Source organism: Mesocricetus auratus, unplaced genomic scaffold (genome assembly GCF_017639785.1).
Source record: "Mesocricetus auratus isolate SY011 unplaced genomic scaffold, BCM_Maur_2.0 Super-Scaffold_100018, whole genome shotgun sequence".
In the NCBI taxonomy this organism is placed as follows: Eukaryota; Metazoa; Chordata; class Mammalia; order Rodentia; family Cricetidae; genus Mesocricetus; species Mesocricetus auratus.
In genome coordinates this window covers 6427549-6499637 of record NW_024429199.1, presented here as the reverse complement: position 1 = coordinate 6499637, position 72089 = coordinate 6427549, and the positions used below count along the sequence as shown (strand labels likewise).

General features: G+C 41.2%; 1 protein-coding gene and 1 long non-coding RNA gene across 2 annotated transcripts; one reads left to right on the top strand and one right to left on the bottom strand.

The window, feature by feature from the left end:
- Positions 1-22883: 22883 nt before the first annotated feature.
- Positions 22884-26759, bottom strand: LOC121132808. The gene is made up of 3 exons (XR_005869453.1): positions 26362-26759; positions 25961-26130; positions 22884-25728 (listed from the first exon to the last, which is right to left on the bottom strand). It is a non-coding gene; the product is annotated as an uncharacterized LOC121132808 (long non-coding RNA).
- A 66-nt stretch (positions 26760-26825) lies between these two features.
- On the top strand, positions 26826-52602 carry Hdac2 (histone deacetylase 2). Its single transcript, XM_005073264.4, has 14 exons — positions 26826-27049; positions 36420-36532; positions 37765-37882; positions 40030-40104; positions 41993-42131; positions 44761-44902; positions 46086-46178; positions 46254-46362; positions 48449-48589; positions 48853-48961; positions 49538-49668; positions 50004-50159; positions 51588-51645; positions 52235-52602. The coding sequence occupies exons 1-14, from the start codon at positions 26998-27000 to the stop codon at positions 52263-52265; spliced, it is 1467 nt and encodes a 488-aa protein (XP_005073321.1). The 5' UTR covers positions 26826-26997; the 3' UTR covers positions 52266-52602.
- Positions 52603-72089: the final 19487 nt, after the last annotated feature.

Here is a 72089-nt window from a genome sequence, read left to right as displayed (position 1 = left end):
AGCCACACTGAAACTTTTAGAAGAGAAAGTGGAAGATACTCTTCAACGAGTTGGTACAGGAGACCACTTCCTAAACATAACACCAGTGGCACAGGCACTGAGATCGACAATTAACAAATGGGACCTTCTGAAACTAAAAAGCTTCTGTAAGGCAAAGGACACAGTCAAAAAGACAAAAAGGTAGGCCTCAGATTGGGAAAAGATATTCACTAACCCTACATCTGACAGAGGGCTAATCTCCAAAATTTACAAAGAACTCAAGAAACAAGTCTCCAAAACACCAAAGGATCCAATTAAAAGGTGGGGCACAGAACTAAATAGAGAATTCTCAATAGAGGAGGCTAAAATGGCCAAGAGACACTTAAGAAAGTGCTCAACATCCTTAGCCATCAGGGAAATGCAAATCAAAACAACTCTGAGATACCATCTTACTCCTGTCAGAATGGCTAAAATCAAAAACACCGAAGACAATTTATGCTGGAGAGGATGTGGAGAGAGAGGAACACTCCTCCACTGCTGATGGGAGTGCTGACTCATACAGCCTCTTTGGAATTCAGTATGGAGATTCCTCAGGAAAATGGGAATTAATCTACCACTAGACCCAGCAATTCCACTCTTAGGCATATATCCAAATGAGGCAAATTCTTACAACAAGGGCATCTGCTCCACTCTGTTCATAGCAGCATTATTTGTAATAGCCAGAACCTGGAAGCAACCTAGATGTCCCTCAACTGAAGAGTGGATAGAGAAAATGTGGTACATTTACACAATGGAGTATTACTCAGCAGAAAAAAACAGTGGAATCTTGAAATTCGCAGGTAAATGGATAGCACTGGAAGAAACCATCCTGAGTGAGGTAACCCAGTCTCAAAAAGACAAACATGGTATGTACTCACTCATATATGGATGTTAGACATGGATCAGGATAGTGCTAGTCTGCACTTCCACTGATAGTCTGGGAAATAGGAAAGAACCTAAAAGATATGCATATATGCATAGTACCCAAGAGAAGAGCATTGAGACAAGATCCTCTGAATGGATGGGGAACACAGCGAGGGGTGGGGGGGGGAGTGGGAGCTGGGAAGAAGAGAGGGGGTGAAGAGGAAGAGAGAGTAGGTCATGGGGGAACAGGAAGTTGAGTGGGTGGGGGTAGAATAGGGTGAAGAGGGAATCATAGGATAGAAGACAGATCAGGCACCAGAGCGACCTCGAGTGATCTAAAGGGATAACACCAATTGGCAAGCTAAGCAATGGTGGAGAGACCACCTCGAATGCCCATTCCTGATAATGAACTTGTTGTCTATAACCATCTGGGAGCCTTCATCCTGTGACTGATGGAAGCAGAGGCAAACACACAATTAATCACTGAACTGAACCCAAGGAACCCAGTGACAGAGAGGAGTGATGAGCAAATTGGCAAAGAATGGGCTGGCAAAACCAGCAGAGACAGCTGATCTGAACAGGGGAGAGCTCTTGGACCCCAGACCGACAGTGGGGAGGCCAGCATGGGACTGATCTGGACCCCCAAATGTGAGTGTCAGCGAGAAGGCCTCGGCAACCTATGGGGCCCTGAGCTGTGAATAAGTGTCTATCCCTGGAATACAAACAGTCATCGTGTGCCTATAGCACAAAGAGGGATACTCTCTCAGCCTGGACTCTTAGGGGAGTGCCTGGACCCTACCCAGAGTAAAATGACAGACTCTAGATATCCCCTATGTGGAAGGATTTGGCAATAGGTTGGGAGGGTGGGGGGAAAGGGGAGTGCGGGAGGAGGGGAGGGAGAGGGAACTGGGATTGACATGTAAAACAAGCTATTTAAAATTAAAGTAAAAAATGATAAAAAAAAAAGTTCTTGGCTGGGGAGATCATTGATCCCAGAATATAATTTTGCTAAATGGTCTTGCTGTCAAATTGTCTTTTAAATATTTATGTTTATAACCATAAAGCTATGTTACTCTCAACCTTTATCGAGAAGCTTTACTTTTTTTTTTTTTTTTTTTTTTTTTTTTTGCAGTGGGTAGAGGAGCGCATAGCTGGTCAAACACTGAGGATAAGATACTGAGTGCTTAGCCCTAGAAGAAACATCACTATTGACCTCACTACCACCCATACCCAGGGAAGATCACAGAAAAAGAGTTAGAAAGTAAGAGCTGAAGGCTGAGGGGGGCAGAGCTGGGAAGTGTTGCCTTCTGAACATAGCAGGACAATCACACTCATGAACTCACAGCAGCTGCCTGCGGTGCTATTTTGTTTATGATCTAGCAAGTAAAGTTTGCCTGAAGATCAGAGTGCAAAGTTAGTCACACGAGTCAGCCATTGAGGCCAGGCAGTGTGGCACACACCTTTAATCCCAGAAGCCACACTAGTTAGCCATAGAAGCTGGGCAGTGATGGTGCACTCGTTAATCCCAGCACTAGACAGGAATTTAAAGCAGATGGAGATAAGAGTGTAGTATATTTAGTCTGCAGTCACACTGAGGATAGGATCGCTCCTTTTGGTCTGAGCTTTGGTAGACGTGAGAACTCTCTGGTGGTTGGCTGCTTTGCTTCTCTGATCTTTCAGCTCCCCCCACCCCCAATATTTGACTCCAGGCTCTTCTTAGTAATACCAATTAGAATTCATGCTACAGCTGCGGTTACTTGCACAAGACTGCACAAGGTCAAGCAAGGCAAAATCCCAGCATAGATGGGCTTAATGACCTTCAAGCCTTCATTGAGAAGCTATTGACAGCTGATAGCAGTGTGGAGAGTGAAAACCATTCTCTTTTGAGTTCCTATGCTCCACACCCATGCACATACCAGTTACATTAACTGGTCTTAATATAAAATGAAGAAGACATGGAATTGGGAAGGGGTGTGTGATAGGGGAAGTCCTGTGTATATGTCAATAAAGCACTGTTGGCCAATAGGGAACCAAGATAGGTGTGACTAGGAGTCCAGGACGACACTGGGAAGGAGAAACACAGGAAGTCAAGATGTAATGCCATGGGGTAGGAAGCCGGGAAACCTCTCCGGTAAGAGAAATACTTAGATTAGCAATTATGGGATAAATACTTAAGTCAGAGCTAGCCAGTAAGAAAAAGCAAGGCCAACAGCTTCATAATTAATATAGCCTCCTGTGTGTTTATTTGGGAATGATGCGGCTCTAGAACCAGGCTGGGGGGGGAAGGCTTCTCTTTACAGGTGTGCCAGTGGAATCTGGAAAGAGTTGAATGGGTTAGGGTTATTTCATCGTTTATGGAATTCTCAAAGAAAAAGAAAAATTTTAATTAACAAGGTAATAATGTTATTTGTTGCAGGATTCTCACCTGGGCACCGTTGCCACTTTAGCCCCCAAATAACACACAAGACACTATATTAATTATGAAACTGTTGGCCCTTTGCTATGGTTTCTAATTGGCTAGCTCTGACTTAATCATTAACCCATAATCACCAATATATATTTTTATAAGGACTTATCTTTTTGAGAACAACAGACTTTCATTCTCTTCTCCAGGGATCACATCTCAACTACTCACCCTTGACTACATTTCCCAGAATCCTCTTTGACTCCTAGTCCCACCTATCTTGCTTCCCTATTGGCCAACAGTGCTTTATAATAACCAAAGAGAGACAAATTTACAGAATGGCATCTCCCATCATTTGTTACATGTAGGTTCAACATTCTCTCCATGGAAGAACACATTTTAGAGGACAAGTTTCAGAAAATTGGCCTTATGGGAAAGCATTCTAGGATTACTTTTCTGCCATTAACAAAAGCCATGAAAGTGCAGAGGGTTTTGAAAGAGACAGAAAAAAAGAAGGAAGAAGAATGAATGAAAGGAAAATTTGAAGGTGTTTTGCTAGGTGTCGAATAAGGAGTTAGAGTACTAAGAACAAGCACTTTGGTATCAGAAAATAACATCAAAATCTCTCTTCCAGTGTTTTAAAAGGTAATTTTAATATCTTAAAGTCAATTTTCCCCCTTTTTTATTTAAATTAGAAACAAGCTTCATTTACATGTCAATCCCAGTTCCCTCTCCCTCTGTTCCACCTCTGGCTTCTATTGCATCCCCTTTCTGCTCCCCAGGGAGGGTGAGGCCTTCCATGGGGGGAACTTCAAAGTCTGTCATATCATTTGGAGCTGAGCCTAGACCCTCCCCCATGTATCTAGGCTGAGAGAGTATCTCTCTATATGAAGTGGGCTTCCAAAGTCCATTCATGTACTAGAGATAAATACTGATCCACTCCCAGAAGCCCCATAGATTAACCAGACCTCCAAACTGACATCCTCATTCAGGGGGTCTGGAATAGTCCTATGCTGGTTTCCCAGCTATCAGTCTGGGGTCCATGAGCAACCCCTTGTTCAGGTCAGTTGTTTTTGTGGGTCACTCCAGCCTAATCTTGACCCCTTTGCTCACCAATCCTCCCTATCTGCAACTGGATTCCAGTGTTCAACTCAGTGTTTAGCTGTGGGTGTTTGCTTCTGCTTCCATCAACTACTGGATGAAGGCTCTAGGATAACATAGAAGGTAGTCATCAATCTCGTTACAGGAGAAGGACATTTAAGGTAGCCCCTTGACTATTGCTTAGATTATTAGTTGGGGTCAAACTTGTAGATCTCTGGATATTTCCCTAGTGCCAGATTTCTCTTTAAACCTATAATGGCTCCCTCTATTATGGTATCTCTTTTCTTGCTGTCCTCTATTCTTCCCCTAACTCCATCTTCTTGCTCTCTCCTGTCCTTCTCTCCCCTCCTCTTCTCCCCTTCTCTTTCTTCTAACTCCCTCTCTCCTACCCCCCAAGCTCCCAGTTAGCTCAGGGAATCTTGTCCCTTTCCCCTTCTCCAGGAACCATGTATATCTCTCTCTTAGGGTCTTCCTTGTTTCCTGGCTTCTCTGTTAGTGTGGATTGTAGGCTGCTACTCTTTGCCCTATGTCTAAAATCCATATATGAGTGAGCATATACCATGTTTGTCTTTTTGTGACTGGATTACCTCACTCAGGATGGTTTCTTCTAGTTCCATCCATTTGCCTGCAAATTTCAAGATTCCATTTTTTTCTGCTGAGTAGTACTCCATTGTGCAAATGTACCACATTTTCTCCATCCATTCTTCAGTTGAGGGGCATCTAGGATGATTCCAGGTTCTGGCTATTACAAATAATGCTGCTATGAACATGGTTAAAAAGATGTCCTTATTGTATGAATGTGCATCTTTTGGGGGTATATGCCTAAGAGTGAAATTGCTGGATCTTGTGGTAGACTGATATCCATTTTCCTGAGGAATTTCCATACTGATTTCCAAAGTGAATGTACAAGTTGGCACTCCCACCAGCAGTGGAGGAGTGTTTTCCTTTCTCCACACCCTCTACAACATAAACTGTTATTGGTGTTTCTGATTTTAGCCATTATGACAAGAGGAAGATGGTATCACAGAGTTGTTTTGATTTGCATTTCCCTGGTGGCTAACGATATTGAGCACTTATGTGTCTTTCAGCCATTTTAGACTCCTCTATTGAGAATTCTCTATTTAGTTCTGTACCCCACTTTTTAATTTGATTATTTGGTGTTTTGGTGACTAGCTTCTTGAGTTCTTTGTAAATTTTGGAGATCAGCCCTCTGTCAGATATGGGATTGGTGAGGATCTTTTCCTATTCTGTGGGCTGCCTCTTTGTCTTGCTGACTGTGTCCTTTGCCTTACAAAAGCTTCTCAGTTTCAGGAAGTTCCATTTATTAATTGTCGATTCCAGTGTCTGTGCTACTGGTTTTATGTTCAGAAAGTGTTCTCCTATACCAATTCTTTTGAGGGTATCACCTACCTTCTCTCCTAAGTTCAGTGTGATTGAATTTATGTTGAGGTCTTTGATCCATTTGGACTTAAGTTTTATGTATGGCAGTAGATATGGATCTATCTGCAGTCTTCTGCATACCAGCATCCAGTTAAGCCAGCACCGTTTGTTAAAGATGCTTTCTTTTTTCCATATATAATTTTAGCTTCTTTGTCAAAAATCACGTGTTCATAGGTATGTGGGTTAATATCAGTGTAGTTTTGTCTATCCTGTGTGTTTCATTTTTACATATGAAGTTGAGAATTGTTCTTTCAAGGTCTGTGAAGACTTGTGCTGGGATTTTGATTGGAGATTGCATTGAATCTGTAGATTGTTTTTGACAAGATTGCCATTTTTACTATGTTGATCCAACCTATCCAAGAACATGGGAGATCCATTTTCTGGTGTCTTCTTTAATTTCTTTCTTTAAAGACTCAAAGTTCCTGCGATACAGGTCTTTCACTTGTTTGGTTAGCATTGCCCCCAAGGTATTTCATGTTGTTTGTGGCAATTGTAAAGGGTGATGTTTCTCTAATTTCTTTAATAGCCCATTTATCTTCTGTATATAGTGGGGCTACTGATTTATTTTGAGTTAATCTTGTATCCTGCCACTTTGCTGAAGGTGTTTATCAGTTGTAGGAGTTCCCTGGTAGAGTTTTTTGGGTCACTTACATAAACTATCATATCATCTGCAAATAGTGAAAGTTTGACTTCTTCCTTTCCAATTTGTATTCCCTTGATCTCTTTTTGTTGTCTTATTGCTCTATCTAGAACTTCGAGTACACTATTGAAGAGATATGGAGAGAGTGGCTTGTCTTGTTCCTGATTTTAGAGGAATCATGTTGAGTTTCTCTCCATTTAGTTTGATGTTGGCTATTCATTGTGTTGCATTCTTTTATGCTGCATTTGTTTAACTCTGTAAAGCTGTGTTACTTTGTCTGTCAAAAACACCTGATTGGTCTAATAAAGAGCTGAACAGCCATATCTAAGCAGAAGAGAGGGATATGTGGGGCAGAGAGAATAAATAGAAAGAGAAAAAGAGAAGAGGAGAAACAAGAAAAAGAGAAGAGGAAGATGCCAGGACCCACACACATAATAGCAAGGAAAGAAAAGATAAATGGGAATAGAGAAAGGTTAAAAACCCAGAGGCAAAAGATAGATTGGATAATTTCAGATAAGAAAAGATGGATATAAACAATTCAACCTAAGGCCAGGCATTCATAAGAAAGAATAAGTCTCCGTGTTTTTATCTGGGACCGGGATAGAGAGCACCCAAAGAGCAAATAGAAAAAAAACCTATACTGTACTTACACTAATAGAAGGAGTTTAATGGGGGAAGGTTTAAGAGATTAACAGATTATTGAAGGTACCAGACAGGCTACAAGGTCTGCCTAATTTAAGAAACTGATTCTAGGCCAGGCGTTGGTGGTGCATACCTTTAATCCCAGCACTTGGGAGGCAGAGGCAGGCGGCTCTCTGTGAGTTCGAGGCCAGCCTGGTCTACAGAGTGAGTTCCAGGACAGCCTCCAAAACAATACAAAGAAATCCTGTCCTGAAAAACAAAAACAAAAAAACAAAAAAAAAAAAGAAGAAGCTGATTCTATTTTCTTACCCTCCCTTGTGACTCGTAAGTTTTAAGAGCTTGATAACTTAAGGAAGATAGGACATATGCTATGGCTGCTCTACTTCAAAGGGATCCTTATGTTTATATATGAGAGAAGTTTTTAAACCAGGTATGGTGGTGCCTGCCTTTAATCCCAGGCAGAGGCAGGCACATCTCTATGAATTTGAGGTCAGTCTGATGTACACAGAGAGTTTCAGAGAAAAGTTACATAGTTACACACACACACACACACACACACACACACACACACACACACACACACTACACACACACATACACACCAAAGAAACAACTATATGGTGTTGGGGGGAAGTCCTGTGCATTTCTCAGTAAAGCACTGCTGGCCAATAGGAATCTAGATAGGTGGGACTAGGAGTCCAGGAGGACTCTGGGAAGGAGAAACACAAGAGAGTCAAGATGTAACACCATGGGGTAGGAAGCCCGGAAACTTCTCCGGTAAGAGACATACTTAGATTAACAATTATGGGGTAATTACTTAAGTCTGTAAAGAGAAGCTTTTTTCTTTGCTAGCCGCTTTGGTATATCCCCTGCCAGCCGCCTGGGTTCTGCCACTTTGTAGTCCCCAAATAATCACACAAGACGCTGTATTAATTATGAAGCTGTTGGCCTTGTTTGTCTCTTACTGGCTAGCTCTGCTTTAAGTAATTACCCCATAATTGTTAATCTAAGTATGTCTCTTACTGGAGAATAGTTCCAGGCTTCCTACCCCCATGGCGTTACATGTTGACTCTCTTGTGTTTCTCCTTCCCAGAATCCTCCTGGACTCCTAGCCCCACCTATCTAGATTCCTATAGGCTCAACAGTACTTTATTGACAAATAACAGGCAAATAACAGGACTTTCCCAACAAAGTCAGATCTAGCCAGTAAGAAACAAGCAAGGCCAACAGCTTCATAATTAATACAGTGTCCTGTGTGTTTATTTGGGACTGATGGGGCTCTAGAACCAGGCTGGCGGGAAGGCTTCTCTCAAGGAAAAAGCTTCTCTTTACAATATGGAATTAGAGGTTGGAATTAGGGGTTGGAATTAGGGGTTGGAGGGGAGTTCTCAAGGGGGTTTATGGGCATCAGCTTTAGCTGTTACAACTGAAACTGGTCCATCACAGAAGCTAAAGTCAGGCTCTTCATCTTTATTCTGTGGCCCTTAGTCACTTGGTGATCCTAGAGTATTTACCCATCAAGAGGATGATATCCACAAGAGGTTTTGTGGTGTGCTGGCCTAAATGACTTGAGTTAACAGATGTATTAGAAAAGGACCTTTGCGGTTACAAAGATAAGTTGGTCTTGGCAAAGTCTGATGAACCAGCTGATTCAGCACTGTAAATTGAGAATGTGAACATTGGGGAGCATGGAGATCTATTACGATTTTGGTACTTTGGCACCAATATGTTAGGTGTGTAATAAGAAGCCAGAGGAATGGTGGTTCACTATAGATAGTTACTAAAACATTCCATGCAGTCAGGCCCTTCGATAAAGCCAGTCACTTGCAGTGGAGGATCTAGAATGTGCCAGAGATTCAGCAGCAACCTTAAAGGGTCTTACTAGAATAAAATGAGTCTAGCTAAATTCTCATAAATCCTTATAATGAAAATATTGAGTAGTTCCCCACTGGGAATAGCAAAACCCTTTATTGCTGGATGTTGGATGTTTTCAAACTACTTGGAATGTACAAAGGGAAACTCGGCTAAATTACTTCCACAGTCATTGCCTTCATCATTTTCTATGCTTTAATGCAGAGAGCTGTGGGACACTGGATTCCAATTCTGTAGCATACAGGTGAGTCAGCTTCTTAGCATGGGACTTATTGAGGTGTAATTTACATATGGAAGACATTATTCCTTTTAGTTGTATTGCTTCACGAATTTTGAAAAACATGTATACATATACATCACCATAATCAAAACAATAGAATGTTTCTTAGCTCAAAAAGTCCTTTGTACCATTTGAAAATAATACCCTATTCTTAGCTCTAGATGTTGACAGTCAATGGTCTGACTTAATATTTATTATTATATATTATACATTATATATTACATACAGCATAATATATTATGTCATATGCTATAATAAATTATTATAAATATTTATTTATATTTTCCTAAGTGTCACAAGAATTATATCTTATGGTAACCTGTTTTTTTTTTAAGAAAAGGTCTCACTATTTTTTTAAAGACTAGGTTGCCCCAGATCTGCCATCTTCTCTCTCTAGCCTCAGTGCTGGGATTAAAAGCCTATGCCACCATGCCTGGCTTTGTTTTGCTTTCAGCTTTGAAATATAGGATAAATTGGAAAGATGAAGCCAGTAATTACAAAAATATACAACAAAACAGGTTGGGGCAAGTATATCTAAAATCATTGTCTTATATTTAGCCTTTTATGTTACTATAAACAATTTTGAGATTGTTTTTTTCTAATGTCGTATTTGTCAATAGTTCACTTTAATTGCTGAATAGCACTGCCACATTATATAAATTTTATTTGTTGTGACTGATCTCTAAATACATCATAGCCCAAACAAGTTGATATCTGAAAAAGACTATCTCATGGTAACACCCAGAATAATGTTTGACTACATACATATCTGGATATAATGAGCCAGCCAAGGTAAATAATAATCTACATTAATCTATATTAGATCTGATGTTTAGTGATTTTTAAAATGTTACCCAGAAATGGTTTTAGGATTGAAATTTTTATGACAGAATATTTTTATAACATAAAATTGTTTTTATTACAAGAAAGATAAACTTTGCAGTACATTAAGAAAGAGAAAACACTTTTAGCTAGTCATGTCAGACATCTGAATTAAGAGGTGAGACTTTTTTTAGTTACACAGCATCTTGACCTTCTTATGCCTGGGCAGTTTGCCAGTGGTGTGTCTTGTTGTGACCCAGAAATCTCATCTTCTATTAAAAAGGTCACATGCTTTCTCCAGGTGTTTCATAACAGCTGGATAATAATATAGGCACCCCTGCCATGACTGATCCTGAAGTGAAAAGCAGCAAAGGGAGGAGCTAAGAAATTATTTTGACAATGACCCATTGGCTGATGTCACAGTCTGGCACTGGAAGTGATGGTACTTACATTAGCACTTTACAGTACCCAAGGTAGCAACATCATGACCAGACTCTTCGAATGAAGATATTCCACTATGATCCTCTTACATAAGTTGTGTTCTGTCAACTTGGCTGAATTTGGAATCCTTCGAAGATGTACCTGACTATAAGGGCATTTCTGGAGAGGATTAACTGAGGAGGAGAAACCCATCCTCAACATGGGTAATATCATCTCATGTGCCAAGCATACAGACTAAAAATAAAAAAGAGGGTAAGGAAAAAGCCAGATAAGCCCAATCAATCATCTTGCTGTATTTTCTGACTACAGGTGCACCATGGTCAGCTGCCTCAGCCTCTGGCTGCCATCCTTTTCTCTCCACAGTGAACTATATTCCCTTAAACTATGAGCCAAAACAAATCCTTTCTCCTTTAAATTACTTCTTTCTTTTTTTTTTTTTCTTCTTTTTGTTTTGTTTTCGAGGACAGGTTTTCTCTGTGGCTTTGGAGTCTGTCCTGGAACTAGCTCTGGATAACAGGACTTTGATTTTATGTTGTCTTGAGCTGTAAAACATTTGAAATTTTTTTTGTTTTTTGTTTTTTTGTTTTTTGCCTTCTAGAAAGCTAATGAGCTAAGCTGCTAGAGATTCATGGTTGCTGGCATAAGTCTAGAGTTTTGGGGCAGGAGAGTCGGGATTTACTGCTCACAGCACAACAAGCAGCCTGTGCATCAACATATCTGTATTAGTTTCTTTGCCCCTAGTCCCATGCAGAATATGTAATAAGCTCAGAATTGCAAAAGAGGAACCCGGTGCCAAGGGCCAACACTCTGGAAGAAGCAACAAACATAGTGATAGGTTTCATGATAAGCATGGTGTGGTCACCTTGACCTACTTAGTTGTACATGTCTATCTACAAACACTGATCACTCTCAGGGAATAGATAAGATTTGCAGTCTGGTGTATAAAGCAAAACTATGCAAGACTCAAGGCTGACATTGGCCTGTTTCTTATAGTAATCCACTCCTAACCATTTGTAGAACTCAAATTTTCATATGAATATGTGGCTATTAATCATTTTGATAAATCTGACTGGCACAACCTTCATTCTACCTATTTTATATAGGATTTATTTAGGGCATTATCTTAGGTAGGGTTTCTCTTGCTGTGAAGGGACACCATGACAACTCTTAACAGGAAACATTGAATTATGGTAGTGGCTTACAGTTCAGAGATTCAGTCAAGTATCATGGTGGGTCATGGCAGACTGAGGGAAGACATGGTGCTGGATTAGGAGCTGAGAGTCCTACATTTTCCAGGGAATGGGAAACAGTCTGACCATCACACTGATGGAAACTTGAGCAAGAGACCTCAAACCCCTCCCACACAGTGATACATTTCCTTTAACAAGGCCACGCCTCCTAAAAACACCACTCCCCTATGAAATAATGGGGACCAATTACATTCAAACTACCACATTCTACTCCCTAGCCCCCATAAACATGTAACAATGTCATAATGCAAAAGCTCCCATAGTTTATCACAGTCTCAACAATGTGTAAAAGTCCGAAGTCTCTTCTGAAAGAAAAAAATCTGGGTGATGGAGGCTCACAACTTTAATACCATCACTCCAAAGACAGAGACTGCTAGATCTCTGTGAGATCAAGGCTAGCCTGATCTACTGATCAGATTGAGTTCCAGGACAGGGTCCAAAGGTACACAGAGAAACCCTGTCTTGAAAAACAAAACAAGTCTCTTCTGAGATTCATACATTCTCTTAACTGTAACACCCTATAAAATCAAAGTAAAAAAAAACATTACACTCTTCCAACATAGAATGACACAGGATACACATTACCATTCCAAAACATAGGAAAGGGAACATAGTGAGGAAATACTGGATCAAAGCAGGACAGAAACTCAGCTGGGCAAACTCCAAACTCTGCCTCTCTATGTCTGATGTCAAAACACTCTTCAGATCTCTATTTCCTTTTAGCTCTGTTGACTGCAACACACTCCTTTCTCCACTCCCTGTTAGCAGCTCTCCTTGGCAAGTATCACACAACTTTGGCATCTCTAACATCTCGGGGTTTCCAAGGCAATCCAGGATTCAGTTTCACAGCTTCACACAATGACCTCTCTGTTCACTCAGGGACACTCCTGACACATGCCTCAACTCAGTAGCTTTCCTTAGGTGTGAAGGCAAATTTCATAACCCATTTCTTCTATCTTTAACTCTAAAGCCAGAACCACATGGCCAAAACTGACAAATTCTGCTGCTTGCTGGGGTTGGAACATGGCCCCCTTGTTCAATTACATCTTCTCCAGGTTTCTGTCTTTCACTGTTCAAGCCTGGCTGTCATGAAACTTGCTCTGTATACCAAGCTGGTCTCAAACTCTGAGATCCATCAGCCTCTGCCTTCTGAGTGCTGGGATTAAAGGCATGTACTACCACAACTGGCTCTAAGCCTTTCTTTAGTTCCTTTTCACAAATTAGAAATTTAGCTGGGTAGGATCTTGCCTTGAGGTTACCACTCCCTTTATTCCATTTCTTAATCTGTTTATCTCCTTGAAAATATTTTTGCTTGCTCAGCTTGTTCCTTTTTATTACATATCTTCATCAGAGTTAACAACAGAGAATATAGTAAGATCTTCTGAGATTTCCTCTGCCAAAAGAATTAACCCAAAACTCTTCACTTTAGGCTCAGGCAAATTTGTCAGGCAAAGGCAAACAGCAGTCACATTATTCCCCAAAATACCACAGGAATTATTTCTAGGTAATACACTAAAATACTTCTTCTCTGAAACCTCCTGATCAAACCCTGAATAGTTCAAATCATTGTCAACACCATTGTCTTCCATGCTTCCACTAGTATGACCCATTAAGTAATGCTTAAATCATTCCACTACTGTCCTCCAAACAAAGACATGGTCAGGCCTATCACAGCAATACCCTAGTTCCTGGAACCAATTTATGTCTTAGGGTTTCTATTGCTGTGAAGAGACACCATGACCATGGTATCTCTTATAAAGGAAAACATTTGAGGTAGCAGCTTACAGTTCAGATAATTAGTCCATTATCATCACGGTGGGACATGACAGATTGTAGGAAGACAAGGTGTTGGAGAAGCAGCTGAGAGTCCTACATTTTGCAGACAACAGGAAATGGTTTGACCATCACACATCACACTAAGTGAAGCTTGAGCAAAAGAAACCTCAAACTCACCCCCAGTGACATACTTCCTTCAATAAGACCATAACTACTTCAACAAGGCCAGACCTCCAAATGGCTCCCTATGAGATTGTGGGAGCCAATGACATTCAAACTACTACAGGTACTATCAACAATACCTAAGCCATAGACCAAACTTTTATATAGAGTATTGACCTCAGTTCTAACCTCCAGACTCTGAAAATTCCATAAGCCACCAGGTGCTGCTTTAGAAAGCCAATGGGTTTTTCCTTATGCATCATTCCCCTGCCCCCATCATTTTTAAAAATTGTGAGTTCTTTGAGAATTTTGGACAATGTACTTTGATCATATTTACTCCCTCCATGAGCTCCTCCAAGATCTAACCCCCTGCCCTACCTACTCATCTTTGTGTTTCTTCTCTAATGAATCAAGTTCAATTTGTGCTGCCTATACACCCTTAGATGTGTGGCTGTCAACTGGCACATAATCAATCCCTCAGAGCCACGCCCTTAAAGAAAACTGACTCTCCCTCTTCCAGCAGGTATTGATTGCCAATAGCTGCACAGTGAGGGGTGGGACTTTCTGAACACCTTCCCCTCCAGGCTAGGGTTTCGTCTGGCTTGAGCTTGCATAGGTTTATTGCTTGCTGTCACAATTCTGTGGGTACATAAGTGCATCTGACTTGTTCTGCTCAAAAAGTATGCCAGGTGTTGGTGGAGCACACCTTTAATCCCAGCACTCGGGAGGCAGAGACAGGCAGATCTCTGTGAGTTCGAGACCAGCCTGGTCTACAATAGCTAGTTCCAGGACAGCCTCCAAAGCCACAGAGAAACCCTGACTCAAAAAACAAACAAAACAAAACAAAACAAAAAAAAAGCAGTCTTAATTATGACTCTTGTAGTTATAATCCTCTGGCTTTTACTAACTTGTCCCTGCATGATCCTGGAAGGCCCATTCTTGTCTCTCTTCAAGCCTCACCTGCTGAGGGTATCTCTGAAGAAAGGAAAGACACCAAAAGCCCAGTTCCTCATTCTTGGCAACAATTGCAACTTCCTTCCCTGTTGCCATCAACAATGCAAGTTCCTACCTAAGTGCTCAGTTCTGACCATTCATGTGTATCAACATAGTTTGTGGTGGACACATCATCACCCCTTGCCTACAATCTATAAAACTTTCCTGCCCTGGCTCAGGTGTGCAGCTTCTCTGTGTTGGAACAAGAGACCTTGGCCAGAGGCCCACTTCCCCATCAGCCTGGGAGCAGGCAGCTGTAACCGGTGTCTGCCACCAAAATGTTTACTAAAAACAATCCAGTGTCCGTAAAGAAAAACATGTTTGCCAGAGCAATAAGTTCCTGATGTTTTCGGAAGGGCTTGCCCATGGGAACACCCTGGCCCTAAACTTTCTGATGACTAACCGCCTCTTCCCAACCCCCTACCCCTGTCTCTGGTGTCAGGGTATATAACTAGCAGGGGTAAGAATAAAACGAAGCCTTCTTTCACCACTAACTGGTCTCTATGTTATCAATCCCAACACCCTCTGCAGATTCTCTGTCCCAGGCTGGGCGGGCACGGCATCTCTGGTTTCAGTTTCCAAGACCATTGAACCAGGGAGTTGCACTGTCTTCAGAATACCTGCTATACTTTTCAATTCAGCTTGATCTGGCTTTTTGAATCAGTGAAGAAACTTATATGGGTACAGAAAACCTATTACTATCTTTCCTCTTCCTCTTCCCCAACTATCTCTGAGCTATGGCAGGGCGGGGGGTAGGTGTGATACTGATGTCCCACTTTGAGCTGAATATTCTGCAATCTCTCATTCTTTGCACCTTGACTAGTGCTGGGTTTCTGTGTTAATTCGCATCAACTTCAAAAAGGAGCTTCTTGAATGAGGCTTGAGAGAGAAGCACTGATCTAAAGGTATAACGGTAAGTCATTAGAAGTCTGTCCAATATTATGTCTGTTTATCAGAATAATAGTACTAGGTTCTCTCATAAGGTTTATCTAGCCATAGGTTCTTGATATCACTAACAGTTTCACGTATGGACTCCATCTTGTGGAGTAAAATCAGGCAGTGTTTTGTCACTCCCATGACATTCATGCCCCTATTGCACCCTTGGACATATCTTGCCAGACTGATCATTATTGTGAAAGACCCCTACCCAGGACTCCGTAGGAAAAGAAAAGCAAGGCCAGGCCGTTGCCTAATGAAAGAAACCCAGACCAGGTGCCTCGCCCAGCTGGCAGGATGTCAAACAGGATCTGTGGTCACCAGAGCAGTCATGGGACCCGGATAATAATTGCTGAAGCGTGCCGGGGTCTTTCATAAAGTAATACCAGGAAACTTAGTCTGTGGGAACTACCCCTGCCCCCAAGACGAGCCAATGAAATGCCTGTTACTTATGTAACCATTAAAACTCTATAAATATTGTGTTCCCTGCAAGCCCGGTATGCTCTGCACCCGAGTTGCAGTAGCATCCGCAGGCGCCTGTGTACCCAATAAATCACCTCTTGCATTTGCAGCCTGTGGTCTGGCCCCGGTTCTTGGGCAGAGGGTTCGGTTCAGTGCCCGGCGCTTTGATGCCGAGGTCTTTCAATTGGAGCTTATTAATGGGTACACAGTTTAAGACTGACACTTGCCTCAAGAGGTATGCATAGCACCTTCTAGCACTAAGGAAGCTAGACAATAGGGATGAGGCTTTCAGGTGAGTATCAGCCTGATTTCTCCACGTTTGCTGATTAAGACCCGTCTGAAATTTCTCCTTGACTAGTCATTAATTAAACCATCTATACCGATTCTCATTGACGACAATCTGGCCAGTGATCTGAGGCGAATTTGACAGGTTTCTAAGATTCAAGTGATAACTAGTTACCAGTTTAAGTTAGGGATAATTCCCTTATCATATTTTCTTACTGACTCCTCCATGTAACTAAGAGTGGCTGTTTCAGAAAGAACTCTATGGTCATATGTGTGTGGGGGAGGGTATAATCAATTTCAAGTTGTTTACATAGTTGAAAGTCACTATGGTACAAATAACTATGATAATGGGAGCAGAGTAATAGCCTTGTTTCTATACAAATAAAGAAGCAAATGAGATAAATTTAAGGAAGAAAATGTTAAGATTGTAGAGAATCCCTAGTTGTACAAGCATAATTCTGAAAGTATAGGTTGGTATTGCTACCAATATAATGACACAGTTCCCCCAATCTGGAGGAAAGTTACAATAATGGAGACAATTTTAAACTTATGTTAGGCCAAACCTCTCTCTACTTCCTCATGAACAAGTTGCTAAGTGGAGAAGATGGAAGAAGACTCCTACACAGAGTATGATAAGGACAGGAGATAAAAAAAAATTTGCAGGCTGGGGCTCCCAAAGTGAACCATATTGTTGTCCTTGCTGGAAGCATGGAATGCCCTTGGTTCTCAGGTTAGCTCTGTGGGAGGGAACCCTGACTCCTTACTTCCTCCTAAGGGAGCCCCTGCCTGGAAGCTGTATGTGATAGTGTGACTGAATCTCCAGTTCAGATACTTAGCCTTGATGAGAAGCTTTGGAAATGGATATCTGGATCTTCACAGAAGAAATGGGTTACATCCCCCTGATTTCAGCCCATTTCCTGAAACATTTTACGATGCCCACTCTTGAGAGGAGAAACCTTATAAAAGCCTTAGAAGCCATCAAAGCTTTGTACCTAACCTTGCATTTCCCAGAAAACACTTGTCTTAGTCAGGCTTTCTATTGTTGTGATGAAACACCATCACAAAAGCAGCTTGGGGAGGAAATGGTTTGTTTGGCTTATGTTTCCACATCACTGTTCATCATCAAAGGAGTCAGGATAGGAACTCAAGCAGAGCAGTGACCTAGAGGCAGGAGCTGATGCAGAGGCCCCGGCGGAGTGCTGCTCACTGTCTTGTTCCATACGGCTTACTCAGTCTGCCTTCTTATAGAACACTGAACCACCAACCCAGGAGTGGCTCCACCTACATCCATCGATCGCCTCCTCCTCTTCCTTCTCCTCTTTGTGTATGAATGTTTTGCCTGCATACATGTATGTGCATCACATGTGTACTTGTTGGACCTCCTGGAACTGGGGTTATGGATGGTTATGAGCCATCAGGAGGGTGCTGGAAATCAACTCTGGTGATCTTTTTGTTTGTTTGTTTGTTTGTTTTCCAGACAGGGTTTCTCTGTGGCTTTGGAGGCTGTCCTGGAACTAGCTCTTGTAGACCAGGCTGGTGTCAAACTCACAGAAATCTGCCTGCCTCTGTCTCCCAAGTGCTGGGATTAAAGGCGTGCACCACCAATGCCCCACAACTCTGGCGATTTTAAGAACAACAGGTGTTCTTAAAGACTGAGCCATCTGTAGCTCTAATTCTAATTGGTTTTAATAAAAAAAACTCAGAGTCAGATATCAGGGTAAATGCTGAAAGATCAAAGAAGTAGAGCAGCCAGCCACTAGTTCTTACCTCTGCTGAATCCTCAGACCAGAGGGCTGATCCTGTCCCTACAAATCCCAGACTGAATGCAATGAGCTCCAGTCTCCCAGTCTCCTCTGCCTTATATTCCTCTCTCCACCTCTCTAGTGCTGGTATTAAAAGCATGTGACTCCCAAATACTAGGATTAACGGTGTGTGCCACCACTGCCTGGATCTGTTTCTCTTTCAGACTGGATTAATCTCATGTAGCCCAGGCTGGCCTTGAACTCACAGAGATCCACCTGCCTTTGCATCCTGAGTATTAAGTTGAAAAGTATGTGCCACCACTACCTGGCCTTTATGACTAACTAGTGTCTAGCTCCGTACTCTGATCTTCAGGCAAGCTTTATTTATTAAGGCACAAACAAAATATCATCACAGCTATCTCTCCAGCTACTCTCCAAAAGTTTCTTAATTTCTGTTCCAGCAAGCTGAAACATGGCCTGACCCAGGGTGTGGGGTCTGGGATCTATTTACAGAACTATATTCTGACATTTTATTCTATTGCCACCTCCCTCAAAAGCTAATCTAGTAGTCTGTCAGTTTCAGTCATCTGGGCCAAGAGACCACTCTTCAGGTAGGCTCAATTACCCTAAGTCATGTTAAAGCAACATGAACAATTATCTCCTCAATGAGATAAAGTACTTTTCCTTCCCAGAAACCCTTACTCATTGGGCATGCTCTTATTGAGTCACTGCCATGCAGCTCATTTAAGGCAGATTGCCTTCTCTATATCTGAAAGGGTTAAACTAAACTCAAAAAGTTTAAGCCTTCAGAACAAACCCAGTCCACCCTTCCCCCTAGCCTCAAGGAAATGTTACTTCTTAGAGATTGTGTTGTGAGCAGAGCAAGAAACAGATATGAAGGACCAAAACTAAACACAAAAAATTCCAAGATAACCTTCCTCTTAGATTTAGTACCTGGAAACTGTGTTTGATAACAGACCACCTTCAAGAGACAGACAAAGCCATAGAAACCACAGAATGCTCCCTCCCAGCACCAACCAATGAGAACAGGCTACCTGCAAGTGACAAAGCCACAGAATCCACCAAAGATTCCCATCTGTAGTCAACCAATCAAAAATGTTAACAAACCTGTTGCCCTGACTCTAAGAAATTCCCCTAATTGTTCCCCAAATGTCAACCAATCAAGATGTAATCCTGTGATTTTTGTCTTTAAAACTCCTGCAGTAGACCGGGTAGCCACTTCCTCTAGTGGCTGATGCTTCACCTAGCTAGATGAAGATCCTGTCATGGTTGGATGGTACAATAAACCTTGCTTTTGCAGTTACGTGTTGTCAGGGACCTCCAGCCATCGTAGACTTAATGTGGAATGTGAAAGATAAAGTTAGACTGCAGTTAGGTTACCAGAGCACACAGGATGACCTACCCATCCCACTCACCTTCGGCTCCGCCAGGTTCATCGCAGCTACAGCACATCCCCCATTCCTTCCCCTCCTCCCTTCCCCTATATAAATCCCCTTGAGATGAATAAAGTTGTCGCCTTGATCAGACTCTTGTCTTGGTGTCCGTCCTTGTGTCCCCTGCCACCCATCTTTTTCCTAGGTGTCCACCAGACCCATGTTGAGTGTCCTGCGGGTCAGGACACCGTGGGTCTATCTCCCTGCTGGTCCTTGGGGAATCTTTGCGACTTGGGCATAACATACTCTTCCTGTCAATGACTGCTGAAGTTTACAGTTTGTCAGCCTTATCTTTCAAGATGTCAGTTTTTTAATTCTTTTAAAAAAGACTAAGAACCCCAAGAGGGAGCCCCAGTTTCCCTGGTAACACAACAGTGCCCAATATAGAGTTGCCCAAAGTCCTTGGTGACAGTTGGGGAATAGCAAATTCTGTGATATGGATGATAGTTCAGAAATAGCTTTAGGGAGGGAGGGAAGGAAGGAGGGAGGAAGGGAGGGAAGGAGGGAGGGGACACTGCAAAGTAGAAGACAGTATAGAGTCTGTGCTAGGAAGCTCAGCCCCCAACTGGCATGCATTGTGCTCCCCAAAAAGGGTGAGTGTAACTGTAAATGGTGAGAACCATGCTCTAAGATGGAGAGCTGCAGAAAACGGGCACTGTATTTTTAGTAAGAAATAAAGAGAAGGGTGAGAGAGACAGAGACAGAGAGAGACACAGCTAAGATCCCCTCTCCTCAGAACTTGAATGCAGTGGTGAGAAGCAATTGTTTAAAGATCCCTGCTGAAGTAGAAGCTACATGGCTCCAGATGCAAAGAATCCTCTATTCATCTCTGGAAACTCAGAGCAAGTGTTATGATCCACGCTCCAATGTGGCCTGTAGAATGTCTCTAGGTAGAGGAGAAGGGCTTTGATGCACGCAGTGACCCATGAGGTAGAGATCTGGTCTGAGACACAGACAGAATTGTTTTACATAGAGACAGACCCAGCTTCTGCATCCCACCTCCGTGAGAAACCACATGGAGCATGGAGGAAAGATCAACAACTGGACCTTCAAGGGACCATGAGGCAGGACTGGCACACACACTTCATACAAAGGGAATTCACAGGAGTTTGGATCCCCAGAACTCAGACATGAGGGTCATCTGGCTATGACATCTACCACTCATAAATCGGTGGATAGTTGGGAGTCCTTTTCCTCTCTCACTATTTCAGATATACTGCTGCCAAAGCTGTGTGCCAGGCAGCAGTAGACCTTCTTCTGTAGAGGAGGAATGGTCTTGGTTAAAGGTATATGAGTAGCAGTGTTTCCCTGCTAGAACCTCCAAACAAAGTCTCAGAACATATTGTAAATGCCCCCTCTGTAATTCAAGAAGTTTGAAGGTCAGATTTAGAAGACAAGGGATCCTCAGAGCAGGTTGGGTAGTCAGACTAGCCATATCAGCAAACCTTGGGTTTAACTGACAGCCTCTGCCTTGATGAATAAAGTGAAGGATTATTGAGAAGAACTCCTAACATCAACATAGAGGCTCTCCATGTGTGGTGGTTTGAGAGGAAATGGCCCCCAGAGGGAGCACTATTAGGAGGTGTGGCCTTAATGGAGTAGGTGTGGCCTTGTTGTAGGAAATGTGTCACTGAGGAGACAGGCTTTGAGGTCTCATATATGCTCAAGATAACACCTGCAAGATGTAGAACTCTCAGCTACCTCTACAGCTCTGTGTCTGACTGCACGTGGTTATGCCCTGCCATGATGACAATGGACTAAACCTCTGAAATTTTAAGCCACCCCAATTAAAGGTTTCTTTTTTCTCTCATAAGAGTTGCTGTGGTCATGGTGTCACTTCACAGCAATAGAAACCCTAAGACACCATGTGTCTGGACCCATACCCATGAGTACCCACACACGTGTCCTGTATATAACACACACATGCATTCATATAAAAGAAAGAAAATAAACTTAACCAGGAGTGTAAAGGGGCTCTACAATGAAACATTTAAAAGACTGAAGAAAAAACTGAAGACAATTGAAGTTAGAACAGCCTTTCCTGCTCTTGGTTTGGCAGAGTTAATACAGTGAAAATAATATCAGGAGGGTCTACAGACTCAAAGCAATACACATCTAAGTTTCAAAGACATTTCTCATGGAAATAGAAAAGAAGTCTAAAATTCATAAGGAAACACAAAAGATACCAGATAGACAAAGCAAATATGAGCAAAAAGAGCAACGCTGGAGGTATCACAATGCCTGTTTTTAAAATTATACTACAGCGATATAGCAACAAAAATAGCACTGCAATAGCACAAAGACATATAGATCAATAGGGTAGAGTAGAAGACTCAGAAGTAAGCCCACACAGCACCTAATTCCTGACAAACATAGCAAGAGTATCCAGTGAAGAAAGAGACTTTTTAGCAATCAGTGTTGGGAAGCTGGATATCCACAAACAGAAGATCTGTATTTGAAACTATATCCTTATTTCTCACTCTGCGCAAAATCAATTTCAAATAGATCGAAGACCTGAATGTTAGACTTTAACATAACTTGTAGAAGAAAACACTTGAAGATACAGGCATATAGGTAAGGGCTTTCTGAAAAGGACACCTGACACCTCAGGAAATAACAAGAACAGGCAAGTAGATTCAACGTTTGTGTATAACAAAAACAGATGATCATGTGAGGAGATGGCCTACAGAATGGAAGACATTTTTTGTTACCATATAACTGATAGAGCAGTGGTTCTCAGCCTTTACATCCCAACCCGTTTGGGGTTCTAACAACCCTTTCACATGGGTTGCATATCAGATATTTGCAACATGGTTCATAACAGCAGCAAAATTACATTATGAAGTAGCAATGACAATAATTTTATGGTTGCGGTCACCACAACATGAGGAACTGTACTAAGGGTTGCAGCCTTCGGAAGGTTGAGAATCACTGGGATAGAGAATTAATGGTCAGTGTAATGGTTTGGATGAAAATGGTCCCTCTAGACTCATATGTTTGAATACCAGGTATCTAGTTGGTGGGACTGTTTGGGAAAGGTTAGGAAATGTGGCCTTGTTGGAGGAGGTGTGTCACTGGGAGAGAGCCTGAGGTTTCAAAAAGCTGTCATCCCCAGTGTGTGCTCTGTCACTTTCTTGTGGCTTGAGATGTGAACGCTCACCTCTTCTTACTGCCTTGCCTCTGCTCCACTGTCATGGACGCCAACCTTCTGTAAGCCCACTTTCAAACACTACCTTTTATGAATTGCCTTTGTCATGGCTTTTTGTCACAACAGTAAAAAAAAAAAACTAATACAATCAGAATATGTAATCTGATATTTAATGAAATGTCAAAAATCCAAACAAGCCAGCTAATAAATAGGTTATTGAAAACCAACAATTTTTAAAAGATGAAGTTCAAAATCCGGCATGAGGCACACAAGTATAGGTAGAAAATCCAGAGTCCAAGGTCATCCTAGTCTACGTAGAAAGTTTGGATATGTAAAGTTGATATTTTTCTCAACCCCAACTCTCTACCCTTAAAAACTGTGAAGTATCAATGGCCAGTGAACCACAAACAAAAGAAACAAATATTCAATATCCTAAGCCAGCAAGGACATAGAAATTAAAACTACAATGAGATTTCCTCTCACCTAAGTCTGAATGGCTATCAAAAGTTAAACAAAAGAGGACAAAAGGTAACAAAGATGGAAGTAGTTCTTGTACACTGTTGGTGGGAATATAATCTGTCCAGACACCATGGAAATCAGTATGGAGATTCCTCACGCCAATAATAAGAACTACCATACAACTCATAAACCACTTCTGGGCATATTTCTGGAGGACTTCCTTCAACATACCACAGAGACATGCACATCCATATTAATGGCAGCAACACCCACAATAGTCAAGCTATACTTGTCTTTCAGCAGATGATTGGATAAAGAAATGTATTCATGCACAATGGAACTTTATTTGGTCATAAAGAGGAATGAAATTGTGTCATTTTAGTCATAAAGAAGAACGAAATTGTGTCATTTTGTAGAAACTTGATACAACTAGAGATAATTATATAAGTAAAAGAAGCCAGACTTAAATACAATGTTTTATTAGTGAATCCTAGGTTCTTAATAGATTTACTAAGCTGTATATAGGTGTGTGTGTGTGTGTGTGTGTGTGTGAGAGAGAGAGAGAGAGAGAGAGAGAGAGAGAGAGAGAGAGATGAAAAAGAAGGAAGACTGAGGCACAGAAGGAGATTATCATGAGTGGACAAGGGGATGGGAAATGAGGGAACACAAGATGGGAATATGGTTAAGACACATGATATACATGAAAAAATATCTTCATTAAGCCCAATAAAGTAACACAGAACATATAACAACTTAAAAACAGGCAAACATGCAATTAAGTAGGGAACCATTTCTTTTCTGATTGCTTACTACTAAATTCCACAGTTTTTGGTCAAATTCTGTTAGTCAGGGAAAGGATACTGACATGGCCATCGCAAAATGGAAGTTGAGAATGATGTTGACAATTAGGAGTTTAGTAGATACACTATGGTTCATACAATTTGAAAATGGTAAATAATTCAGGGTTTAAATTATTCTCTTCCAGTGTATGGTATTACTGTTCCAATTTATGAATTAAAGTTTATAGTACTGTGGGAAAATAGAAGCATGATTCGGAAGAGATCGAAACTCAGCAGGAGGCTTGCAATCTGTGACAACACTCTATGTGTTACTTCTAACCTCTGCTTTCTCATGAAACTGCTACACAGAATTTAACAAGTCTAAACTTCCTAAGATTAGAAACAATTTTATATTATAATTCTTACCAAGTGATTATTTTAACTGTTGCACTGATCTCTGTGTGTGTGTGTGTGTGTGTGTGTGTGTGTGTAGTTTTTTGAGAAAGGGTCTCTCTGTGTAACAGCAGTAGCATCCTGGAACTCCCATTATAGACCAGGCTGGCCTCAAACTCACAGAAATCCACCTGCCTCTGTCTCTGCCTCCCAACTGTTAGGATTAAAAGCATGCACCACCACACCCAGAAACAGGATCTAATTTTTAAAATAGACTGGAGCATTTAATATATCACCTTACTGAATAATCTTAGAGTACTAAGCATCTTCAAGTACAATGAAGTTTAATATGCAGAATAGGAGTTGGAGAAAAACAGTTGAAGGCAGAGGTATATGGTTGGCTGTATATTCTATTATCCATGCTCTTAATTTGATTCCATCTTTTATATGTTATCTAAAACTTGGCATTTTGAAAGGTCTGATAAAACTAATTCTTTTCTAAGTCAAGTTAAAGATGCTTAGAGACATACATGTGACCGCAAATGCTTATTACTTGGTCAGTCTTTAATGCCAGTTTCTGAAAATAAAATCCTTTGTTCTATCCATTTATAATTATTAAATAACATCACAAGTTCTACAACAAATTGTAAGATTTGTCCAGCTCTTCCCTGAGGTTTAAAGTTGGGTTCTATTGAGGTAAAGAATAGTAGTAGCTATGATTACTTTTATCAAAATAGTTATTACAACTTCTAATAGCTTCTATTCCTGTGCTTCAAAAACAATTCCATGTGGATTTTCTTAAGAGGCTTCCTCATAATCACATAAGCAAGTTTCTCATTTTATGGGTAAAACCATTTATACAGAAAATTCAGGTGGCTTGCTTGAAGTAGAGAAATAATTATGTACAAGACAAGGTTGGCCTGTCATCTTGTGAAACTGTATCCTACTGAGACAAGCTATTGTAACATGTTAAGTGTAGAGCTTACAAGACACATGGTATTAAATGGACCGAAATCAGAAGGGAGAGAGGCTGGAAGTCTCCCTGAAGAAATCAGTCTTGTTTCACACTTCACTGTGTTGGGTCTAGGGAAGAACATTACTGTCCACAAAAGTATCTCATTCTGTTTTTCAGAATCCTCCATGGTTGACTTTGGAACTGAAAGCAAAACTCAGCAAGTGACACTATATAGTGAACAGTAACATGGAAGCTAGTGTTTCTCCACTGTGGTTAGTCTCCCAGGGTCTTGTTAACAAATAAAAGCTTGGGAGTAAAGGGGTTGTCACAAGGGGTACCTTGGGCTAATTCTACATCCCTTGAGGTGAAGTCTAGGAGATGGGTGTTTTAAGCAAGAGAGTCCTGGGGATCTGAAAAGAGAAAAATAATTATTTTTGTTAGTGGCTCAGTATGACTTTAATATCACCTCTTTAGGGAGGAGGCAGTGTGTAGTGTGTGCATGTAGAAGGAACTGGAAGCGGTAATAGTTAAGAGATGCGAGTGACACATTAGACTGTCAGCTCCCATCCTTTCCCTGTGCCTTGCAGGTTGGCTTAGACAGGTGCTCAATAAATGTCAATCTACTAAACGCAGGGACTCAACTTTTCAAATCCTTCTTTGGATTTCTGCTCTTCTCACAGTGCCCGACGAGTACCACATCCAGTCTGATGCAGTAGGCAAAGCATGTGGAGTTCGATAAAGTTCGACACCCCTCAAATCCTCAGACCATAACTTAGCCGTTGACAGCACTACACGCCTCCGTCTACTCAAGCCTATAAAGAAAAGGACACGCACGTGAATGCCGGCACTTTTGACAGCTTTATAAACAGGGATCCGTGCTGAGAACCGTGCTTATTATACACGAGTACCATAAATGCTTACAACCTGCCATTAAAGTCTAAGTCGGTAACTAAGAGTAGTTCCCAGGGGCTGAGGAGGGGAAGAGAGCACGCGAATCCGAAGGCGTGAGAACCTCCGGCCACCACATAGCCGGAGAGCAGTACCTTCTGGAGCCCTGGGGACCGTTTAAGCGGCTCCCCCTCGGGGTCCCCGCGGCACGTGGCGGCTGGGGCTGGAGCGTCGCGGTGGTGGGGGAGGGGAGCGGCGTGGGCCCCGGCGGAGGGGTCCAGACAGCCCGGGATACGTTTGAGCAGGCGCCGAGTGCGCAGGCTCGGCCCAGGCGCAACCACTGCGCTCAGATCGGAGGGGGAGTCCGACGGCTGCGGGATCCGGACTCGGAGCGCGGGGCCGAGGTCCCCTCCTTCGCACCTCCGGACTGCGTGCGACAAAACCGTCGCTACACTCCTTCAGCCCCACCCGGCGGCGCTCACTCCCAGCCGGCCCCTGCGTCCGTCCGCAGCCGCGCTCCCCCCTGCGACTCCACAGTGGTCGCGCCCGCCTCCCAGCCCCGCCACCCTGGGCCTCCCCCGCCGAGTGTCGCGCGTCGGCGCCGCTGCCACCCGCGTTCGGTGGTCACAGCCTCCGCGGCTCCGGCTCCCATCCCGCTCCGGGCCGTCCTTGTTCCGCGGGCCGAGGCGCCCGCTGTCCCCTCAGTCCCTCTTGTCTGGCCGCCGGGCCGCGGCGGGCGGGAGCAGCCGGAGGAGGAGCCGCAGCCGGGAGGGAGGCGGCGTCCCGAGCCCATGGCGTACAGTCAAGGAGGCGGCAAGAAGAAAGTGTGCTACTACTATGACGGTGGGTGGCCGGGCAGCCTGCGGCGGGGCTGCGGGGAGGGCGCGGCGGAGTGGACGCTCGGCTCGAGGTGTTTGAGGGTGGCTGTCTGCGGGGACAGGGACACGGACGGCCTACCCGGCTTCGCGGTGGTGGCCCGGGGACGGCCGCCCTGGCTCCTTCTCGGGTCCTCCGCACGGGTACGCACAGGTTTGGGGTGTACTGCCTCGGACCGGTCCCCGAGGGACCCCACTCGGCATCCCGGGCCTGACGACGGCACAAAGCCGGCGGCCTGGAGCTCCGCCCCAAGTCCCCGTCCCCTCCCCCGCTCGCCGGGTCCCCCTTCCCGCTGGCGATCTGTCGGAGCTGCGCTCCCAGCCTCACCGAGACCCCGCCGCCCGGGTGGGGCTGCGGAGGAGTTACCGCTGGCGGGGGGCCAAGTTCGCAGAGCGGCGTTGTCTCGCCCGTGTTTTTGCGTGGGCTCCATCCCTAGCCTTTGTTCGCTGGCTTCTTTGAGCGCCACTTTCCTCCGGGCTCGGATGGAAGGGCTGCGCTTCCTCGGTGACAATTAAAGGGGTTTGGAGTTGGAGCCAGGTAGGCCCGTGGGGAAGTAGTAAGGAGAGGGAGGTAAGCTTGGAGTCGTTCCTGCTTGATGGGTCCTGGCATGCCTCTGTGGGAGGTTGTTACCACCCACTTCTTTGTTGCTCTTTGTTCGATATGCACTTAGACCCTGCTCTGGGGGCTTGGGGGAGAACATGGGCATCTTGCTTAGGAAGTGGATCCCAGGGTGGTGGGGACCCTGCTGCGGGAAACTTTGAGAAGTGGCCTAAACATTCCAAACAGGTAAGGTGGAGCTCACAGTGTAGTCAGTGGTACAAGGTGGTGGCAAGGGGTCTCTGGAGTATGGACAGTAATAGTCTCTGAGTTCTATAGGTCTCAGGTCTCAGTTATACTAAGTAATGCCCTGTCTTGCGGATTTCACCAAGCCATTAGTAGATGACCCTTGAGAGAAGGAATAATTCTCTAGCCTCATTGCCCTGAAAGACCTAACTGATAATCTACAAAGCAATACAAAATTGGGAGCTGTTTTCTCTATTTATTGTGTTGAAGTCACAGTATTTTGGAGAGGTAGGTAAGAGCCTAGAGACCTAGGTTGAATGAAACTGACTTTAACTTGAAAATAGTACTACATATTCTTGATTTTTAATGTCTGGATTTTTTTTTCGGGGGGGGTGCAGTTAGAGACAGAGTTTTTCTGTGTGTATCCCTGGCTATCATGGAACTCAATCTGAAGACCAGGCCGGCCTTGAACTCCCAGAAATCCTCCTGTTTCTACCTCCCAAGTGCTTGGATTAAAGATGTGCATCACCACCACTGAGCATTGATACCTGTTTTTAATAATAATAATAATTTTAAAAAGCCACCCGTGTTACTGGCTGAAAAACCAAAAACCTTGCAGAAAGCTAGGACAAAATCGAAAAGATTTTAAATGGTGCTTTGTTTGGGGGCTTTTCTTTTTTTTTTTGAGACAGGCTCTCTATATGTTGCCCTGACTATTAGGATTAACTATGTAGACCAGGCTGACCTCTAATTTACAGAGACCCATCCACATGCCTCTGCCTCCCAAGTGCTGGGATTAAAGGTGAGTGCTTAAAGGTGTGCCCAGCTTAAGGCAAATTTCAGAGGACTATATATGTGTTGAATAAATTTATTTGAAATTACACCATCATGGAGGGCAGAGATGGGAGAACATGTCAATTTAAACTTGAATTACATTTCGTAATTGGATTCATGACAAACACTTGTCCTGCATTCTCTGATGCATTGGAAAAGATGTAACTCTGTAAATTAATTTGAAAAATTATAATTATAGCCTTTCTAAAGTGAAGGCCTGCTTTTTGTTAGAAAGGTTTAACAGTAGGAATTGGTGCTTAGGCCCTGAAGCTTCAACTGCTGTTGTCAGGGAACCAGACAGTACTGTGGCTGTTTCCTGAGCAGTTATTTGTTCCTGAGTGGAAGTGAGCTGTTGTTAAGGGGCAGGATAGGCTCTAGTCACAGAGATGGGAGGAATGGAGGGTTTTTTCAGTCATTTGATTTTTTTGACATTTGACAGAAGCAACCAACAAGTCCGCTGGGATATCTGTCTCTTGTCCATTCTCACTTGGTGTGTATCTAGAATAGACTTAACTTACTTATGTTCTGGATATTTGCATTTGGGGAGAGCTAACAAAACCACAGAGATTCTTAAATTGACATCATGGTTATGCTAATTAACACGGGATGACATGCTAGACTACACAAATTATTCTCTACACTTCTGTCTTCGTTACCAAAACCCTATTCTTGTTTGCTTATAAAAACAGCAGTGACTTTTAATTGTCTATTAAATTGTGGACAGTAGGTACAAGTAAAGTAATTTTGTATATGACCTTTAGATGTACAAAGGGTTGGGTTGGCACAGAGCAATACCAGTAGTAATGGGACTTGAATAATATACTAGTTCAAGCTAGCTTGGGGGTTTTGTTCTGTTTTTCAAGACAGGGTTTCTCGATGTAACACTGGCTGTCCTGGAACTCCCTCTGTAGACCAGGCTGGCCCGGAATTTAGAGATGCACCTGACTCTGTCTCTGGAGTGCTAGGATTAAAGGCTCATGCCAGCACCATCCCACTCTAAGATAGCTGGTTTTAGCTTGGTAGAGGAAGTAGAGAGAAGGAAAAGAAAAGCAGTGAAGAAGAAATTCTGTAACCATGGCTGTCCTGTGCTATCTGTAGGTTTAATGGGACCAATAGGCACACACCAAGACTCTTGGCAACTCATAATTTTCTCTGTGTGCTTAATGAAGAATACTTCTGAAGATAAATGTGGTTTTCTGTGTTCTGTAGTCTTTGGAATTATACCCTTTGGATCACAGAGCTGCTGATCTTCTGTGAACCTTGGGATATTGGTATATGAGCTATCTATCCCTATACCTCAGAAGAGAAATAAGTTGTTCTTAATTTAGTGGACTGTAGCTATTAACTCATCTCCATAGTTCCCAGATACACTTGTCTGAGTGTTGGTCATTCTTTTATATACTAACAGATAATACTTTGTAAAATGATATATAGCAAATTATAGCTAATTAGGTAGACGCTAAGATCCTTTCTCTACTTAAGTGTAATTTAGCAGACTGAGGTACATTTGATTCTAATTGCAATGCTCACATTTTTAATTGATCTGGAAACGTAAACTATGCCTTGTTTTGAATGAAGCTTGGGATCAACCCTGTAGTGTCTTCTGATGTATACAATAGCTTTGAATGTATACATAATTTATATAATTAAGCATCAATTGCTTTACACTTTATTTTTCTCTGATGGTGATAATCATAATCAAAATGTTTGGAGACATGGTCCAGAGAAAATCAACACAAATAAAGACTATCACAATTATCAAACTCATACCTCCCAATGTACTCCTAACTTAACAGGTACAAGACGTCTACAGGGCAGCCAGCTGTTGTCAGAGTTAGTTTATTTTGGTTTAAAACGGTGGTGTCAGTGTCTTGCTAGGTAACTTTTAGTACAACTGCATTAGCTTTTAGCAGCTGTATAAATCTTTACTGTCGGTGAAATGGACAATTGTTTTTTGGTGACAGGTCCATGCTAATGAAGCATTGAGGCAGTTTGTGAATACTGATGTTGTTGCATACAGCATTTAAATTTGATAGATAACTCTAAAAACATTTCCTGGGCTTTTGAATCCCATTTCCACAGAATTCCTCCATCCCTGGCCTCCCTTACATTTCATCCCATCAGAGAGGCTTTCCATGGTCTTCCGGTTACCATTTTTGTTTTTCTGCCTGTTATTTCTGTGGCTCAAGTTGGTTCTCTTCCTGCTAGAGTAGTTTCATGAGGACAGAACTTGAACTTTGAATTATTGACGAAGAAATGACTAGGAGTGAATCCTTATGAGTATTGTAGGTTAGGCTCATTCACAGAAAACACTCATACACATTCTAGCTTTTTTTAATTGTATAGATGTGTCTGTATGAGTGTTTTGCCTATATGATAATGTACACCATGTGCATGCCTGGTGCCCTTGAAAGTTAGAAGAGAATGTTGGATTCATGGAAGTGGAGTTACAGGTGGTTCTGTGCTATCATGTAGATGCTGGAAACCGAACCTGGGTCTTGTTGAAGAGTGGTAAGTGCTCTTAACCACTGAGCCAACTCTAGCCATACCATGCTCTTTAGTTCTCGTAGTTACAGTCAGGAGGATGGGTAGGCTCTACCTCATAGAGAAAACCAGGTGAATACTCCTTCGGACTACCACTTTGCTTTCTCAACAAGTGGTTCTTGTTTTAATGTCTAAGGGAAGATTAGCATCTGGAATCCAAAGCCTTTTCTTTTGTAGAGTTTAGTTCTGCTACCCCCCTAACATATTATTAATTGCTTCTTTTCCTTAACAAAATTAAATGTTAGCAAATTCTTCAAGCAGTTGGAGTTGGTGAAGAAAAGTGAAATTTCTTACATTACTAAAATGAACCGTGAATCATTCATTACATTGACGTTCTACTCTAATGATGTTCACTGTCTCACTGTTCTTTCTGGTGCAGGTTTATTCTTGTGCATGGCATCAATTTGGGGTTCAGAACCATGAAATTGTTTTAAGTCTCTGCTGTGTGCCGTGTAGACACAGATTACTTATGAAGGAAATGGATGTTTGCCATAGCGTAAGACCTTTGGTAGAGTGATTAGACAAGCATCTCAAGTCTTTAAGAAGTCCTTCCTGTGGTGTGCTGCAGATGCCACATCCTTGGAGTGTGTTGTATCAAAGATGTCACACCAGAAGAGATATGGGGTGCCAAGGGATGCTGGGCTAAGTCATAAGGCCAGGCCACAGCAGACTTGGTTGGCAGAGATTTTGACTTGCTTAGGGAATGCCCTGAAGCTTTTAGAGTAGTGGTCATTCTCAAGAGAATTTGAGATGTAGGAGGTAGGATGAATACAAGAATTAAATACATGTTTCTGTATATAGAATGAAACAGTTGTCTTTTAGATAGAAATGGGTACATTTGAAGAATGTTTTTTAGAGTAGGGGAAATGAAAAAAACTTGGTGGTGGCTTGGGCATGGGGTTAGATCTAGGAAATGCTGATTTCTGGGTTGAACTTTTAGATGAGGCTGAGGCTACACATCAAGGTTGCTTAGACCACTCAAGGGCCCTATGTTGGCCGTCATGTACCTGTACCTGAGATCTTTATTTAGATCAAATGAAAATATTTCGGAAAGTAGCTACTGAAATTGTATTTCTCAGCTAATGAGCTCATATGTAAATCATTGAGGTGTTGAAGGAGACACAACATCCAAAAATCATTCCTGAAAAAAGACATAGAACAGACTGTCATCCCTGGAGTCCTTGGGCACCTAGTTTAGTGCCTGCTTGTCAAATGGGTGAGATTTAAAGGGTATTGGAGGAAGGTGGGCTTAGGGAAGGAACAAAATGGAGGAAAACAGTATTGTGGAAACCCAGACCCAAAACAGAGGACCAGCTGTATTAAAACATTATACAGGACTGGTGCTGTATGGCAGACAGAATTACACAGTAGTCTTTTTATTCATGTTTTCTCCTTTTTCCTGGATTACTTTTGACAGCTTATCTGTATACAGGGGTGAAAAGTACATTTCACAGTCCTGAAATTATAATGATCTGAAAATTACAAGTTTTTGTTCATTCACTTGGAATCAAAGTTTATCCTGAATTAATATGATTCTATTTTTTATCATTATTCACTTACTGTGATATTTACATTTTTTTTGCTTCAGAAATATACTTGATTATAGAATGCTGCCCCAATTTTAGTATATAATGTGTTTTTATCTTGAGTCAAGTTTTTCTGGACATTATTGATTGGTAAAACATATTTAAGTATTGAACAAAAATGTGATAACACTTGAAATTCCCAAATTATCTAACTTGACAAAGACCATAGGTTCATAAATTTAAAGAGAAGGGGGCTGGGTGGTTCATCAGTTTAAAGCACTGCCTGCTCTTATAGAGGACCTGGGTTCAACTCCCAGCACCCACATGGTTGCCCACATCAGTTTTTAACTCCAGGACCATGGAATCTTGGTACCTTTCCCGTCCTTCCTGGGGACCAGGCACAAACACTTGCAAGCAAAACACCAGTGCACATGTTTGACTTTTATAGATGACTACAAACCTGTATTTCTAATTATACATTACATTTTTAAATGAGCTGCATAGGTACAATAATACCCTACACAAGAGTAGAAACATACAGTATAACAAAAATAACCTTAAATTTGCATTAATCTTTAAAAAATCCATACCAATGTAAAATGTTTGACACTAATGGTTGTTCAAAAGTAGATTCAACAATCCACACTTTTGACCCATCATTTTTATATGTTGTATCACCCCCCCCTTTTCCCTTCAGAGATACCTGAATGTAATCTCCTTTGTTTAACTTTTTCCTGACCATGACCAATACTTGTAACCAACACCTCTAAACAATGACAAACATCCATAACCTACCAAATGACTATGAAGTCTACCCACCCCACCTCTTGGTAATGTGGGCATCATGTTTTCTAGATTACTCTCTGTTGTCTGGAGGTGAAGGCATCTTTAGGGGACCCTGAGAAAATGGGGATAATGATCATGTCCTGGGAGAACTAGCTATTTTCAGTCTTGGTTTGGTAGGAAAGTGTAAACCTTATCTGAAATTCTTGCTGGATACTCTGTGAGGCTGGTTCATCTAAGCAGCAGTTTTGAAGTTGTTTGGGATGTAAAATTTTGAGGAAACTGCAACAGAGGTATTCTGGGAGGCTGGATCACCTGGGCTACTTACCTTTATTGGTGTCTAGTTCCCCTCCCCCCTTCTTTGAAAACACATAAACTTTTAAACATATATATCTGCATTAACATAAGTATGGAATGTACAATGTGCACAAGTCTATTAAAGATAATGTTTTTGTATTATGTTTGAGCAGGTAAAAGGCATTTGTCAACTTTATAAATCAGTTTGGACTGTATAACCAAACTGAAATATAAATTCCTAGCCATGTCATATGAAAGGATGGCATAAGTCATGAGGATTCTGTAGCCAACAAGATGTATCACGTCTCACCCAGTCTCAGAGCTGTTCCCATGTTGAAGGGATCAGCTTTATACATCAACTGTGTGGTAGTCTTTCTTGACTTTTCCCCTTATGTCTGTAGCCAAGTTCCTCAGGATTTGGTTCCCCTGGCCAAATCTGATCTCAATTAACTTTGAAGGAATCTATAGCTTTCCATTTCCCATGGAAACAAAAGCATAACCTTCCCTGAACATAACACATTGTATGACTCCCATTTTGAAACCAAGACATCCCTGAATGAAGTATCTAGGCTGGTTTAATTCAGCAGTCCCTTCCACAGTCCAGTATGTCTCATCAGCTGTCATTCTCTGTTCATTAACATTCAGAAATTCAAAGTCAACAAAACACCATAAAGGATCCAGATGCCCTCTGTATTTCCCATCTTTATATAGCTTTTAAAAAACTAATACTCTCTCCTTACTGTTTATATTTTTGTGACTGTAGCCATTTTTCCTTCGGTATCTAAGCACATATTTAAACATAATGCCCCTTTATAGAGATTTTCAGTATCTGGACCTGACTTTACTAAGCACCTGCAGTGTTGTCTGACCACATGAGACAAATCTTAAATTGCCATGTCAGCGTCAGTGCAGCTCTGCTTAGTGTATGGTGCTGGCACATGGCATTGGCTGCTGGCTTCAGCCCACAGGCAGCAGCCAAGAGCTGTGTCTCTGCCGCTGAGCTCTGGGTCACCTGAAAGACTGTAGGACTACAAATCCATATCCGGCTCCTTGTCCAGAACTTTTCTTAGCTTTCTCAAGCCCTATGTTTGGATATTTGAACCCGATGTTGGGCACCATATGTAATAAGTCTTTGTCCCACCAGCCAGCTACCAAATAATGACACTGAGATTGTTAATTATGAAAGTTTGACTTTAGCTTAGGACTGTCCCAATAGCTCTTGTAACTTTAATTAACCTATGTATTAATCTACTTTCTATCATGTGGCTTTTATCTTGGACCTCCTGTTTCCATGTCTGGCTGGCTTCTCTGCCTGGAAGTTCCATCTCTACCTCCTACCTAGCTATTGTCCATTTAGCTCTTTATTAAACTAATCAGAAGGCAGCTTCGTAAAGAAACATCTTTACAGTGTACCTGAAGATTATTCCATAATAAAAGTATAATTTTAAAAAAGCAATTGTCCACACAGGTTAGCAAGATGTATTGTTTCTTGGCTCTGCTATTTGCATTCTTCTTTGAAAGCATAGCCAGCCTTCTGAGTGGTCCTGTATTGTAAATTATCTTTAGAAGATAGCTTGTATTGAAAGTGAAATTAAATGAATTGGAAGTACTATACCAACAAATTCAGTCATACTATTAGAAGACAAGTTTTACAAAACAAATGTTCAACTGGGGATGGTAGCAAAAGGCTGAGATCTTTAAGTTGGATCATGAATTCAATGCCTACCTGGGCTAAATTCCTGGGCTAAATTAAAGAATAAGCAAATGTTTCCTGAACTATTGTCAAGTAGATGGAGTGAAACATTCTACGTTTTTTATTTCTACTGTACAAATGAAATGGTATTATTAGGGAAGATTCTGAAAAGGGGTGTTTTGAGAAATGATCTTGCTGTGCAGCTCTGGCGGGACAGGGTTTCTCTGTGGCTTTGGAGGCTGTACTGGAACTCGCTTGGTAGTCCAGGCTGGTCTCGAACTTACAGAGATCCGCCTGCCTCTGCCTCCCGAGTGCTGGAATTAAAGGCATGCGCCACCAACGCCCGCCGGGATCTAAGACATTTTAACAGACAGGCTACAACTATCTAGTCCTGAGGACAAGACTCTTCTTATTACTCTGGAAAATGTCATGAATGTGTCTTAGCATACATAGCAAAACTTTCTTTAGACCCTAAATTTCATTTACCAAAATAGACACTGAACATTTAAGCCCTCCTGTAATACCAGTTCAACTGCAAGAAATTTCTGTGGGGTGCCAAAAAATTATTCAAGAAGTGATACTAACTAAACAAATTAAAACATACCCCAAACTTCAAGAATAAATTTACAAAACAGACAACAACAACAAAAAAACACTAAAAATGGGTTTCACTTTAAAATTGGAGAACTAAACATCAGAAAAATGTTCCTCCTTCTACAAAGAAATTGATTCCTCAGCATTTATAAAATCTGTATATTAGAATTCTAATAAGATTTGAATGTTACAAAAAATAATTAATTTTTAACAACTCTAATTTCTTTAAGATTGAACACACATAAATGTCTGCATTATTTAATGGGCATCTTTTCTCTTTTAGGTGATATTGGAAATTATTATTATGGCCAGGGTCATCCCATGAAGCCTCATAGAATCCGAATGACTCATAACTTGCTGCTAAATTATGGTTTATACCGAAAAATGGAAATATATGTAAGTTCTCCTCTGGCACTGTTCCTTTAAACTAGTGTTTGGAAGCATCTTACACTGCTGTGGGCGATGCATTTAGTAAATGAAGAGATCTGTAGGAAGACAGCTCCTTTGGTTTTATTCATCAGAGAATCCTAAGGTATAGGAGTGATAGTCTTATCCCTCCGGAGTCACCTTCAACCACCACCTCACCCCACCTTGGTGTTAGGCTGTGTTTCTGAAGGCTGGCTTTGCCCAACATACCAAATACTTTTGTGATAATATTGCTAAATTGCCTTGGCTGCTAAAAAGAATTGACTAGTGTTTGTGAGATAATTTAATAGAAAAGGGCACTTGCCACCAAGCCTGATGGTTTGAGGCCAATCCCCAGAACTCTCCCAGTGGAGGGAGAGACTTAATTCCCCCAAGTTGTCTTCAGATTCCACATGGGTACAATGACATGAACACTGCCAAAAATAAGTAAATACATTGTATTTTTGTTTGTTTGTTTTTCGAGACAGGGTTTCTCTGCATTGTTTTGGAGGCTGTCCTGGAACTTGTAGACCAGGCTGGTCTTGAACTCACAGAGATCCGCCTGTCTCTGCCTCCCAAGTGCTAAGATTAAAGGCGTTTGCCACCAACGCCTGCCTTAATACATTGTAATTTTAGCAAGAAAAGAATTGACCTGTATTATTGCAAGAGTTTTGTAGAAAATTAACCTTATTTATTTGGCTGTCATATATACGAAATACTGTTGATGATAGCTAGGTTAAAGAAAATAATTTAAGATACACAGCCACCTTCTGAGTTTGCATAATAAGAGCAGGAGCATATATAAAAAGTATAAGATCGTACCCAAGGAGAAGAGGGTTAACCATCCTAAACAGTGTTATGGGAATCGTCTTTTTTAGATAGATATTTTAGAGAAGTGGGAAGCATTATGGAAGAAGTATGTCATCAGTGAAATGGAGCTCTTCAGAGCAAAAGAGTGAGTGAAAGCCCCGGGGTAGACCTTAAGCTGATGGTGTGAGAAAACGGTGATGAAAATCCGTGGCTAGAGAGCAGTAGGCATGTGATGGGAGGGAGTCAGAACGTGTCAACATGCAGCCTCTTTCTACTGACCAAGAGTGACATTAGCCTCGTCCTAGAAGACAACACGAGTTTGGGTTAGCTTTACTCAGGTGGGTCTGGTTCATTTGAAGAGAATTCTGATGTAACAACTAATAATTATCCATTATCTTGGTTTTTCTTTTCAGAGGCCTCATAAAGCCACTGCTGAAGAAATGACAAAATACCACAGCGATGAGTATATCAAATTTCTGCGGTCGATAAGACCCGACAACATGTCTGAGTATAGTAAGCAGATGCAGAGATGTACGTTATAAACCAAATATTTTATAGTAGTGAAAGTAAATGAATCTTGTTACTTTGTTTTGTTTATCGAGTCAGGCTTTTTCTGTGTACTCCTGGCTGTCCTTGAACTTGATCTGTAGACCAGGCTGGCCTTGAACTCAGATACCTGCCTGCCTGTGCTGGGATTAAAGGTGTGTGCCATCACCTCCAGGCTTAGAATAAATCTTTTCAGGGGCTTATGTGTAGAGTTGCCTGAGTAGGTATTTTTTCCTACTAGTTTAAAATACTAACATGATTACTAATTCAGAAAGTCATTGGACCAATATTAATGTTACACTAGAAAACCGATTTTGAGTGTTAGTTTGGTCTTCTACTTCTTATTACTTCTTATTATGCTCCCATGGTAACTTTGGGATTGGTTAGGAGGTCACACTGTTTTACAAAAAAGAAAAATAATACTTCAGCCTTTTGTTGTTTGTTTTAAGGTTTGTTTGAGACAGGGTCTCACTTTGTAACTCTGACTGTCCTGAAGCGTTCTAATGCAGACGAGAGTGGCCTCGAACTCACAGAGGTGGTCCTCCTGCAGTTTGTCTTCTGTTTGCATGCTTCAGTTACATTGCATTGTAATGTGGGACGTTAGTGAAGTGTTCCTTATTCTTCTACATGTTTTCTCTTATAGGTTAAAGATTCTGTTGTTAGAGACTGGTAGTAAGTTGAATTTAAGAAGTATTACAGAATATCCTAAAACATTTGTAATGCTATCTTTTGAAGCTTAATATTGGAGTTAGTTTCATCAGTGAGATGGACTTTTTATGTTGTACTTCAGTAACAATTATCTTTTTTTTAGATTTAGTCGATAAGAATTTCCTAAGTTCATAGAACTTAACATATTTCTCTACTGGAGACTATCCCATTTGATCAATACAGGCTATGATAGGACAGATATTACTCATTTACGGGATTTTTGTTGATGTTTTCATTTGGAATTTACCCAGTGAGTTATGGATAGTAGCTCTTGGGTATATGACAGGATTCTTTTAATTATTTTTTATTTAAATTAGAAACCAGCTTGTTTTACATGTCAATCCCAGTTCCCTCTCCCTCCCCTCCTCCCCTGGCCCCCACTGGAGATCTTCAAAGATTGTCGTATCATTTGGAGCAGGGCCTAGACCCTGCCCCATGTGTCTAGGCTGAGAGAGTATCCCTTTATGTAGAGTGGGCTCCCAAAGTTCATTCATGTATTAGGGGTAAATACTGATCCATTACTAGAGGCCCCATAGATTAACCAGCCCTCCAAACTGACATCCATATTCAGGGCGTCTGGGACAGTCCTGTGCTGGTTTCCCAGTTATTAGTATGACAGAATTTTTTAAAGCCTTTGTCATGCTGATTTATATTAAATCATATTTGAGCAACAAAAAACTAAAAGTGATTTCTTTCTAGTACCTGTAATTTTTAAGTCTGTGGAACAGTTCTCCTCTTCCTAAGGGGCTGTAAGTTGGAGTATGAAGGATGACTAAGAATGGGTTCTACACAACTTCTATAGTGTTTTTGTTTTCTTTCAGCACAAAGAACCCAGTATGTCATGACAGTGTAACGTGTATCTATATGAGTTATCTTCTTGTCTCAGTACCTTTTCTTCTGCATCTTTGTTAACTACAGAAAAGACAAATTATCTGTTAGGGATACTCTATGTGTGTCTGAGTTCTGAAGATGAGTTTTTAAGGAGGAAATCAGATTTATGCCTATTTTACTGTATTGTAGGTTTTTGATTTTTTTTTTTTTTTTTTTTTTTTTTTTTGGTTTTTATGAGACAGGGTTTCTCTGTATTGTTTTGGAGGCTGTCGGTCCAGCCCGGCCTCGAACTCACAGAGATCCGCCTGCCTCTGCCTCCCGAGTGCTGGGATAAAAGGTGTGCGCCACCACCGCCCGGCGTTTTTTGATTTTTTGTTGTTGGTGGTGGGGATTGGGTAGAGATACTCCACCAGTATCCTGATAAGATCTGGTAATGGTATTCCATAGATAAGTTTTAATTGCCTTGACTAAAAATATGCAATATATTTTTGCTGTATGATTTCCTGAAACAAAAATATTTGTAATAGCTTTTAAGAAAAAGCTTTCAATCATTTGCATAATGGGTGGAATTTAATGAAATCCGTCTTCCACAGTTAACGTTGGAGAAGATTGTCCAGTATTTGATGGGCTCTTTGAGTTTTGTCAGCTCTCCACTGGTGGCTCAGTTGGTAAGTGTCCTAGGTCATTGAGATTTAAACATGATCTAAAGGGGCTATGGTGCATTTGTAGTTTTTGTCTAAAGCAGACATTTTAAGATAGTAGGGTTTTCTTTTGCTTGTTTTGTTTTTGCTGGACTGTGTCACCCAGGTAGACCTCAAACTTATAATCCCCCTGCAGCTACCTCCTGAATACTGAGGTTACAGACATGTGCTGTCATACTAACTTAATGATGATAGTTTGGTTTGGTTTGGTTTTTGAGATAGTCTCACTAAGTACCCCTGGCTGGCTGTAGCTCACTGTGGTACCCAGGCTGGCCTTGAGTTTGTGGAAATCCTGATTTAGCCTCTCAAGCCCTGGGATTACAGCCATGTAAACTTACAGTATTGTAATTCAGTCTTCCATTAGTGTTATACAACCTGAGACAACTTTGAAAAGAACTGTTGATTTTGGTTCACAGTTTGGTGGCTTAAACCATGACTAACCCGTTCCTTTGGGACTGTGGTAGTACATTATGGAGTGTACATTTTTGCAGGGGAAAGCCCATTTACCTCATGGCTGCTGAATGGGGACCTTTTAAAGGTCAGCCCTCCAGTAAGGTGAAATCAGACCTCAAGTCTTCCACAGTGGCAAACAAATGTTTCACATGGTTCTGGGGTGTAGTTGGAATTTTCTTTATGCTGCCAACCACCTCCCAAATAAAGAAAGGCGACTTATTATTAATCATTAATGCTTGGCCTTAGCTTAGACTTGTCCCAAACTGTCTTAACTTAATTTACCCTTTATATTCATTTCTGTTTTGCCTCAGGCTGTTTATCGGAGGCACAGGCAGGCGGATCTCTATGAGTTCGAGGCCAGGCTGGACCTACAGCCTCCAAAACAATACAGAGAAACCCTGTCTCGTAAAAGCCAAAAAAAAAAAAAAAAAAAAAATTCTTTCCTACTTCCTAGATGTCTGGCTGACTGGCCCCCTGCCAGTGCCTGTCATCTCCTTTTTGTCTCCCTGGAGCCTAAATTCCTCCTGCTTTATCTCCCTGCGGGGAAGTCCTGTCTATACTTCCTTGCTTGCTATTAGCCATTCAGCTTTTTATTAGACCAGTCAGGTGCCTTGGGCAGACTAGGTAAAACAGTAATACATCTTTACATACATAGTTAAACAAGTGCAACACATCTTCTCATAGTTAAACAACTATTCCACAATGTACACAAATGCAGCACATCTTTACAGACATTCCGTACCACTGGGGAGGCATTTCAGGTTCAAACTAGAAATTGTAATTGTCCATAAAACTCCTGTGTTTAATTAACAATCAAGAAAACAGTTTTTAAGTTTTTGTATTTACTTAGAGACTTTTTCTGCCATTCTTACTACAGCTTCCTATGTATGCTCCATTAGGTAAACATCAGAAAATAGTCCTAAATTATAATCCTTAACTTTTCAAAGTCAATTTTTTTTTTGCTTACACATGGAATATTTAATAGGGCTTCTTCACTTAAAGGGATTTTGTATAAACTGATTTTTTCTTTATTTTTTTATTTTTGAAGCTTTATGCTTCCTATTGCTCTTGTTCCTTTTTATTTTTAAATTTTATTTTTTAATTTAAATTTAAATTAGAAACAAGGTTGCTTCACATGTCAATTCCAGGTCCTTCTCCCTTTCCCTCCCCTCCTCCCATGCCCTCCCACCAACTCCTCCAATATCCTCTCATTTCCCCAGGGAGGGCGAGGCCCTCCATGGGGGTGTCCATAGTCTGTCATTTCATCCAGGGCAGGGCTTGGACCCTCCCCCAAGAGTTCAGGGTGAGAGTGTATCTCACATTGTTGGATGGGCACCCAAAGTCCATTTGTGTGTCTGGGATAAATATTTTATAAATACCATAACATGTTTCTGCTTCTTAGCTGGGGCTGTGAAGTTAAACCGGCAACAAACTGATATGGCTGTCAACTGGGCCGGAGGATTACATCATGCCAAAAAGTCAGAAGCATCGGGATTCTGTTATGTTAATGATATTGTGCTTGCCATCCTCGAGTTACTCAAGTAAGTTCATTCAAACCGAGCTTCCCTGTGATCAAATCTCATTTAATGAAATTAAAAGCGATTTTAAAGAATATCAAATAAATCATGATAGATTAATCCTGAATCTTATATGGATTCATTACAAGCCAATGCAGAGGTATGAGAAAGTAGTCCACTGCTCTGGAAGAGTAAGAAATAAGCACAAATGTCTAAAACTATTATTAAATGGCTAGTTTGTGAATTTAGGTTTGCATTCATTTTAGCTAATACAAATGATTGCTAAGATTCTGGACGTGTTAATGCTGACAATAACTTGAAGACAAAGCTTTGAAACCTGTTTTAAAGGAAGTCTGTCTACCCGCTCAGTGAGCCTGGCCAGCTTAGCTCCCTCTTCGCAGAAAGGCTTTGATCTCTACTCGTAGACACAGTTGTGCCTGGTGCTGAAAGGTTTTGGAATTTATTCTTAGCTGCTGTTTCAGAGAATATGAAGGTACTAGGAATTTGGAGATTTCCAAAGTTAGATCATTTTTCACTGTTAACTGTAATACTTTCGTAGATTATATTTGAGGTTTTGCTGAGTTTGTGTTTTACAGACTTTGAAAGTGTTTGTGCTCCGCATTTACTTTCCAAGAGTTAAAACTTGGTATTGACACTTTAAATAAACAGAAACTCAGCACTGACTATGTAAAGTGTCTTAGACTCACCCAGAACTGACAAATATCTGAAATCAGTTTTAATTGACTTGAAGTTGTTTCCCACTCTCTTCAATTCTGAGCACTTTGCTGCTTTTTTTCTTTTCAAAGCTTAGAGTCTGGGAAACTCAATTTGTCTGTGAGTTCCTTCACTTGGTAAAATTGAACATGAATTAATTAATTGGTTTGGTAAGCAGCTTTCCTTGCTTGTCTAACACATTGACCACCTGAAAGCTTTAATCATGTTTCATTTTTATTTAACTTTGGGAAGAAATTCTTCTATGATGAGCCTACTGTTTGCAATTTTCATAGATTCTCTTACTATTGTTTTTCTTGGCCTTGAACATGATGGGTGCCTAATTTGATGATGTCAGCTTGCATTGTGTTTTAGCACAGCCATGCATCTTTGGATAATAAATAAAGTTTCTTGAATCAGCTGCCAGTGACAAGACAATCATTTTGCTACTTTAAACAGTGGGTTTAACTCTTCCTTGAGATTTATTTTTATTTTATGTTTTTTGGTGTTTTGCCTACATGTATGTTAGTGTCTACAGAGGCCAGAAGAGCCAGTAGATCCCTGGGGAACTATAGTTACAGACAATTGTGAGCTGCTATGTGGGTGCTGGGAATTGAACCTGTGTCCTCTAGAAGGGCAGCCAGTGCCCTTAACCACTAGGACAGCTTTCCAGCACCAGCTGCTTTTTTGTTGTTGTTGTTGTTAGTACAGTTTTTTCGATTGGCACTTTAACATAGGCTTGGAACTAATACCATGTCATTCTATGGTGGAATGACTCCAAAAGTGCATTTGAGTTATTGCTGTGACTGATTTTTATGTGTCAGCAAAGTGATGAGAGCACTTGTGATCTGTCACAGTTACCAGCTATTTATTATAGGGCCAAGAATGTCATAGACTGTGTAAATAAACAAATGTGATCATGTTTCAATAAAAAGCTTTTATGGATATGGAAATTCGACTGTCATGTTAGAGACTATTGTTGGTCTGATGTTACTTATGAACCACTGAAAACCGGGGCGTGGAAGTGGCGTGGCACACACCTGTATTCCAGCACTTCACGGGCAGGTGGGCTTGAGGCGAGCCTGGATGAGAGCACAGCTATCAGAAAACCAAAAACGGGAAGGAAATGATGAAAACTCCTCTCAGTTCAAAGCTGTTTGAGAAAATAACAATTAGTAACTGGACTATTTAGGTCACAGTTGCCCATGGATTATCTCTTTTTTTTTTTTTTTTTTGGTCTTTCGAGACAGGGTTTCTCTGTGGCTTTGGAGGCTGTCCTGGAACTCGCTTGGTAGTCCAGGCTGGTCTCGAACTCACAGAGATCCGCCTGCCTCTGCCTCCCGAGTGCTGGAATTAAAGGTGTGCACCACCAACGCCCGGCACCCATGGATTATCTTATAATGCTGAAACTTTTTGTTTTTTAATGACTTGTTTTTATTTTCTGTTCATTAGTGTTATACCTACATTTATGTCTGTATGAGTATGTCAGATCCCCTGGATAGTTGTAAGTTGCCATGTTGGTGCTGGGAACTGAACCTGGGTCCTCTGGAAGAGCAGCTAGTGCTCCTAACCAGTGAGCCATCTGCAGACCCCCATCCTACCTTTTCTTGTTTTTGTTTTTGTTTTGTATATCCCTGGCTTTCCTGGAACTCACTCTGTAGACCAGACTGTCCTCGAACTCAGATCTTCCTGCCTCTGCCTCCCAGGTGCTGGGATTAAAGAGGTATGCCACCACACCCGCCAATGCTGAAATTTTCTAAGGTAGCATCTAGCATAATCTTTGGGTGTGACTATCTTTAACATGTATGGAAGAGAGTCCTGGTTTTCTTGGGTGCCCAAAGGTCTGGAAGCTCACTTAGACTGGCAGTGTGTTAGAAGGGTTGAGCATTGTACAATCAAGAACAAGTTCCTGAATCTCTGCTTACTTCTTCTTTTCTTTCAGGTACCATCAGAGAGTCTTGTATATTGACATAGACATCCATCATGGTGATGGTGTTGAGGAAGCTTTTTATACAACAGATCGTGTGATGACAGTTTCATTCCATAAGTATGGGGAATACTTTCCTGGAACAGGAGATTTGAGGGTAAGACCAAATCTGTCAGAATAAGAGATTTAGGAGGTTGCTAATTTCTGGAGGAGCCATGTTGTTTTGGTTGTTTATTGTTTGCTTGTTTGTATTTGTGACAGAACCTGGGCATCTAGAATTAGGCTGTTGGCTCTGTTTCTTGGTACAGATGTGTGGCCTTGCCAGTTTGGTTGTTTATTTGTGATAGGACCTAGATATGGGGGGGTTCATGGTGTAGATGTATGGCCTTGCCTTAGTTGAGCAATTGTTTGGATCATTGTTGACTGTTAATTATTTGTCAAGTGGTAGGCCAGTTCAGTGGTGCTTGGTGCTTAGTTTGACCGCTCGTTTATGTAGGAATGGGGTATAGGAAATGATTTCAAGTCAGCTAGGCTTAAGTGCCTATCTGACAAAGTTCGGTGGTCTCGGCAGGTTCTGCAGTTTGTCCTTGGGTAGCAGGGACTGGTATCACAGTGGGAATGGACAGTGTTCTATAGCAGTTGGGTACAGGATTCCATATTGTCTTCAGGTAGTAGTGGGATTAGTGGAGGCCAGGCAGGATCTTTATCCAGGATCAAGTGCACAGAGGACCACGTGGGCCCAGGGCGTCTTGGTAGGTAGTGTGGATGACTGATTTTTTTGATCCCTCCCTGGGGTTGTGGTCACAGGGCTCCATGTGGTCCCAGGGTGGTGCAATGGGTGTGGTTGCTACTGGCTCTGGAGACTCCCTACCCATGGTTCTGGTTCATAGGACACCTGTCAGTTTGAGAATGGTGAAGTAAGTGGAGTCTGCCTATACACTTTGTATAATTATTTTATACCTAATCAGATTGAGGTTTGTAAGAACTTTTTATTTTATGTTGTATGTTGGGAGGGGTATGAGTGTGCCATGTTAAAGTGACCATGCAAGAGTCACTTCTCTCCTGTCATGTGGGTGGGTCCTGGGGATCTAACTCACCCTTTGACCATCCCAAGCTACAAGACTTGTGTTTTATTTGTATTAAATATATGCTGCTGTTAAGTTTCTTCTCTAAACCTTGCTTTAGAGCTTAGGAACTACGTCTACAAATACTAGATCATACACCTGTTTATTTTTACTACTTCCTTTTTAAAATTTGTGTTGCTTGACCTTCTAATCATTTCAAAATAAGTCAAGCTTTTTGTTATGAAATAATCTCTTAATACCTGTTTTTGCTTACAGGATATTGGTGCTGGAAAAGGAAAGTACTATGCTGTCAACTTTCCCATGAGAGATGGTATAGATGATGAGTCCTACGGACAGATTTTTAAGCCTGTAAGTACTGCTTTCAGAAGTAAAGTGGCCTTGTGAAATATCCTTAGATACTAATGTGTCTTGTTCTGTGTCTAGATAATCTCAAAAGTGATGGAGATGTACCAGCCTAGTGCTGTGGTGCTGCAGTGTGGTGCTGACTCTCTGTCTGGCGATAGGCTTGGCTGCTTCAATCTCACTGTCAAAGGTAAGCTCTGCTTCCCACCAAAGTTCTCACTGTGAAGCACTGGAGAGATGGTTAAGAACACTTGTTTCTTCTGCAGAGGACCTGGGTTTCATTCCCAGCTCCCACATGGTGGCTCATGACCAAATGCAATTCCAGTTCCAGGGGATCTAGCGTCCTCTTTGATTTCCACGGGCACCAGGCAGTGCACATGGTGCACAACATACACATTATTTTTAAAGTATTTTGAGAAAAATTTTAAGTTCTCATTGTTATTTTTTGCTTGCCAGCTTGATGCCAAACTTTGTGGTTGTATTTTCAGTGGATTTTCCCCCTTTTGGGGGATGGGGATTATTATGTGGCTGATTAGTAATCTTGTTTCCCAGCAAGTCTTTCCTGTGTTGCCATGTTTGTGTTTATACATTTGTCCATGAATAGTTGGTTGCCATCCTAACTGGGACAAGAGTTGTCAATGTTTTTATACTTTATACCAGTTTTCCAGAAAACCTGTCCTTTGTTGTCTGCTTAAATTATTTGTTTGCTATTACAGTGGTTTGTTCTGATCTGCATGCCCTTTCCACATCTGTTCTTAGGTGTAAGAATCTGGGCCGTGGTCATTGCTTAGCAGCAGCAGCACACGAGTCAGTTTTTTGCCGACTTTTTTGTTGGCTTAGTTTCCTTCCTCTTTGCTCATTAGTAAATTGTGAATTTGCAAATACACTCTGCTCAACTGTATTGACTACTCTGTCCCTGACCTAAGAATGGTCCCCTGGTCTCCTGCTGGACTAAGTGTCCTCCTGGGTCTAGTGGGAAATAGATCTCTCTGCTTCTGTTTTGTTACATCTCCCTTATCTCAGTATGCTAATATTTCATATAAAATACCACGTGAATAGCAAAGGTTTAAAAAAGGATTTTTCCATCACTTGGCAACAAGTCAAGGAAACGGTAAAGAAATGTCCTGCTTTCTTGGTAGGTCAGCATTCAGTTAGCGGCACTGCACGTTGTTGCCTCTGAAGTGTTCCTAACCTCTTAGGGGTTCCAGCCTTCATGTTATAAAACCCCTGTATGGTCTCTTGGCCTGGGCTGCGTGATAGGAAGGGATGCTAGTTGATGCTGCTCTTCCTGTAGTCTGCAAAGAAACATCTGTCCTTAAAATGTCCACATGGTTCCTTCTACTAGAAACACTTGTTGTCCCAGCAGGAGATGCCGGTTGACAATTACATGAAGGAAACAGTTAATTAAACATAAAAATAAACTTCCTTTAGGTAATGGCCATTTTTTCTTTATGCCATTTTAATTTTTTCCAAATTATTTTAAACTTTGTTATGAAAAGGTTACAAAAATCAATAAACAAAGCATCACACACTGGAGTTAACCAGACCCCAAGACTGTAACTCACTGATGATCCGTGCTGATCGTTGCAGTGAGATATCCACCCTGCCCTCACCTGTAGAGCTGATCACGTGATGAAGAGTGGGTTTTTAGGTCTGGGGTCAGGACAGGTGACTATCTCTTGCTAGAACCCCTAAGAGGAAGAAGCATGGAAAAGAACACAATTAAGGGGAGCAAGTTGGACATCAGGTGACTGGCTGATTCACTAGGCCTGTGAGAATGTAGTTGAGGCTAGTTGCAGAAAAGTGTATTCTAAGTCTGAAAGTGGAATTACAGATATCCTTAAGTGCTTTACACAAATGAACTACCTATGGAAATACAATATAGATGCATTGTAAGGGTCAAATGCAGTTTATAGTGCTTCATTGCTATGATTTTTCTCCCTTACATGATCTCACATGGATGTCTTTTATGTACCTGTTTTATACTAATATAGTTATTTGTTGAATAGAGTCCTGTCATCTTCTCCCTGGCCCCCACTTTGGGGTGGGGTGACCTGGATACAAAGTCATGCTGTGTTATCAGACTGGCCTCCAAATTATGGCCCACCTACCTCAGCCCCCAGAGATGTTATTCCTGGCATGTGGTACTGTGCCTGGCTGAATAGAAACCCTATTTTGGTTGAGTAAAATTTTATTTGTATTCATCATTTTAAGGTCCTTCTTTAAATTGATACAAAATATGTATTTTGTTGTTATATAAATCTTCTTTGTCTTAGGTCATGCTAAATGTGTAGAAGTAGTAAAAACTTTCAACTTGCCATTGCTGATGCTTGGTGGAGGTGGCTATACAATCCGAAACGTTGCTCGATGTTGGACGTATGAGACTGCAGTTGCCCTGGATTGTGAAATTCCTAATGGTAAGTGTTCAAGTTGTAGTATCTACCAGAACATCTGGTGTGTAGAAATAGATGGATGGGAGAGTCTACAGCCATACGCCTGGAATGTGCAATCTTACTGATGAGTGAATGGTTAGATTGCACATCTAGGAGAGCATTCCTTGTGTGTTCCCGTCCAGGCCTTCCTTTGGGAATATTTCTCTATCTGGATCTGGATTGTGTTTGTTAACTTACATGGACACTAAGCTTGCAATGTGTAATTTGTTTTTCATTGTTTTTGATAGAGTTGCCATATAATGATTACTTTGAGTATTTTGGACCGGATTTCAAACTGCATATTAGTCCTTCAAACATGACAAACCAGAACACTCCAGAATATATGGAAAAAATAAAGTAAGAAATCATTTCATGTTAATGAAAGTTTAGGAGCCTATAGGAGGTCATGTAGAGGATGCTATTTTATCTGTGTGCATCATATATTTCCTTTGTTTTTAAAGGATTTGAAACTTTAAGAATACTGATATTTTTAATCTGCTATATTAATACAAATGTACAACCTTTGTAAATAAACATTTTTATTCAAGTGCATTTTTAAATTGCCAGGGACTCTAAATTTTACCCTTTGATGCTTTGCTTGCATTATCTGAACGTTTTGTTAAAGCTTTGTCCCTGTAGAATGTAGAGACATACATCAGTATGGGTTGTGGCTCATCTTTTCTGTAGATGAGTTGTGTGATATTGGACAAGTGTGATTGTTGCCTCATCATTAATGGGGGAATGAATTAGTTGCCTACCTCTTGAGCCATGGGTTCAATTCGTTAATATGTGCAAAGAATTCATGTTTAAATGTTGTTTCGTTCAGTAAGTAGCTAACTAAATAAAAGATGATGTTATTTTGTTTAATGTTTCTACCTGTGTATCACATGACTTTACATGAGGTGGTTTTGTCTAATAATTTGTGTCATTTAGACAGCGTCTATTTGAGAATCTTCGAATGCTGCCACATGCACCTGGGGTTCAAATGCAAGCAATTCCAGAAGATGCTGTTCATGAGGAGAGTGGGGATGAGGATGGAGAAGACCCGGACAAGAGAATTTCTAGTAAGGGGGCCCTGGCTATATATTCTTGCATTTTTCTGGTTCATTAAAATAAGACTTAAAACTGAAGGTACACAGGCATGTTTCACTAACACACATGGTGATTGTCCTTTTCTCCATTTAATTGCCTGTAAATTTATTTAGGTTCCTAATATCTCAAAGCCTGAAGTAATATTACCGGTTTTATTCTTGTGTGACTACACAGATGTGGCTGTGTCCAGAACTTAGTATTCCGTTTGCTCAGTTGAAAGTGACAACTGCTTAAATATGTAGGATGTATGTAATGACTGTTGAACCTCTGACTATTGTCAAATTCATTAAAACTTTTTGTGTATCAGTTCGTGCATCAGACAAGCGAATAGCTTGCGATGAAGAATTCTCAGATTCTGAGGATGAAGGCGAAGGAGGTCGTAGAAATGTTGCTGATCATAAGAAGGGAGCAAAGAAAGCTAGGATTGAGGAGGACAAGAAGGAGACAGAGGACAAAAAAACAGGTCAGTTTGTGGCTTGGTGAATACTTCATCGTCACTGTTACTGCTTAAGAGTTGCACTATAGCTTTTAGAAGCTCCCGTTGTAAGTAACACAAGGGGCTTAGGAGTGGGGCTACAGGGGATGGTTTCTGCTGTCTTCATGCATTCCAAATGTAGCCTGCACACCATTGTAGCACCTCTCTAGAGGATTCACATCTGTGGTTGCTGTGCTGCCCTAGACAGAGGTAAGGAATGGGAAGTAGCCTCTGGAACACTGGTTTCCTCTTGCTAACAGTGATAATGAATGCAAGTGTTAGTTGACCTGTTAATCATCCAAGAGGGCCTCACCATGTTGGCCTGGCTGGTCTGGTTACTTACCTCTGCTAACCTCAAGTCAAGCCCTTTTCTTCCTCGAATTCCTGAGTGCTGGGATAGCAGAAATGTGTCACCACATCCAACTAGTTTCTGTTCGTTTTAAAATATCTTCTGCATTTTCTTTCTTCCAAATAGGAAAGTGATAGGGTAAATTGTCTCTTATTATTTCAGTTAAAATTAATGCTTTTAACAAAAGGACAAAATAAAGCCTAGAGTAAGAACCACCGCCATCTCTTTGGCACTATGAGTAAAAGTTCAGCTAACTGAAACGAACCAAAAGCTAAAGTATAGTAAAGTCTCATTTTCAGCATTTACATTTGTAGGAGAGGTGGCATGAGTGCCCTGCAGTGTCTAATACCTGAGATGCTGATGTCCCTGCGCCTTGTCATTAGGCCACTGCTTCATAGCTGTTGTACAAGGAGAAACACTCCTCACATCTGGGACAGTTACTTTTACTACTGCATTGTAACTTGTGAACTTCAAGTTAGTGGTGGTTAAAAATTTCAAGTCAGAACAATGGGGTGCAGCTCTTGTGGGCCAGCAGGACAGCTCAGCAGTGAAGGCGCTTGCTGCCAGCCTGGCGATGTGATCCCTGGGATCTACTGTGGGAGGAAGATACTGACTTCTACAAGCTGCCTGCCCCTGTGGATGCCATGCGTGCCCTCTAAATAAACAAATACTTGCTTTTAGGATACAGCAGACACACTCATCTTCAACTCCTATCTTACCCCTGCCTCTGCCTCGTAGTCCTTTTAAGCTTTTCTCCAGCACACACTTTTCATTCTTACCCACTGAGAGTGTGTTTATTCCTTGGGACCCCAAGTACCCTTCCCTACTGGCAGACAGCTTTCCTGACCTGTGCTCTATGCTGTAGTACCGTAATGCTTCAGAACTGGAAGTTACAGAGGGTACAAGCACATCAGCATGCTGACAGCGAGCCCTGCATCTCTCAGCCTAAGGACACTTTCTAGTGACGATTCAGGAGCAGTGATTTAGTGCACCTCTGTAGACTTTAAGATAAGGTGTGTATGTTTTATATTTCAAAATAGACTTCAATTTTTTCCTTCTGTCTTTAGATGTTAAGGAAGAAGACAAATCCAAGGACAGTAGTGGTGAAAAAACAGATAGCAAAGGGTGAGTGATGCCTCTTACCTCAGAGACTAACAGTCCTGCATGTGATTGGGGAAGCCACGTCTACTTGACATACTGGCTAACCCAAGAACATAGAACATCGTACTACAAGAGACATCTTCTGAGTGGGCTTAATGTGTCCTAGACTGTTTTGCTTCAAACTTCGTTTGCGATCATGGATTTTATAAGTCACATTCCTGTGCTTGGAAAATTTGGTGTTGGGAGACAGGCTAGGTTAGGTGAAGCCTGTTTGGGAGGTTTATTATCAGAATGCATGTATGGCTAGGTATGGAGGCTGAGGCTGGGGGATTGCCATTAATTTAAATCTCAACTGAGCTACATAGTGAATTTTAAAATGGGGGTCTAAGCTCCATGTCAAAATCAAGCATGGTGCTTGGCCACACACAGTTTTAAGGATAACTTGGAATGCTTAGTTGTGAAACCATCAAAAGATTAAAATATTAAGACTTTCATTGCTCAGAGACAACAGTGAATTACGTGTTGTGAATCGACAAGACTCGATCAGTAGCTAGATCAATGCTGTTAAACCAACACTACTATTTTTAATGTTTCACGTCACCTCTCTCAACAGAGCCAAATCAGAACAACTCAGCAACCCTTGAATTTGACTCCCCAACTTTAGGATCCTCCCAAAAATGAGACAATATGGGATGAGAAATCTTTGATGTCTGAGGATTCCTGGCTTCATTTTATACTGTTTTGGCATGGACTGTATTTATTTTCAAAATGGCTTGTTTTTGATTTCCTTGGCAAGTTTTATTGTGAGTTTTTCTAATTATGAAGCAAAATTTCTTTTTTCCACCATGCTTTATGTGATTGTATTTAAATTGATGTGTTATTATGTCAAAAACAGGATCTATTAAAAAAAAAAGCAACTGGCCTTTCTGAGCTGATTTTTCCATCTTTTGTAATTATCTTTATTAAAAAATTGTACTTGGATTGTCTTCTGTCTGTTCATTGCGAAGACTTGTTTCCGATCCAGTGACTTGATGGTGTTTGTAGAACTGGAATATACCAAGGATCATTTCAGCTTGAGAGACCACCTCTGGATCTGTAAGGTACACTGGCTCACTCTTAATGGATGTTTCTCCCTGCAATAAAAGCAAAACCGTTTCACTGCATAGCTCAACCAGTGCTGTGATGATGACTGGAATTGTATAAGTTATCTCCAGAATTCATAAACTTTGCCACTGGGGTGAAGGAATCGCTGTTGAACTGAACCAAAGATTCAGGAATTAGAAATGGAAATTGTAAATTGAAAGACAAGCCTGTAATTGAAATGGGCAATTGCACATGTCTCTGCTGAACTGTCTCTAGGATTGTTTCTTCCCAGACACACATCCTGCACACTGGGTGGGGCTATTTCATCAGAATGTCCTCGTGCCCTGTTAGAGTAACATGAACTCCGCTAGCAGAATCCGGTTCTTGTCCTGCAGTTAGATCACAGCCAGGGTTTCTAATCAAAGAAATAGAACTTAGCATGATTTGTCATTCAGCAGCTGATCGTGAGCGACTTCTCATTTAAGATTGAAGATTTTGGGAATCACTGCAGCTGAATATAATTTAAAACTTGCTTTCGTTATTAGGGTCACAAGCAGACAGACAGATGAAGCAGTTTGTTCTGTCGTGTAGAAGAGGAATACAAATACTGTTAAGATTTGCCAAAGTTGTGTGGAATCATTCTGTTAGCTCAAACCAGGTTACTTGTTTTGAGATAGGAAGGACAGGTTGGTAGAAGGCAGTGTCATGGAGAGTATCCCACCACTGTCCTAAGGATTGGAAGCCTCACATCCATGATTTTGCCCCTCAGGCTGTGTATCTGTTAGCGCTCCATAACTTTTATGACATTAGGAACTAAGGAAGCACAGTCCCTTCATTGCAGAGACAATTCAGTATGTCGTGTTCATAAAACAAAGTGCATCACTTGGACACATCATCTGGTATTGTGGTCTGCCCTCTGATGTCTAGCATGGTAATTGTTATGTATAAAGTTCTGTTGTGTGAATCGGCTGCAATTATGGCTTGAAGATGCCACAGTGAACCTCCTTGGGTGGATCTGGGAGCTGTTTTCATGTTTATAAGCCTGGAAAACTACAGCAGTTTCAGGACAGGTGACTTGGGACATTTACATAGCAATAGCCATCGTTTCTACAAATGTGTAAAACTGATTCTGTGCACATGGAACAAGGTCACTTAACAATAGACTGTCAAGACAAGGGTCAGAACTGCAACACTGAGAAAATAAAGGCGAAATTTTTTGGAAAAGGTTAAAAATGGAAAAATAATGAAAACCAAGCAAGGGAAGAATACGTTCATTTTTCCATCACAAGAGTGAGATTTAAGTAGGGAAAAAAAAAAACACTTGTACAAGCCATGAGAAATTTTCAAAAGTGAAGAAGTATAAAGCTTGACACCAAATGCCAAATAAGTTTACATAACAGGAATTCCCTAGGCCAGCAAACACAAGTAAAATTATGTGTGGGAGCATAACTTTACTTGCACCAGTAATCCAAGCCTTTGACCCCAGCACTCAGGTAGAGTCAGGTGGATTTCTGAGTTTGAGGCCAGCCTGGTCTACAGAGTGAGTTCCAGGATAGCCAGGGCTACACACACAAATCCTGCATCAAACAAAACAACCAAACAAAAGCTTTCTTTTTAAATTAAGTTGATTGATTTTTTTTTAATTTGGCAAGGGGTTAGAGAAATAACTTCGTGCTAATGAATATTTGCTGCTCTTTTTTTCTATCATTTTTTATTTTAATTTTAAATAGCTTGTTTTACATGTCAATCCCAGTTCCCTCTTCCTCCCCTCCTCCCGCACTCCCCTTCCCCCCCACCCTCCCACCCTATTGCCAAATCCTTCCACATAGGGGATATCTAAAGTCTGTCATTTTACTCTGGGTAGGGTCCAGGCACTCCCCTAAGAGTCCAGGCTGAGAGAGCATCCCTCTTTGTGCTATAGGCACATGAAGACTGTTTGTATACCAGGGATAGACACTGATCCACAGCTCAGGGCCCCATAGGTTGCCCAGGCCTTCTCGCTGACACTCACATTTGGGGGGTCCAGATCAGTCCCATGCTGGCCTCCCCGCTATCAGTCTGGGGTCCAAGAGCTCTCCCCTGTTCAGATCAGCTGTCTCTGCTGGTTTTGCCAGCCCATTCTTTGCCAATTTGCTCATCACTCCTCTCTCTCTGTCACTGGGTTCCTTGGGTTCAATTCAGTGATTAATTGTGTGTTTGCCTCTGCTTCCATCAGTCACAGGATGAAGGCTCCCGGATGGTTATAGACATCAAGTTCATTATCAGGAATGGGCATTCGAGGTGGTCTCTCCACTATTGCACTGGAAGAAACCATCCTGAGTGAGGTAACTCAGTCTCAAAAAGACAAACATGGTATGTACTCACTCATATATGGATTTTAGACATGGATCAGGATAGTGCCAGTCTGCACTTCCACTGATAGAGAGTCTGGGAAACAGGAAAGAACCTAAAAGATATTTGCTGCTCTTACAGAGGATATGTGTTCAGATCCCAGCTCCTACCTGGCTGCTCAAAGCCATCTGTAATTCCAGTTCCTAAGACTCTTCATACCCTTTTCTGGTCTCTGAGACTACCAGGCACCAAGTGCAAAACACCCATACATGTCAACTAATAGCTTCAAAACATTGGCAGTTCAATGAAACCCATGAAGGTAGACTAATGGAATCCCTTGTGCTTAATTTGACATTGTCAGAATTACTAATAGGAATTAGCACTTCACTGGGAGAAATTGGATGTTTTATATGCAAGTAACTCTGAAGACTTCACTTATTATATAACATTAAATTTTCTATAAGGGACAGTTAGATGATACTTGTAAAAGAATGTGAGTTCAGCCAAGACATAGGAGGTGGTGGGGTATTGTCAAGGTCACGTCAACAATTTAGGAAGATTTGTTGCATGTCTTTAATCACTTTAATCCGGGCAGAGCAGATGGATCTCTGAGTTCAAGGCCAGCGTGGTCTATATAGCAAGCTCCAAGACAGCCAGAGCTACATACATAAAGAGACCCTGTCTCAAAAACAAAAGCGGGACACACACACACACACACACACGAGACATATGACTAACTTTTCTGTAAAAACAATGTTTAGTTGATTAAATTCCATACTGGGGAAGAGATCCAAGAAACTCAGTACAACTGTTCGTTGGCTGCTGAGCCATGTGGATAAAAGAAGTTTCTTCTATGTACAGGTGATTCCAAAATAACAATGTTTTATGCTCCTTTAGAACCTGCCTACTCATACAGTTCAGGAACCATAGCTGCTTAGTTTCCTTATATGGCTAAAAGTTCCACTGCCAAGGATCAAGGACCATCCGGTGGGAAGGGAAAGTCACATTCAGCTACATCCTTGTCTCCTTAAAAATTACATTTAAAGATGGAGAGTTCAGATTGGAAACCCAATCATTTATGGAGACTTTCCCGGTAGTGTTCCTCCTTTCTCCAGGGCCTGCTCTAAATCAACACTGATATTCAAGCTTGTAACTAATCCATGTCCTTCTAGCAAAGCTACCAGTGTCGTCCTAGTAGCTGATCTCTAAAATTGTTTTTATATCCATTTGGAGTATAAGAGTATATATTTGTATGTGTGTGGACACACGCCTGTGTAGAGGTGTATGTTGATATGTGCAGATATACATTCACATGTGTGCGGATGTGCATTCATATGTGTGCAAGTGTACATATGTGTGCAGATGTGCATTCATGTGTGCAGGTGCGCATTCACATGTGTTCATGTGGAAACCAGATGTTGACGTTGAGTTTCTTGTCTTCCTTGGTCACTCTCCACCTAAGATGCTGAGGCAGGCTCTCTCTCTAACCAAGAGCTCACTTCACTGATTTGGTTGTAACTACCCAGTTTACCTATCCCTGTGTCTTCTTCCCGAGGGGTGGAATTACAGGTAATTACAGGTAAGCTACATGAGTAGCTTAGGATCTGAATTCTGGTCCTGATGGCAAGTGCTCTACCCACTGAGCCATCATCTCAGCCCTGAATCCCTTCAGTGTCCTCTCATGCAAATTATCATCTTTACTCCTAAATTTGTGTCTTTTAAAATGAGTAAAAAAAAAAAAAAGGTTGGGGAAGCAATCTTACACCTACAGGTGCTTTTGTAGATACTAGATGGGCTGCATTTGAACTGTTGTTGCAGTTTCATTCTTTAATTTCAAATCAATATGTAATGGTAGATATAGAAGCAATCTTCCAAGGTTTGTTTTCCTAGAGGAAAACTAATAAATTTTTGGCAAAATTAGGGTAATATTAATCTCCTAGTAACTCACTAAAATATAATCCCAAGGAAAATGATGGCCAATCAGGTCAAAACAAAACAAGACAAATAAACAAAAAACCTAGGACTGTTTACTGTGGTGGTAATGTAAATGTTGGAGTACTAAACTCAGGAAGGCTCCAGTCTTTACAAACAGCTACATTGCTTTTCTGCCACCATGCCACAAGGTGGCAGTGTCTCCATTTAAAAAGAAAACTCGGTGTGTGTGTGTGTGTGTGTGTGTGTGTGTGTATGTACGTGCGCATATGCACTTCCCTGAAGTCAGATGTTCTGTTTAACAAGCAGAAGACCCTTGCTAACTTATTCTTTCTTTTCTGGAGCTGAGGACCTAACCCAGAGCTTGCCAGGCAAATGCCTACCACTCAACTAAATTCCCAGGTCTCAGATTCATTTGAATGTAATATTGGGCTAAAGTCTATTCAAATTAAACTACAATTCGGATTACTGATCGAGGATTTTCTTAAGTTGAACAATTGTTACACTCATTTCCAAGCTTTATATCCATAAAACACTGTGTCTGATAGCAGTTAGTTATTTGTGATTTTTCTAGTTGGGTGTAGAACAGAACTGAATATTAGAGTCAAAATAATTTTATTTTGGCTGCATGTGGAACTTGTTAATATATGTAACAGAGAGTCAAGAGTTGTTTCCAGGGATTCAAGTTAATATGGTAAAATTGATATTTAAGGAACTAGAATGTTGTTCCGCGACTGCTGTCATTCAGTGTTTGAATAGTGCTGTCATTCAATGAATGAGATTGTCACGTGGTACAGTGCTTGCACAAGGCCTGGTTTCTATCTCCAAAGTCTTGGCTGAGTAAATGAGAGTGGATTCCTGGATGTCATCCTATTTCTTCATAATAACCTAAGAATATTTTATTCTAAGTATTGAAAATGGGTATGTGATGTTACATTTTCTAAAAATGGAGTTATGACTAGGTAAATTTCTGTAGCTAGTTTTACCTGGTATCCAGCAGTTAGTGTTTAGGAATGAGGTGAACAACATTATGACTGAAATCTAAGGCTCTGTTTTTAAGGTTATGACATTTTAGGTTTATTGATAAACCAGAAGTTTCCAGCATTAGTCATGTATTACCTAACAAGTCATCTTTTTCTTTCTTCAGAAACCAGCATTTCATGGGTCACTTGCCAGATGTGTGGCATTCAGGGCACTGAGGTCAAACCCTCGCTCTGGTCACTAAACAGGAAAGTTCAGAGAGGCCATTAACATCATCAAAATGAAGCTGGGTGAGGGCCTCACACTTGTAGTCAGCACTCATGAGAGTCAAGTTCCAGACCAGCCTAAGAAACAGACCCAAAACAAAATGCTGAATAAATAAACCCTGTCTGCTTCTACCTGACAAAGACCATTGAGGGTGCCACTGCAAACGAGTGAAAAAACAAAAAAAAACACAGATATAAAGACGTGAGAAGCTCTGCCTCAAACTCACCATCCTGCCTCTCTCGGTCTCCTGCTCTTCCACATCTTGTTCACTTATTTTTTATTTTTTTTGTTCCCTTGTTTATCAAGACAGGGTCTCTCTGTAACAGCCCTGGCTATCCCAGAAATCACTGTAGAACAGCATGGTCTTGAACTCACAGTGACCCACCTGCCTCTGCCTCCTGAGTGCTGAGATTAAAGGCGTGCACCACCACTGTCTGCCTTGCTTTTTCCTTTTAAATTTCACTTAATGCTACGTCTTATGAGGGAAAGTCAAGTTTAATACTCTAGCGGCCCACCATGTTATGGTTTTATTGCTGTGAAGAGACACCATGACCACAGCAACTCTTATATAGGGACTGGAGTATAATTTCAGAAGTTCAGTCCATTATCATCATGGTGGGAAGCATAGGGCCACACAGGCAGACATGATGCTTGAGAAGGAGCTGAGAGTTCTACGTCTGGATCCACAGGCAGCAGGAAGAGACGGTGAGCCACTGGACCTGGTTTAAGCTTCTAAGACCTCAAAGCCCACCCCCAGTGACACACTTCCTCCAGCAAACCCACACCTATCCAACAAGGCCACATCTCCTAATAGTGCCGCTCCCTGTGGGCCTCGGGGCCATTTTCATTCAGACCATCCCAGAATTCTTAAACAACAACAACAAAAAACCCCTTGCAGGAACCATTTTCTTAGGAGGCAATTAGCAACGCTGGCCTAGACAGTGCCGTGGGATGGCCCACCTCCCCACCCAAGACTGAAATCTACACTGTGAAGGGCACACTTAACGTCTCTGCAGAATGCAGAGAAGTCACTAGAGCACTATAGCAAAACTTTCTGGAATTGTGCTATCCTCTGGAGTTCCAGGGAAAGCTGTTCTGATAAGGCATCTCATGGGAGGCATTACCAGGGACTGGCTGAGCGACTCAGAGAGCCAAGAGAAGCCTCTAGCCACCATGTTGCTGACCGCTAGACTCTGCAAGAGCCTGGAACTAGACAGCTGGTTGGTAATGCTAGAGCTGGAGCTGAAGAAGTCAGCATGCTGCAGAGACCTCTTGAGAATACTCTAAAAACCCAGAGAGAAGATCTTTATTCCTCTAGCACATTCTATTGATGAGGTTTTGCACTGTGCCAGCTGGCAAAGTGGGAATATTTAAAGGGCCAGCTCTCAACACTGCAGAACGACAGGAAGGATGTATTTCAAGTTGAAAGCAAAGGACAACCAGACTGTTTTCCTTTCCAAAAGGCTCCTTATACAATGCAGCTATACAGGGTAGAGTTCTTATAGTCTAACCCTACTCCCTACATTTAGCTTCTATCTCCCAGCAGCAACTCCATTGAGGATGAAGTTTCCAAATCACGACTTTTGGAGGCCATAGGATTAGCTAATAGTTGTGGATGTAAGGCTGGCTAGATCTTTGCCTTGTTCTCCACTCCCAGAAAGTCCTTCAACATCCTCACCTTCCTCTTTTACTGTCTTTTTTAGATTTGGCTAGCAATCTTTCATCAGAAATTCTTGTTTGTAAAGGAAGACTGGAATTAATTAAGATAGTGAAGCTGTGCTCCTGCAGTACAATTATCAAGATGAGCTCACTGTTTTATCGAAAGCAGGAACTCCAAGATGAGGCTTGTTCCAGGACTGTTGAGATGACTCAGTAGGTAAAGGTACCTGCTGCCAAGCCCAACAACCTGAGTTGAGTACCCAGGATCTTCATGGTGGAAGGAGAGAACTGATTCCCACAAATTGTCCTTCACATAAGTATTGTGACATGTGCCTCCATACACATACACATACAAAATAAATAAACAATGTAATATGATAAAAGACTTGTTTAGGAACACTTGCTGAAGCTAAATGACATTAGATAAAAATGTGTAACACTCTGTTTAGTAATGCTATCTTGGCAGTGTGAAGACCATCAAATCTGGACTCCATCATTTACTGTCTCTGTGATGATATTGGACATATTTCCTAAGCCTCGTTTCCTTATCCAAAAGTGGAAATAACACCAACTTCATACAGACCAAGATTAAATGAGAAATTAATTTATCTCTACATCTTCTGAAAGTTCCACTAATAGAGGGAAAATAATTTGTTTTTGTTTGAGAGATACAAAGATGAAAATAATACCTCACAACATAAAGGGAAATGATCATTCTGTAAAGTTTCTGAGTGGTAACAGAAACCACCTGCAATGTAGAAGCCTGGGAGCAATCTTGTGACTCTAGAATAGTTTAACATGATACAGAACTAAGAAACTATAAAATATATGCTTCCATGATCATTGTTTACAGTTGTATTAAGTTCCAGCAATGCAATTAGGTGAGATGAGAGAAGACAATCAAATCGGGAAGAGATGAGAAAAATAATTTGCAGACTAAATGATCCCACAGAGAAAATGTCACAGAATACCACTAGAGGGTTCCAAAGTCCATCCAAACAATACAGCTATTGCCATTGGTCTTGGCTGCCTACCAGAACTTGATAGTAAAACTCATTGCTGAAGATGTCACATGCCTTGGTAAGAGGACATAGAAAGAGCACGTGGGTACTGACAAGGATCTCACTTCTTGTTGACCAACTCCCATTGTGTTAGAAGCTGCTATGCAGGCTCCTGGAAGGTCAGTCATCAATGAATGGTCTTACCCAGATGTAAACCCTGCAAACTACAATAATTATTGGTTCAACAAGATATGCCATTTGGTTCAATAATGGCATGAATGCCATGGGAATTACAAATCACTTTCTGATTGGATTTAAGGCCTAACCCTTAGGAAGAAGTGTACACTTGGTACTATAAATCTGACCAAGAATCCATGGTGGTGAATTCATAGGATCTAGTGAAGAACACATTACTTTGTTCTACTAAATGAACATAGTATCAAACTATCTTGTAAGTAGTTAATCTAGTAGTCACAGATTAGCACAACTCTCACTCCTCATTAGAGAATTTTCTCTTTGGTAGATTAGTACAGAGATCAACCACTGATCAAAGTGAGGAGAATAAGTGACTGGAATTCTCAGCCCTGAATGGGACATTGTATCATTTCCCCTACCCCCAAGACACATGGGACATCCTACAAGAGAGGACAGAAAGACTGTAAGAACCAGAGATGGGAGAACTACTGAGGAATGGTGTCTTGTGGATACAACAGTGCTGTTGCACCATGAATTCACAACAGCTGGAGCTGCTGACACAAGGCCAGGACAAGATCAAGTTATCCAACATTCCAACATGAAAAGAGCAGAGGTTCACAAAGCCCCACCCTTAACTGAGGGATTATTAGCAGTTGATATTTGCTGTGGGGCTGAGAGTCAGTTTTCTTCAGAGGTCCCTGATACGTTACTGCCTGTCTCCAGTGGATGGCCCTACACCCATGCACATAAACAGAGTATGAATTGAATTGAACTCTGGGGAATTAAGAAAAAAGGACAGAACACAAAGCTGGGACACAGATGTGAAGGAATGGCTGGAGTAGCAGGTAGAGAAAGTGGATACGATCAAAATGCATTGTATATCTGTATAAAATTCCAAGACAGTAAATATATGAAAGACACTACTAGAGCTAATAAAGTAATTGATGGCTATACAATGATCTATAAACCACGTTAACAAAACAACTCCATATGCTGTATTATCCAAAAGGATAAAATATTAAGGATAGATTTAGCCAAGGAAGTCGATGACATATATAATTTTTACATTATTATTATTATTATTATTATTATTTTGATTTTTCAAGATAGGGTTTTCTCTGTGGCTTTGGAGGCTGTCCTGGAACTAGCTATTGTAAACCAGGCTGGTCTCGAACTCACAGAGATCCATTCACCTGCCTCTGCTGGGATTAAAGGCATGTGCCACCACCACTTGGCTTGTTTTTTTTTTGTTGTTGTTGTTGTTGTTTTTGGTTTTTTGTTTTGTTTTTGGACATATATTAAAAGTACAAAAATTTTGAAAGAAATTAGAATAGACAAATATAAATGGCAAAGCTAAGAAAACTGTTTGTGGACTAGAAGATATTTTTCCTAAGATTCCACTACTACTAAAAGCAATTGATGGATTCTGGGAAATCCCTACAGCATTAGGAAGGCCAACCCTCAATTTCATATGGAATCCACAGGGTCCATATATATCTATTTAAAGTAGGAGGCATTCTGATTTCAAAGTGAAAACAATGCTGCAACAGTCACAACACTATGATACTTCTGTAAGTTTAGATCAAATGAATAAAACCATCTAGCAATAAACTCAAGCATCTGTGGTCATTAGAATTTTTTTAAGATGGACAAGGCCATTTAGTGAGCAAAGAGAGTTTAATTTGTTTCTTTCTGTCTTCCTTTCTTTCTTTGAGACAGGGTCTCCCTGTATAGCCCTAGATTTCCTGGAGCTTCCTCTGTACACCAGGGTGGTCTCAAACTCAGAGATCTTCCTGCAGCTGCCTGAACAAGTGCTGGGATTAAGGCATGCACCACCATGCTATCAGGGCCCTGAAGTTTCTTCAATAAATGATTTTGATCAACTGGATATCTATACAAAAGAATAGTGCTAAATCCCTAACATACATACATACATACATACATACATACATACATACATACATACGTGTGTGTGTGTGTGTGTGTGTGTGTGTGTGTGTGTGTGTACATTAAGTCATAATGAATCAGCTATTAGGTCTAGAGAGATGGCTCAGCAGTTAAGGACACTGACAGGTTTTTCAGAGGACCCAGGTTCAATTCCCAATGCCCACATGGTGCTCACAGCCATCTGTAACTCCAAGTCTAGGGGATTTGGCCTCCTTTTTTGGCCTCTGGAGCACCAGGCACACAAGTGGCATAGAGACATACACAAAGGTAAAACGCTCTTACACAAAAATAGAATATATATTTTCTTAAGTAAAAAAGATTAGCCAACCACCAAAACATAAGAGCTAAAATACCAAAACTCTGAAAATCAAGGGCTAAATCATGATGTTAGATTTGGCACTGGGTTCTGAGGTATGCACAAGCAGTAAACAAAGTAAGTAAATTGGAATTTGCAACTGAAGTTTTTGTGTACCAAATGACATTTCCAAAAAATAAAAGCTGGCATACAAAATAGGAGAAAATATTTGTAAGCTGCCTGTCTTATAATCACCCAGCATCCAGAATATACCTGGACAAAGATTTGAATTGAAACTACACCAAAGAAGATACATAGGGATCTTCCAGGATACTGACAGCCATCAAATACGTGGAGAGATGTTCAGCATCACTTAGAGAAATGCGAAGCAAGAGGTAAGCATCATGTGTGGATTGTGGATGGAAGAATAATGCACAATATAGACACTGCCGAAGTTGAAAAAGATAAATCTGATTGTTCAAGTGAATGGTGAAATTATGAGTATTTTAGGTTTCGCCTTGTATATTTGCCCATGTTTTTCTAAATTATGGTATTTTAGATGGGGTCTCCCTGTGCATCTGGCCTGGGACTCAGAGATGGCCTTCCTCTGCCTCCCAAATGTTGAGATTAAAAGTATGTGCCACCATGTCAAACTAGGTTATTGATATTTTGAGATAAGTGGATAATATTTTATGTTAGCAACTTTCACAATAAATATTGTTAATTGTGTGGGAATTCTTGCATCTCAGCTGGTGGGAGACTCAATAAGACTGGGTGAGAGACTTCCTTAACTTCCCATGACCCCACTATTTCCTGGTGTTTCTAACTTGCCTCAAACCAATATGCTTGTTCAATAAGAATGTATTCGCCATTCCTGAAAACCACTCTTAAAAATGCCACATTTAAACTGCCAAGATGGTTGGATAAAGGCACCAAGCCTCTGACCTAAGTTGATTCTCAGGACTCTTGTTGTTGAAATGCTGTCCTAAGTTTCCATAGCGAGCACATATTACATATAGCAAAACAGATAATTTCTCAATTTTTTTGGCATTTGCTTTGCAAGTTTCTGCTGAAAAGATGCTGATGAGAAGACATGAACAGCCCTCCCTATTTATTAGACCTGAGATGGAGTGACTAGGATGGGGGGATGCCATCTTTTTTTTCTCACTTGATTTTGACTTTATTTTGATATAACATACAGTTAAAAATTATACATGAGTATTGTCATTTCCAATGCTACCAAAGAAAAAGACCTTAAAATCTACTTAGTTCAGATTTAAGAAAAAAATCTATTTATACACAACAAATCTATCTCCAAATATTCATTTTGGACTAAAGTGTAGACAGTGTTCAATAGAGATTTATGCCTGGCGGTGGCAGTGTTTTCATACCACCTCTGATTCTATCTGATTCTAGGAATATATAACTCCCACCTCCCTAATATCAGGAAAGATGTGTGTGTGTGTGTGTGTGTGTGTGTGAGAGAGAGAGAGAGAGAGAGAGAGAGAGAGAGAGAGAGAGAGAGAGAGAGAGAGAGAGAGAGAGAGATATGAAGGGAAGAAGGGAGGGTGAGTCAGGAGCTGATTTTTTTTTACTTGAGTATTAAAACGCTGAGAAAATGAGCTTTCTACATCCCGTGCCCATTAGCATCTTGTAATGTCTGTGATTACAGGACCAGGAGTGGTAACCAATAGCCTAAGCACTTGGGAAAGGAGGAGATTACAAGTTATAGACCACCAGACTGTATTATAAATCAAGATTTTTTTTTTGCCACTGCCCATGGCACCCATGGCGGTCAGGGCATCAGATCCCCTGGAACTGGAGTTAGAGACACGTGTGAGCTAATATGTAGGTACTGGGAATGAAGCCTGGATCCTCTGCAAGTGCAACGCAACAAATGCTCTCATCACTGGACATCTCTCCAGCCCCCTGTTTTATTTAAATAAATAAAATCATTTTATTTTAATGAACTAACAAATGAAAAATCACACAGCCAGATTAAGGCAGCCACAAAACAAAACAAAAAACCAATAAAATAAAACTCTTGGCATCTCAGCAACCTTCTAAACAGTTGAGATGGCTATTCATGCAGGAGTTTATACTTTCACTATCAATTACATTTTTTCCTTCTTTTATTAATTTATTTTTTACATTCCAATCCCAGTTCCCCCTCCCTCCCTATCAGCTACATTTTAATGGACGTATCTACCACACATACAAACAAATCGAAACCTGGCAGAGTTGAAACTACAGTGGAAGTAACTTGACAACCTCCTTCATGACTCAGTGTTCTATTGACTACACTCCACTCCTTCTCGTCACCTCACATCACCCTTTCTTGATGTCCTTTCCAAACATTGAAACCTATGCCCATTCCCAATCTGACTACACGTGCCCATGTGTACATTACAGGCTATATTCCACATTTGAGGAAGAATTGTGGTTTTTGCTTTCCTGAATTCAGATCTCCTTGCCTAATGTTATGCTTTCCAAGTTCATTCATTTTCCTGCAGGTTTTCTTCATACCAGAATCATATTCCATCTCGTAGTGCACCACATATTCATCTTCCAGTCATCTGTGATGACCCTCTCTTAAGGAGAAAGTGGATTATGGAATAGGGCTTGTCTTTAGGCCTTATTCCCATCATCTTCCTCTGCATTTCTGTTTGTATTCCACTCATATTTCAGGTATTTTAGTGGCTTTAAATGACAGTATTTACTTTATCCTTATCTCTCCTAGTTCTGAATGTTGACTGGGTCTGATTCGGGGTCACTTAAGCATTTACAGGTGCTGAATTTGGAATTCTATTGGAAGCTTTCTGTCTTAGTTAGGGTTGTATTGTTGTTTAAGAGACATCATGGCCATGGTAAATCTTGCAAAGGAAAACAATTAATGGGGACTGGCTTACAGTTCAGAGGGTTAGTCCATTATCATCATGACAAGAAGCATGGTGGCACGCAGACAGTAATGGTGCTATAAAGACAGCTGAGAGATCTACATCTGGATCCACAGGCAGCAGGAGGTCAATGTCACACTGGCTTGAGCACTCTGAGACCTCAAAGCCCGCCCTAGTGACACACTTCTTCCAACAAAGCCACATACTCCAACAAGGTCACATCTCCCAATAGTGCCAGTCCCTGTGAGCCTATGGCACCATTTTTATTCAAACCATCACACTTCCATCTGCAAGGGATCAGGGCTATCTCCACTGAGCATCCGGCTGCTGGTTATGACACCTGTGCAAGACTTCCCCCAGTGGCCTGACTTGTCATACCTCAGCCAGGTTTGAAGAGCAAGCATCCTGGCAGAGAAACCCAGGAGGAAGATGTATAACCTTTGTCCACAGAGTCTGAAGTCTCACAGCTCTCATTCCACTGTGTTTTGTGAGTGGACTGAGCCACAAAAATCTGTCAGATTTTAAAGATGGAGAAGCAGATTCTTAAGGGCATGAGTGGCAGAATTCTGAAACCATATTATAAAACATCATAATCTGTAATGTGAAATAGTTAATGTGAAATCCCATTTCTTTTTTTCATATTGAAATTCAGATCAGTCTTTCATTTTTTTATTCTTATTTTTCTTTTTTTAATTTTTAAATTTAAATTAGAAACAAGGTTGTTTCACATGTCAATCCCAAGTCCCTCTCCCTTCCTCTCCCCTCCTCTCACACCTTCCCATCAACTCCCCCCAATACACCCTGCTTTCCCCAGGGAGGGTGAGGCCCTCCATGGGGGTGTCCATAGTCTGTCATTTCATCCAGGGCAGGGCCTGGACCTTCCACCAAGAGTTCAGGGTGAGAGTGCATCTCTCATTGTTGGATGGGAGTCCGAAGTCCATTTGTATACCCGGGATAAATACTGATCTACTACCCAAGGCTCAATAGATTACCTAGGCTTCCTCACTGACACCCACATTCAGGGGGTCTTGATCAGTCCCATGCTGGATTCCCAGGCGGCGTCAGTCTGGGATTCAAGAGCTAATGCCTTGTCAGGTCAGCTGTTTCTGGGGGTTAAACCAGGCCAGTCTTAACCCCTTTGCTCATCAGTCTTCCCCCTCTGTCACTGGGTTCCTTGAGTTCAGCTCAGTGTTTAGCTGCAGCTGTCTGTCTCTGCTTCCATCAGTTATTGGTTGAAGGTTCTGTTCCCCAGACTCTCTGGCCATGGGATTGTAGACTGGCACTCTCTTGCTCTATATCTAAAATCCATATATGAGAGAGTACATGCCATGCTTCTCTTTTTGTGACTGGTTTACCTCACACAGGATGGTTTCTTCTAGTGCCATCCATTTGCAGGCAAATTTCAGGATTCCATTGTTTTATTCTGCTGGATAGTATGCCATTGTGTTAATGTACCACATTTTTTATCCACTTTTCAGTTGAGGGGCATTGGGTTGGTTCCAGGTTCTGGCTATTACAAATAATGCTGCTATGAACGTAGTGGAACACACATCCTTGTTGTATGAATGTGCATCTTTTGGATATATGCCTAACAGTGGAGTTGCTGGGTCTTGTGGTAGGCTGATTCCCATTTTTCTGAGGAGTCTTCATACTGATTTCCATAGTGCCTGTACAAGTTGGCACTCTCACCAGCAGTGAAGGAGTGTTCCCCTTTCTCCACATCCTCTCCAGCATAAACTGTCATTGGTGTTTTTGATTTTAGCCATTCTGGCAGGAGTGAGATGGTATCTCAGAGTTGTTTCGGTTTGCATTTCCCTGATAGCTAGGGATGTTGAGCACTTTCTCAAGTGCCTTTCAGCCATTTTAGATTCCTCTATTGAGAATTCTTTATTTAGTTCTGTAGCCCACTTTTTAATCAGATCCTTTGGTGTTTTGGAGACTTGCTTCTGGAGTTCTTTGTAAATTTTTGAGATCTGCCCTCTGTCAGACGTGGGGTTAGTGAATATCTTTTCCCAATCTGTGGGTTGCTTTTTTGTCTTGTTGACTGTGTCCTTTGCCTTACAGAAGCTTCTGAGTTTCAGGAGGTCCCATGCATTATTGTTGCCTTCAGTGTCTGTGCTACTGATTTATGTTCAGGAAGCTGTCTCCTGTACCACCAACTTCAAGGGTGCCACCAACTTTCTCTTCTAAGAGGTTCAGTGTGGCTGGATTTATATTGAGGTCTTTGATCCATTTGGACTTAAGTTTTGTGCATGGCGATAGACATGGATCTATCTGTACTCTTCTACATGCCAGGATCCAGTTATGCCAGCACCATTTGTTGAAGATGCTTTCTTTTTCCATTGTATATTTTTGGCTTCTTTGTCAAAGATCAGATGTTCATACATGTATGGGTTAATATCAGGGTTTTCAATTCGATTCCATTGGCCTACCTGTCTATTCTTGGGCCAATCCCAAACTGTTTTCAGGACTACAGCTCTTTAATAGAGCTTGAAGTCAGGGATGGTGATGCCTCCAGATGTTGCATTGGTGAATACGGTTGTTTTGGATATCCTGGGTCTTTTGTTTTTCCATACAAAGTTGATTATTTTTCTTTCAAGGTCTGTGAAGAATTGTGCAGGTATTTTAATAGGGATTGCATTGAATCTGTCAATTGCTTTTGCAATTTTTACTACGTTGATCCTACCTATCCAAGAGCATGTGATATCTTTCCATTTTCTGATGTCTTCTTTAATTCCTTTCTTTTTTAATTTTTTATGTTAATTTTAAATAGCTTGTTTTACATGTCAATCCCAGTTCCCTCTCCCTCCCCTTCTCCCGCACCCCTCCATCCTCCTCCCCAGCCTCCCACCCTATTGCCAATTCCTTCCACATAGGGGATATCTAGAGTCTGTCATTTCACTTAGGGTAGGGTCCAGGCACTCCCCTAAGAGTCCAGGCTAAGAGAGCATCCCTCTTTGTGCTATGGGCACATGATGTCTGTTTGTATTCCAGGGATAAACACTGATCCACTGCTCAGGGCCCCATACAGGTTGCCCATGCCTCCTCAATGACACTCACATTCGGGGGTTCCGGATCAGTCCCATGCTGGCCTCCCCGCTATCAGTCTGGGGTCCAAGAGCTCTCCCCTGTTCAGATCAGCTGTCTCTGCTGGTTTTGCCAGCCCATTCTTTGCCAATTTGCTCATCACTCCTCTCTCTCTGTCACTGGGTTCCTTGGGTTCAGTTCAGTATTTAACTGTGGGTGTTTGCCTCTGCTTCCATCAGTCACTGGATGAAGGCTCCCGGATGGTAATAGACATCAAGTTCATTATCAGGAATGGGCATTCGAGGTGGTCTCTCCACTATTGCTTAGCTTGCCAACTGGTGTCATCCCTTTAGATCACTAGAGGCCACACTGGTGCCTGATCTATCTTCTAACCTATGATTCCCTCTTCCCCCTAGTCTACCACCCCCCCCACTCAACCTTCCTGTTCCCCCATGGCCTACTCTCTCTTCCTCTTTCCCCCCTCTCTTCTTTAATTCCTTTCTTTAAAGACTCAAAGTTCTTGCGATATAGGTCTTTCACTTGTTTGGTTAGCGTTACCCCAAGGTATTTTATGTTGCTTGTGGCAATTGTAAAGGGTGATGTTTCTCTGATTTGTTTCTTAGCCCTTTTATCATCTGTATATAGTAGGGCTACTGATTTTCTTGAGTTGATCTTATATCCTGCCACTTTGCTGAAAGTATTTGTCAGCTGTAGGGGTTCCCTGGTAGAATTCTTTGGGTCGCTTACATAGACTATCCTATCATCTGCAAGTAGTGAAAGGTTGACTTCTTCCTTTCCAATTTGTATTCCCTTGATCTTCTTTTGTTGTTATATTGCCCAAGCTAGAACTTCAAGTACAATAGTGAAGAGGTATGGAGAGAGTGGACAGCCTTCTCTTGTTCCTGATTTTAGCAGAATCGTGTTGCGTTTCTGTCCATTTTGTTTGATGTTGGCTGTTGGTTTACTGTATATAGCTTTTATTATGTTTAGATATGTTCCTGTTATCCTGAATCTCTCCAAGACCTTTATCATGAATGGGTGTTGGATTTTGTCAAAGGCTTTTTCATGTGAGATGATCATGTGATTTTTGTTTCTCAGCTTGTTTATATGGTGGATTACATTGATGGATTTTCATATGTTGAACCTTCCCTGCATCCCTGGGATGAAACCTACTTGATCGTGGTGAATGATTGTTTTGATGTGTTCTTGGATCCAATTTGCCAGTATTTTATTGAGTAGTTTTGAATCAATGTTCATGAGGTATATTGGTCTGAAGTTCTCTTTCTTATCCTGTCTTTGTGTGGTTTGGGTAGCAAGGTTATTGAAGCTTCATAGAAAGAGTCTGGCAAAGACCCTTCTACTTCTATTGCATGGAATACATTGAGAAGAATTGGTATACGCTGTTCTTTAAATTTCTGGTAAAATTCTGCACTGAGGCCATCTGGCCCTGGGCTTTTTTTGGTTGTGAAACTTTTGATGACTGCTTCTATTTCCTTAGAGGTTTTAGGTCTACTTAAATTGCTTATCTGTTCTTGATTTAATTTTAGCAAGTGATAGCTATCCAGAAAATTGTCCATTTCCTTTAAATTTCTAATTTTGTGGAGTACAGGTTTTCAAACTATGACCTGATGATTCTCTGGATTTCCTCAGAGTCCGTTGTTATGTCCCCCTTTTCATTTCTGATTTTGTTAATTTGAATGTTCACACTCTGCCATTTGGTAAGTTTGGATAAAGGTTTGTCTATCTTGTTGATTTTCTCTTCATTGCATCGATTCTTTGTATTGTTTTCCTAGTTTTTACTTTATTTCAGCCCTCAGTTTGACTATTTCCTGGCGTCTACTCCTCCTGTTGAGGTTTGATATGTTGCCAAGTATGTGGTCAATTTTTGAGAAGGTTCCATGTGACGCTGAGAAGAATGTATATTCTTTTTTATTTGGATGGAATATTCTATAGATGTCTGTTAATCACAATTGGGTCATAACTTCTACTAGTTCCTTTGCTTCTTTGTTAAATTTCTATCTGGTATTCCTGTCCAATGGTAAGAGTGGGGTGTTGAAGTCTCCCACATAAGTGTGTGGGGCTTTATATGTGATTTGAGTTTTAGTAATGTTTCTTTTATGAACGTGGATGCCTTTGCATTTGGGGCATAGATGTTCAGAATTGAAATTTCATCTTGGTGGATTTCTCCTGTGATGAATATGAAATTACCTCCTTCATCTCTTTTGATTTATTTTATTTTATAGTCTAATTTTTTAGGTATTAGAATTGCTACCCCCACTTGTTTCTTGGGTCCATTTGATTGGAAAATCTTTTTCCAAACTTTAACTCTGAAGTAATGTCTGTCTTTGGGGCTGAGGTGTGTTTCTTGTATGCAGTAGAAGGATGGGTTCTGTCTTCAAATCCATTCTGTTAGACTGTGTCTTTTTATGGGCCAGTTAAGACCATTAATACTGAGGGATGTTAGTGACCATTGATTGCTCATTCTTCTTTGATTTGGAATGGTGATGGAGGTGAATTATATGTGGAATTCCACCCCCTTTTTTTCTTTTGGCTGTTGGTAAGGTGGGATTATCTAATGCCTATGTTTTTCTGGTTGTAGTTAACTCCCTTGGGTTGGGGTTTTCCTTCCAGAACTTTCTGTAGGGCTGGGTTAGTGGATATGTATTGTTTTAATCTAGTTTTGTCATGGGATATCTTGTTTTCTCCATCTATATTGATTGAAAGTTTTGCTGCGTATAGTAGATTGGGCTGGCATCCATTGTCTCTTAGTGTTGGTAGAATATCTATCCAGGATCTTTTGGCTTTCAGAATTTCCATGGAGAAGTCAGGTGTAATTCTGATAGGTTTGCCTTT

Bases quoted from the DNA above. Each gene is read 5' to 3' on its own strand.
- Hdac2 (XM_005073264.4), top strand. From the start codon at position 26,998: ATGGCGTACAGTCAAGGAGGCGGCAAGAAGAAAGTGTGCTACTACTAT. The intron at 27,050-36,419 runs GTGGGTGGCCGG...TTTCTCTTTTAG, and splicing joins AGTGTGCTACTACTATGACG to GTGATATTGGAAATTATTAT. The intron at 46,363-48,448 runs GTAAGCTCTGCT...TCTTTGTCTTAG, and splicing joins CTTCAATCTCACTGTCAAAG to GTCATGCTAAATGTGTAGAA.